The 71,353-nt window shown below is 48.9% G+C and overlaps 1 protein-coding gene and 3 long non-coding RNA genes across 4 annotated transcripts; 3 read left to right on the top strand and 1 right to left on the bottom strand.

Annotated features, from left to right (window-relative positions):
• The first annotated feature begins 4,755 nt into the window (after positions 1–4,755).
• Positions 4,756–10,221, top strand: LOC140402327 (uncharacterized). Its single transcript, XR_011938125.1, has 5 exons — positions 4,756–4,786; positions 6,282–6,335; positions 7,966–8,046; positions 9,239–9,344; positions 9,939–10,221. It is a non-coding gene; the product is annotated as an uncharacterized lncRNA (long non-coding RNA).
• Positions 10,222–16,138: 5,917 nt separating this feature from the next.
• LOC140402326 (uncharacterized) lies at positions 16,139–26,719 on the top strand. Its single transcript, XR_011938124.1, has 2 exons — positions 16,139–18,247; positions 26,235–26,719. It is a non-coding gene; the product is annotated as an uncharacterized lncRNA (long non-coding RNA).
• A 1,282-nt stretch (positions 26,720–28,001) lies between these two features.
• Positions 28,002–33,495, bottom strand: LOC140402325 (uncharacterized). Its single transcript, XR_011938123.1, has 2 exons — positions 33,191–33,495; positions 28,002–30,857 (listed from the first exon to the last, which is right to left on the bottom strand). It is a non-coding gene; the product is annotated as an uncharacterized lncRNA (long non-coding RNA).
• h3f3c (H3 histone, family 3C) lies at positions 32,948–49,599 on the top strand. Its single transcript, XM_072490037.1, has 4 exons — positions 32,948–33,103; positions 39,323–39,475; positions 45,928–46,081; positions 48,898–49,599. The coding sequence occupies exons 2-4, from the start codon at positions 39,348–39,350 to the stop codon at positions 49,024–49,026; spliced, it is 411 nt and encodes a 136-aa protein (XP_072346138.1). The 5' UTR covers positions 32,948–33,103; positions 39,323–39,347; the 3' UTR covers positions 49,027–49,599.
• The last annotated feature ends 21,754 nt before the right edge of the window (positions 49,600–71,353 follow it).

The raw sequence follows: 71,353 nt of genomic DNA, 5'->3' as shown, positions 1-71,353 counted from the left end.
CTTTCAATTCGATATCCCACTTGGGCTGGTATCAAGTTCAATGTTGCAATCACTAAGTGGGACCGTGCCATGCGCGAGAAAGGGGTCTCAGCAATTAACAGGGCACAAAATCAACGCAGTTTGAAATGAAATATGGGTTAACCTGCGTTTGATTGTCCCTCACAGGATAACCTGTAATGTGGACTGAGTGGGTTGGACTGACAGTGAACAGGCGTTGCTTCATGAGGTTGGGAACCGCCCAGCCTGACCACATTCCCCCTCGGCGGCAAGTGGCCGCCCCCCGCCCCCAGCTGTAATGTTACAACATTCAGTTTCCAACTCAGTTTCGGGTTAGTTGCCTTCGCTGTTCACAAGAGTCAATACCAGACCCAACTGCTGCGTGCGAATCCCCAGTCTGCTGTAGCAATGGCTCTCCAAATTGAAGTGCTTACTGGTAAGACCGATTTCTCTCTGCCCTCCTCATGGGGCTTCTCATTCTCTCTCTCCGTCCTCTCCTCCTAAACTCTCTTTCTCCCCCCACCTCCCCTCCTAAATTCTCTCTCCCCCCCCCCTCCTCTCCCCTCCCCTCCCCCCTCCTCTCCCCTCCCCTCCTCTCTAAATTCTCTCTTTCCCCCCCTCCCCTCCTAAATTCTCTCTTTCCCCCTAAATTCTCTCTTCCCCCCCTAAATTCTCTCTTCCCCCCCCCCAAATTCTCTCTTCCCCCCCCTAAATTCTCTCTTCCCCCCCCCCTAAATTCTCTCTTCCCCCCCCCAAATTCTCTCTTCCCCCCCCTAAATTCTCTCTCCCCCCCCCTAAATTCTCTCTTTTCCCCCCCTAAATTCTCTCTTTCCCCCCCCTAAATTCTCTCTTTCCCCCCCTAAATTCTCTCTTCCCCCCCAAATTCTCTCTTCCCCCCCTAAATTCTCTCTTCCCCCCCCTAAATTCTCTCTTCCCCCCCTAAATTCTCTCTTCCCCCCCCTAAATTCTCTCTTCCCCCCCCTAAATTCTCTCTTCCCCCCCTAAATTCTCTCTTTCCCCCCTAAATTCTCTCTTTCCCCCCTAAATTCTCTCTTTCCCCCCTAAATTCTCTCTTTCCCCCCTAAATTCTCTCTTTCCCCCCCTAAATTCTCTCTTTCCCCCCTAAATTCTCTCTTTCCCCCCCTAAATTCTCTCTTTCCCCCCTAAATTCTCTCTTTCCCCCCCTAAATTCTCTCTTTCCCCCCTAAATTCTCTCTTTCCCCCCCTAAATTCTCTCTTTCCCCCCCTAAATTCTCTCTTTCCCCCCCTAAATTCTCTCTTTCCCCCCTAAATTCTCTCTCCCCCCTCCCCCCAAGCTCTCTCTTCTCCTGCCCCCCAACTCTCTTCTCGCCCCCCCCCAACTCTCTTCTCGCCCCCCCCCAACTCTCTTCTCGCCCCCCCCAACTCTCTTCTCGCCCCCCCAACTCTCTTCTCCCCCCCCCAACTCTCTTCTCCCCCCCCAACTCTCTTCTCCCCCCCCAACTCTCTTCTCCCCCCCCCAACTCTCTTCTCCCCCCCCCAACTCTCTTCTCCCCCCCCCCAACTCTCTTCTCCCCCCCCCAACTCTCTTCTCCCCCCCAACTCTCTTCTCCCCCCCCCAACTCTCTTCTCCCCCCCCCCAACTCTCTTCTCCCCCCCCCCCAACTCTCTTCTCCCCCCCCCCCCAACTCTCTTCTCCCCCCCCCAACTCTCTTCTCCCCCCCCCAACTCTCTTCTCCCCCCCCAACTCTCTTCTCCCCCCCCAACTCTCTTCTCCCCCCCCAACTCTCTTCTCCCCCCCCCAACTCTCTTCTCTCCCCCCCCCCAACTCTCTTCTCTCCCCCCCCCCCAACTCTCTTCTCTCCCCCCCCCCCCCAACTCTCTTCTCTCCCCCCCCCCAACTCTCTTCTCTCCCCCCCCCCCAACTCTCTTCTCTCCCCCCCCCCCAACTCTCTTCTCCCCCCCCCCAACTCTCTTCTCCCCCCCCAACTCTCTTCTCTCCCCCCCCCAACTCTCTTCTCTTCCCCCCCCCCAACTCTCTTCTCTCCCCCCCCCCCACCGTTCTCTCCCCCCCCCTCCCCCCCAACCTATCTCTCCCCCCCCCCCCCCCCCCCCGTCTAGACCGAGGGACAGGGAATGGTCCCAAAAATGCTGTGCTTGAGTTGACGCGGTTAATGTTTCAGGAATCCACACTCCATAGAGCTGCAGGTTTTAAAATTTACCCTTTTATTCTTCTTTTGCCCATCCGTAAATGCCCCTTGAACTGGGTGCTTGTTTGGCCATTTCTGTCAGCGTTGCTGTGGATCTGAGAGTCACGTGTAGGCTTGACCAGGAAAGGGACATTCAGAGTTCTTTTGGATTGCTAGTCCAGTGACATTACCACCATGTCACAAGGGCAAGGGCAGCAGACACATGGGAAGACCACCATCTTCATTGGCTCCCACAGACGAGTACCTCCACTACACTTAACCGCAGCAGTCCAAGAGGGTGGACTCGCCACTGCCTTCTTGAGGATCATTGGTGGATGGTCAATAAATGCTGACCCAGTGACCTACATCCTGCGAATTCATGATATATGATGGCTTAGCTCGGTTGGCTGGGCGGCTGGTTTGTGATGCTGAGCGAGGCCAGCAGCGCGGGTCCAATCCCCGTACCGGCTGAGGTTATTGGAGATCCTCGGGTTACATCACCACCCCTCACCTGGGACGATGGATAAGGGTTGCCCAGCAACTGTTCCTGGTTGCCCAGCAACTGTTCCTGGTTGATTTTAATGAGCAGCAAATGTGCGTTGAGCTCGTCCCCATTTCAACATCAAGGGCAAACCTTCTGAGATTGCCTTGATTGCGTTTAAATTGGGGTGTAACTCCATTGGAGCTGTGAGACACTCTGAAAATACATTGCTCAAAATGACAGCACCTCGACGACTTGCATCCAAACCATTTTGCTTATTTAAAAAAGAAAATTCCCTGTCATTGTTTTTCATCATGCCAAAAGTCGGGTCTGTTGGCGCCCTCCCACCATCCTCTTCCTTCCCCCAAACGGCATTGACACCTTCCATGTTGTTGTTTCTTCCTGCTGCCTTGCCTAAATCGCCATGGCAACCTTCTCCAAATCTTTCCCCTCTCCAGGCAGAGGTGGAACCTACGGTCGGAGCCAAACTGGCTCGCCAGGCACACCCTACAGATTGTATTTTAAAAAAAAAACTCTACTTTTCTATTTGTTTTTTTTGTGGGTTTAAATTCCACATGTGGGTGGTGCGCGCTGCTGTCTCACGGCGCTGAGGTCCCGGGTTCGATCCTGGCCCCCGGGTCACCGTCAGTGTGGAGTTTGCACATTCTCCCCGTGTCTGCGTGGGTTTCACCCCCACAACCCAAAGATGTGCAGGGTAGGTGGATTGGCCACGCTAAATTGCCCTTAATCGTTTGGGGGGGGGGGGGACAATTGGGTACTCTAAATTTTAAAAATATAAATAAATAAAATTGCACGTAACACGGCAGATTGTGACCGCTCGGTGTAATGCCACAAGCCATTTAAAATAAATCTCGGGTCAGTGTGAACTTTTCCAGCTTTTATTCATTCGAGAGTCTTGTGCCTAGATTTAAATGGCCACTGCCTCTGAGCATCTATTGTGTGGGTGCGGAGGGCAGTATTGGCATTGGACATGATCAGGAGAGGTTGGACAGGCTGGAGTTCTTTCTCCTCGGACAGACTGCTGTGTCGTTAAGACTTGAGGTCTGTAAGATTATTTGAGGGTGTCGCTGTAGAGAAGGTGTGGGCATGCCAACAAGACAAAAAATACTAATGAATCCGATTTGAGCAATTCGGAAAAGCCCCTTTAACTGGAGGGTGGCGAGAATCTACAGGGTGTGGTTCTGGCGCATGACAGAGATTTCACGGGAAGCTGGGCAGCGCGGTGGCACAGTGGCTAGCAAGGCTGCCTCACTGCTCCAGGGACCCAGGTTCAATTCTGGCCTCGGATGATTGTCCGTGTGGAGTTTGCACTAATTGGGTACTCTGAATTTCTATTTGAATATTTTTAAAACAAATTTAACGTAGATTAACATAGAATTTACAGTGAAGAAGGAGGCCATTCGGCCCATCGAGACTGCACCGGCTCTTGGAAAGAGCACCCTACCCAAGGTCAACACCTCCACCCGATCCCCATAACCCAGTAACCCCACCCAACACTAAGGGCAATTTTGGACACTAAGGGCAATTTATCACGGCCAATCCACCTAACCTGCACATCTTTGGACTGTGGGAGGAAACCGGAGCACCCGGAGGAAACCCACGCAGACACAGGGAGGATGTGCAGACTCCGCACAGACAGTGATCCAAGCCGGAATCGAACCCGAGACCCTGGAGCTGCTAAGCAATTGTGCTATCCACAATGCTACCGTGCTGCCCTTTAGAGTGCCCAATGCACTTTTTTCCAATTAAGGGGCAATTTAGTGTGGCCAATCCACCTACCCTGCATATCCTTTTGGGTTGTGAGGGTGAAACCCACGCAGACACGGGGAGAATGTGCAAACTCCACACGGACAGTAATTGAACCAGGGGTCCTCAACGTCGTGAGGTGGGAGTGCTAACCACTGTGCCACCGTGCTTTAAATTTATATTTGAAAAAAACATTATGGGGCTGTGTATTTCTGATCTTGCACGAAAACATGTTGCAGGATCTGATTTGTTTCACTTGCGCTATAAACTATTTTAAAATATTCTGTAAAATTTTTTTTTTTAAGATCTTATTTCTGTTAAATTTTTTTTTTTTCCTTCTCTCTCCAGCCAATCCTGAGGGTATGGCAATAAGGTAAGCTATTTATCATGAGCAAAATACTGCGAACGCTGGGATCTGAAACCGGAACCAAGGATGCTGGGGAGGAAACCTGGCACGTCTACCAGGAGGGGAAGCAGAGTTCAATGTTTATAGAGTCCTTCAGGACTTCATCAGAGCTGAGGAGAGGGAGAATGTGTTAGAGCTGCGAGAGATTGCGACAAAAAGTAGCAACTTTTAAGTACAAAAGATGGTTGGCCGGTGCTGCCCTTCCGTTGCAATCTCTGACCGCTTCAATACGTTCTCCTTCCCTTCACTTTCGATGAAGAGTCAAAGGACTCAAAGTTAGCTCTATTCTCTCTCTCTCTCCTTGCAGATTCTGCCAGACCTGCTGAGTATTTCCAGCAGCCTCTGTTCTATAATCTTTGACAAGTGTGCAGTTTTCGGTTAGCAGTGGAATCTTGGGGCAGAGAACATTGAGCACTGCCGATGTGCCATGGCTGGAGCCACACGGTAGCACAGTGGTTAGCACTGTTGCTTCACAGCGCCAGGGTCCCAGGTTCGATTCCCGGCTTGGATTCACTGTGCGGAGTCTGCACGTTCCCCCCGTGTCTGCGTGGGTTTCCTCTGGGTGCTCCGGTTTCCTCCCACAAGTCCCGAAAGACGTGCTTGTTAGGTGAATTGGACATTCTGAATTCTCCCTCTGCGTACAGGCGCCGGAGTGTGGCGACTAGGGGCTTTTCACAGTAACGTTATTGCAGTGTTAATGTAAGCCTACTTTTGACAATAATAAAGATTATTATTGTGTTGTTTGGATGCACTGGCCCTAGAGGGGGTGCAATAAAGGCTTATTGGGCTTGTTCCTGGGAAGAGGGTTGTCCTATGAGGTGTGATTGAGTAGACTTAGGAGTATAGTCTCTGGAGTTTAAAAGAAATTATCTAAATGAAACAATTCTTTAAATGGGGTTTGACAGAGTGGCTGCAGGCCCCTCCCTAATTGAGGGGTCTGGAACATATGGTCACAGTCTTGAGATAAGGGGGGTTAACCATTTTGGGCTGAGGGGAAGGATTTCTAAATTTGTTACTGCAGGAGCTGTGGGATGCACAATCATTGAATATATTCAAGACACGAGAGATCAATAGATTTTGAGCATCAAGGGATCTGGCCAGTAGGAAATTGGTGAATGATCCTGCCATGATCCATTGAAAGCCAGAACAGGCTTCCTGGGCCGAATGGCTACCTCCAGCTCCTACCTCTCATCTTGGTACAAGGAGGTGACTGTTGGTGACTAACCTCCATTGTGCTTGCTAGTTGTAAAAACGACCCTTATCTGGAGCGGTCCTGGCAAATCAATGAATATTCTGCATTGAAATTTGTGCCGTTGGTCCGTGTATCGTTCGAATGAATAGACCTTGAATGCGAAAGAAGAATTGTGCTTCGCATGGAGGTTTTGGGGGAGGGGAAATGATGACTGTTTTAAAGAATTGCTCGTGTGGTTTGTTTGAACTTATCCTCCTCGTTTTGCTACAGTTTAACACCCTAAGGAATGATCTTGAAGCGGAATTTCCAGGTCAGCTGAATATGGTAAGAGAATACTTGCATCAAACGGTTCAAAATCGCCCAGCTTTTAGTTTGACTGCTGCCAAGAGACTCTTTACTGCAGAAACACCAAATGATGTCCCTTGGATTTCAGTAGCACACGTTGTCTTTTGGTCATCTGTCCTAAGTAGTTGTTTGGATGGCGTGATGCCAAATTCTATTTGATAAGGTTTCTATAATGCAGCCTGGGGAGTTTTTACTACATAATTGAGTTTTTAACTACATTATTGCGCTATCTAAATGTTGTAAAGATTTGACTAATCCTAGCCACGTGTTACAATTTGTATTCTATCCTGACTAACGCCCAAAGGCTGTGATACTGGAGGGGGACGACAGGATTCGCACCCTGGTAATCGGAACTAAAGCGGGAATGCTGCAAGTACTCAGCAGGTTGGGCAGCATGGTGGCACAGTGGTTGGCATTGCTGCCTCACGGCGCCGAGGTCCCAGGATCGATCCCTGCACTCAACGTACTGCTTCTGGGGTCCTTGAGCCCCCCCTTCCCACTCCACCTCTTAAGGGTGAGACGTCCTTTGCACGGGCAGTGCCACTACCAGACTGTTATTGCCGCCTGCGCACCCTCACTGCCATGGGGCCTGGGTAGCACTGCCAAGGTGCCAGGCTGCAGAGCAGGAGTGCTGAGGTACCACCCTGCCCAGAGCCTGATGATGTTATGGGCCAGGGTTTAGAGAACTCCAGAGTATATCATGGCCCTGACCCACAACTTTTACTAGATTGTGGTATGGGGAGCACACGACCCACTCTACAGGTGTGGTGCAGCAGAACACTAAAAGTAATTTTTAAAGCAAAACAATGTTTATTCTATGAACTCAGTTAACCTTTTTAAAACAGTGAACATCTTAGCAACCATCAATTCAAATACTACCCCCCAAAGAATACAACACTCTTAAGTAATCCTTAAACTTTCCTTTTAGCATCCACAAGACAAAAATCCTTTTTACAGAAGCACATCAGGTTTAAATTCTCTACTGAGAGCAGTTATCACTCTGAATTCACCAAATGATCTAGAGCTAGTCTTTACATGGCAGAGAGATCGAAATTACACCACCTTTGTCTGGCTTCAGCTCCAACACTATTACGAAACCAAAAAACACAGACCCAAGCTTTTCCTCAAAGCGAAACTAAAAAGCAGAGCCAGAGCTTGGCTCCGCCCACACTCGCATCACTGCAGCCACTTGAGCAGAAAAACATTTCTTAAAGTGACATTCCCATGACAATGACTAACTGGCAAGGCATCGCTGTGGAGGCCATTAGTTCCCTGGCCCCTGGAGGATGCTGATCTGAATCATGCCCAGTGAGGGCGAGATCCAGATCGTGATGTTTCGTGAGGTTCAGCTGAATCTCACGAGACCTCTCGGATGTCACAAAACGTGTGGGAGGCCTCTTGTGAGGCACGATGGCTGTGTCGGGTCACCAAGTTGTGCACGACGAGGCCGGTAAATCCTGCCCAAAATCACTGCAGCATAAGAAAATTCCAGGTATTTGCTCGAAAGGGAGGTGAACAGAGGCGAGGTCGGGATCGGCCATAAATTTGACTTGCTTGATGTGATGAATGGCCTACCTTTCTATTTATTGAAATGTCCTTTCTTTTTCAGACTGGACGTTCTGTCAAAGGGAAATCTGGCTGCTTTGAAGTTCAGATAAAGGGTTCAGATAAAACCCTGCATTCCAAGCTGGTTAGTTGTGTGCGTGCGGTCTTGACTCTGCAATTAAGGGTTGTCCACTGGCTCAGTGAATTCACATAATTGCGCTGTGCAGTCTTTCAATCCTGATTGAAATGAGTTAGGGGTGCTGTATTTGGTCTTTAGTAGTGTTGAAATGAGTTGGGGTTCCTTGCCCCTGCTGAAGGTGCGTGTGTTTTGGATGTTGCACCAGTGTAGGATCAGGGGTTTCTTGAAGCTTTCATGAAGAATGAACGCTGGTGTGCTAGTGAAAATAAATTATTGGCCATGGAAACAACCAGAGCCTCAGAAGTACATCCCTGCTCTTGTATTCTAGTTCCTGGTCTTGGCACTGTGCCACCCACGACCCCCCCCCCCCCCCCCACCAGAATGAGGAAAAAATAGCATTCTTCAGGTTCCCAGCTGCCTCTGGTGAGTTGGCTAGTGAGGTTTCTTTTTAATTTTCATCTAGTAGCTGGGGTGGGAGCTGCCATTATCCATTTCAGATAGAAGTCAGGCCAGCAGAGGATTTGGAACAGGACTGCCAAGTGTTAATCCTGTGGGCTACTCAGTTTCTACATGGAAGCTGAAAGGATAATAATTCCCACTTTTGATTTTTGTAAAGCTTTTCCATAATATGGTTCTGTCCTGCAGTTCAAAACAGCATGTTGAAAGTGCAGGCCGGGGGGAAGAGGGAGGGGGAGAGGGGGAATATTTCAGAGAACCAGCCCTTTCCGCTAAAGTTTTATCTTCTGGTCCTGTCAAAGGTGACCCCCCCCCCTCAACCCCATGACCGTTTCCCTGGCGATGGGAGAGGGAAACCACATGAAGTGCTGTCAACATCGACGGGACTGGAAAATCTCTGCTCTTTTTAAATGTTTCAACAATGGGTGTAAAGGTTTCAAGTTTCAGAACTCCCATTTCCAGTTTATACTTTTTTTAAATTTTGTGCCCAATTTACATTTTTCCAGCTCCTAACGTCATTCTTTTTTTTTTAATCCGGTAAAGATGATGGGCGGATTTCTCCGGCCTTGTCCGTGGCAGGACCCATCGCGAGCAAGAACGGAAAATTTGGCGTTCCAGCCAAACTTCCATTCACTCTCAGCGGCACTGGAAAATTCCAGCCGCCAAGGAGGGTGGAAGATTTTGGCCCATGTCCATCCGCTGACCAGATTCTTTAACACGGTATCCACTTGTTTTCTTACAGGATGGAGAGGGCTTCGTTGATAATGAAGAAAAGCTTCAGAAGATTATTAAAGGAATCCGAGCTGCCCTTAAACAGTAACACAATGTAGAGACTGGAATTGACTCGGGTGAGCTACTCATTTTTAAATTGTAGATTAGTGGGGAAATGTGTTGGTGATAGGAGTCAAACTGGTCTAGAATGTTTCTGGCTGAGATATGGCGAGTTGGTTATCGTGTACCTTTGCTCACTGGCCTACGTTGCTGCCACTATGGCAATCGGTACCTTGTTTTCTTTTTATAGATTGAGTTTCCAATTAAGGGGCAATTTAGCGTGGCCATTCCACCCACCCTGCACGTCTTTGGGTTGTGGGGTTGAGACCCACGCAGACACTGGGAGAATGTGCAAACTTCACTCAAGACAGTGACCTGGGGCCGGGATCGAACTCTGTGCCGTGAGGCAGCAGTGCTAACCTCTGCACCACCGTGCCGCCCACAAGTTCAATTTCCATGGTATCCCAAGTGATATTCTTTCTAATCTGGGAGGTTTAAATTTTCGTCGAGAATGGACAAATGCAACAGACAATTCTTGACATGTCATGAGTTGGCCTAGCAGAGAGTTTGTCCCATGTATAGCTCAAGGTTTGTGAAAGTGGACAATTTAGTGTTCTAACACCTCGCTAGTTTAGAACTAACTTGTGTTTGATTTTTCTTCAATTTTCTAGTTCAACGTCTGTTTGCTTTGTTCCCCTCGGCTGAACACTTCATGATGGTGATGGCTGAAATGTCTGCAAAGGCATGGCTGTTTCCTGATGTCTTCATGGGATGTCGCAGTGGTCAAAGTTACCCAGAGTTTGACGTACAAAATTTCAGTCTACAAGTACTTTTTTTTTTCCAACGCCAACTTATGCACAGTGGTGTGATATTTTCTTTCTGCAGTGCAAGAATAAGCTTTAAATATAACACAATCAAAAATGTTTACTTTTCGAATTAAAGGGTATAGCTATCCTTTTTTTTTTTTCATATACTCTTTTTGTATAATGTTGGGATCAGAAGATTCGATCCAGCCACTCGACCCTGCAATGGTTTGTTTGAAATCTAGCCTATCTGGTCCCCCACACAGAAGTTTGGAGTACGTTTTATCAACTGCCCATTGCAGTGTGATAGAATACAAAAATATAAAGGTGGACCAACAATAGAAACACTATTTAGCTAAACCCCAACATTGGATTGGAAATTAGTGCCCCCGATATTCTACAGAGCAAATTTATTGCGCAAAGGTTTTCATCTTGACCATGGTTGATGTTTCATCTCATTGACTTTCTGTGGGTGAATTTTGTTTCTGTCCTGGCCACTGAATTGTTTGAGTTTATAAGTGAAATAGTGTGGCAGCACGGTGGCGCAGTGGTTAGCACTGCTGCCTCACGGCGCCGAGGTCCCAGGTTTGATCCCGGCTCTGGGTCACTGTCCGTGTGGAGTTTGCACATTCTCCCCGTGTTTGCGTGGGTTTCACCCCCACAACCCAAAGATGTGCAGGCTTGGATTGGCCACGTTAAATTGCCCCTTAATTGGAAAAAAATTAATTGGGTACTCGAAATTTATATCAAAAAAATAAGTGACCCAGTTGCTCAGTGATGTATAGGGGAGCAACTGCCCACCTATGCTGGTTTGCAGGTTACAATCGAGAAGCACAGTGCAGGAGATTCACGTCCCTTTTAATGAAGATGGTAAATGTAATTTGATGATTGAAAGCATAGTCATAACTTCCATTGGCTGGTGGTGGTTAGGCTTGTCAGAACTTGCAGGGTTGAAGCTGCTCCTGAAATGTCGCTGGTGGTGTTTTTGAAGACTTCCAAATTCTCCTCTTTTTTTCTGGGTGACTTAAGTTGCTGATCTGTATATTTTAAAAAAAAAAGAAACATTACAACGTTTGTTTATGGAACATCTCGACCTCAATCTTGTATTGGATCACAATAAAAGCATTGTTGACTTTGTTTATACTCTGCTTTATTTGCTATTTTATTTTCAATTGACCAGCTTTGACCACTGCATGTCTAATTGGTTTTATACTTCCTGTAATTGTGCACCAGGTTACAAATATAGCAACATCTTTCATACAAACCCTTGCAATGTAAAGCATTAATCATCTGCCTTCAGCATACTCCTGTGCTGGACACTACCTCTCTCAAACACTGCAATTAAATATAACCGCTTCAATGTATATTGATAAAAGGAAGATAAAGATCTGTGTACAAAACACACGCAAACATGGGGACAATGTGCAAACTCTACATGGACAGTGACTCAGAGCCGGGATCGAACCTGGGACCTCGGCGCCGTGAGGCAGCAGTGCTAACCACTGTGGCACCATACTGCCCATACCTTTTTTAAAAAATAATTTTTATTAAAGGTTTTCATAAAATATCAATAACAAAATGAGAAAGAAAAAAGAACCCAACAGGGTTAAGTACAAAACACAATCTAAAAAAGCAACCCCCCAAACCTCTCCTCCCCAGTACATAAATAATAAATTGACATTAACACCCCGACTTAACCCAACAGGTATATACACCCTCAGACCCTCCAGTGTAAATCACATAAACAAAAATAAAGTAACCCCCCGAGCTGCTGCTGCCATTGACCAATGTCTATCGTTCTGCCACAAAGTCTAAGAACGGTTGCCACCGCCTAAAGAACCCTTGTACCGACCCTCTCAAGGCAAATTTCACCCTCCAATTTAATGAACCCTGCCATATCGCTGATCCAGGATTCCACGCTTGGGGGCCTCGTATCCTTCCACTGAAGGAGAATCCTTCGCCGGGCTACCAGGGGCGCAAGGCCAGAATTCCGGCCTCTTTCTCCTCCTACACTCCCGGCTCCTCTGCCACCCCAAATATTGCGAGCCCCCAGCCTGGTCTGACCCTGGATCCTACCAGCCTCGACACCGTCCTCGCTACGCCCTTCCAAAATTCCTCCAGCGCTGGGCATGCCCAGAACATATGGGTGTGATTTTCTGGGCTCCCTGAGCACCTAACACACCTGTCCTCACCCCCAAAGAACCGGCTCATCCTTGTCCCGGTCATGTGTGCCCTGTGCAGCACCTTAAACTGTATGAGGCTGAGCCTCGCGCACAAAGAGGAATAATTCACCCTCCCTAGGGCATCTGCCACGTCCCCTCTTCGATCTCCTCCCCCAACTCCTCCTCCCACTTACCTTTCAACTCCACCACCGAGGCCTCCTCCTCCTCCTGCATCACCTGGTAAGTATCCGAGATCTTCCCCACTCCCACCCACCACCCCGAGAGCACCCTGTCCTGTACTGTGTGGCAGTAGCCGCGGGAATTCCACCACATGCCGTCTGGCAAACGCCCTTACCTGTAAGTACCTGAAGGTGTTCCTCGGGGGGAGCCCGTACTTCTCCTCCAGCTCACCCAAGCTCGCGAACTTCCCGTCCACAAACGGGTCCCCCAACTTTCGTATCCCTGCCCTGTGCCACCCCGAAAACCCTCCACCTGTTCTTCCTGGAGCGAACCGGTGGTTCCCCGTAATGGGGTCCACACCGAGACCCCAACTTCCCCACTATGCCGCCTCCACTGCCCCCAAATTTTGAGGGCCGCCACCACCACCGGGCTCATGGTATACCTCCTTGGAGGGAGCGGCAGCGGTGCCGTTGCCAGCGCCCCCAGACTCGTACCCACACAGGACGCCATCTCCAGCCTCTTCCATGCAGCCCCATCCCCCTCCATCACCCACTTGCGCACCATTGTCGCATTGGCAGCCCAGTAGTACCCACAGAGGTTGGGCAGCGCCAGCCCCCCATATCTCTACTCCGCTCCAGGAACACCCTTCTCACCCTCGGAGTCCCTCGCACCCATACAAACCCCATTATACTCCTGTTAACCCGCCTGAAAAAAGCCTTCGGGATAAACACGGGGACGCACTGGAACAGGAACAAAAACCTTGGGAGCACCGTCATTTTGATTGACTGCACCCTACCCGCCAAGGACAGTGGCAACGCGTCCCACCTCTTGAACTCCTCCTCTATTTACTCCACCAGCCTTGTAAAGTTAAGCCTATGCAGGGCCCCCCAGCTCCTGGCCGCCTGGACCCCCAAATATCTGAAGCTCCTCTCCGCCCTTTTTAGTGGGAGCTCGCCAATCCCCCTCTCCTGGTCCCCTGGATGAACTACGAACAGCTCGCTCTTCCCCATATTGAGCTTGTACCCCGAAAAGTCCCCGAATTCCCTAAGGATCCTCATTACCTCCGGCATTCCTCCCACCGGGTCCGCCACATACAGCAGCAGGTCGTCCGCATAAAGCGACACCCTGTGCTCCTCCCCACCCCGCACCAACCCCCTCCAGTTCCTCGGCTCTCTCAGTGCCATAGCCAGGGGTTCAATCGCCAGTGCGAAGAGCAGGGGGGACAGGGGACACCCGTCTCATCCCTCAGTGCAACCGAAAGTACTCAGACCTCCTCCTGTTTGTGGCCACACTCGCCATCGGGACCTCATACAACAGCCTAACCCACCTGACGAACCCCTCCCCAAATCCAAACCTCTTCAGCACCCCCCACAGGTATCCCCACTCTACCCTATCGAAGGCTTTCTCAGCGTCCATCGCCACCACTATCTCTGCCTCCCCCTCCCTCGCCGGCATCATGATAACGTTCAAAAACCTCCGCACATTCGCGTTCAACTGTCTCCCCTTCACAAACCCCGTCTGGTCTTCATGGATGATCTGCGGCACACAATCCTCAATCCTCGTGGCTAAGACCTTCGCCAGCACCTTGGCATCTACATTTAGCAAGGAAATTGGTCTATAAGACCCACGTTGCAGGGGATCCTTGTCCCGCTTCAGGATCAAGGCGATCAGTGCTCGGGACATCGTTGGGGGTAAAGCCCCCCCCTCCCTTGCCTCATTAAAGGTCCTAACTAACAGCGGGCCCAACAGGTCCATATATTTTTTATAGAACTCGACCGGGAAACCGTCTGGCCCCGGTGCCTTCCCCGCCTGCATGCTTCCTATCCCTTTGATCAGCTCCTCCAGCCCAATCGGGGCCCCCAGTCCCGCCACCAGTCCCTTTTCCACCTTTGGAAACTTCAATTGGTCCAGGAAACGGCTCATCCCTCCCTCCTCCCGTGGGGGCTCGGATCGGTACAATTCCTCGTAGAAGTCCCTGAAGACCCCATTGATGCCAACCCCACTCCGCACCACGCTCCCTCCCCTGTCCTTAACTCCCCCGATCTCCCTAGCTGCGTCCCGCTTCCGAAGCTGATGCGCCAGCATCCGGCTTGCCTTTTCCCCATACTCGTAGACTGCCCCCTGGGCCTTCCTCCACTGCACCTCTGCCTTCCTGGTGGTCACCAGGTCGAATTCGGCCTGGAGACTGCGCCTCTTCCTCAACAATCCTTCCTCAGGCTCTTCCGCATACCTCCTGTCTACTCTCACCATCTCCCCCACCAGCCTCTCCCTCTCCCCCCCGCTCCCTCTGCTCCTTGTGGGCCCTAATGGAGATCAGCTCTCCCCTCACCACCACCTTCAGTGCCTCCCATACCACCCCACTCAGACCTCCCCGTTGTCGTTGGTCTCCAAGTACCTCTCTATACTTCCTCGGACCCGCTCGCTCACCTCCTCGTCCGCCAACAGCCCCACCTCCAAGTGCCACAACGGGCGCTGGTCCCTCTCCTCCCCCATCTCCAAGTCCACCCAATACGGGGCGTGGTCCGAAATGGCTATTGCCGAATACTCGGTATCCTCTTCTCTCGCTATCAGCGCCCTACTCAAAATGAAAAAGTCGATTCGAGAATAAGCCTTATGGACATGTGAGAAGAATGAAAATTCGCTAGCCCCCGGCCTTGCAAATCTGCAAGGGTCCACCCTCCCATTTGGTCCATAAATCCCCTCAACACACTAGCCGCCACCGGCATCCTACCCGTCCTAGACCTGGAGTGATCCAGTGCCGGATCCAACACCGTGTTAAAGTCTCCCCCCATTATCAGGCCCCCCATTTCCAAGTCTGGGATCCGACCCAACATACGCCGCATAAAACCCACATCGTCCCAGTTTGGGGCATACACATTGACCAGTACCACCCTCTCTCCCTGCAACTTACCACTTACCATTACGTACCTACCGCCATTATCTGCCACAATGCTCGACGCCTCAAACGACACCTTCTTTCCCACCAAGATCGCCACCCCTCGATTTTTGGCATCTAGCCCCGAGTGAAACACCTGACCTACCCACCCTTTCCTCAATCTTACCTGGTCTGCCACCTTCAGGTGTGTCTCTTGAAGCATAACCACATCCGCCTTGAGCCCCTTCAGGTGCGCGAACACGCGGCCCACTTAACCGGCCCATTCAGTCCCCTTACATTCCAGGTTATCAGCCGCATCAGGGGGCTACCCGCCCCCCTCCCCCGCCGACTAGCCATGACCCCTCCACGGCCAGCCACGTGCCCGCACCCCACACCCGGCCCGTTCCCCACAGCGGCATACCCCCGTCTCAACCCGCCCCACTCGCTCCAGCTCCTCCTTGACCTTAGCAGCAGCAACTCGATCTCCCCCCCCCCCCCCCCCCCCCCCCGGGGCTAGGACCCATCCTAGCTGGTTTACTCCCCCCATTGCACTTCCGCAAGTCAGCTGACCCCGGCCACTCCTGCCTCCCCTTCGACTCCTCCCACTGTGTGGCACACCCTCCTCTCCCGCTCCCCATCCACAGGCTTTCCCCCTCCCCCCTCCGTTCTAAGCGTGGGAAACAATCCTCGCTTCCCCCAGTCTTTGCCGTGGGCAAAAAGCCCACGCTCTCCACCTACCAGGCCCCGCCACCAACTAAAACAGTGCCCAACCCGCCCCATCCACCCTCCCCAACCCGAAAGAGAAAAACACAGAGAAAAAGAAACCCAAAACAATGCAAAGGCCGCCCCCCCCCCCCCCCAACGAACCAAAAATAGGCATAACATATCCACCGCAGTCCCCAATCGCCCATCCCGACCCTCAGTCTGTGTCCAGCTTCTCAGCCTGAACAAAGGCCCACGCCTCCTCCGGAGACTCAAAATAATGGTGCCGGTCCTTGTAGGTGACCCACAGTCGCACCGGCTGCAACTTCACCCCCTTCCTGTGCAGCACCGCCTTCGCTCGATTGTACCCGGCCCTCTTCATCGCCACCTCCGCATTCCAGTCCTGGTATATTCGAACCTCCGCGTTCTCCCACCTGCTGCTCCTCTCCTTCTTGGCCCACCTGAGCACACACTCCCGATCAGCGAACCGATGAAACCGCACCAGCACCGCCCACGGAGGCTCGTTAGCCTTGGGCCTCCTCGCCAGCACTCTATGGGCCCCTTCCAGCTCCAGGGGCCCCTGGAAGGATCCCGCTCCCATCAGCGAGTTCAACATGGTGACCACATAGGCCCCCACGTCCGGCCCCTCCAGCCCCTCCGGGAGGCCCAGAATCCGCAGATTCGTCCGCCTCGACCGATTCTCCATCTCCTCGAACCGCTCCTGCCATTTCTTGTGGAGCGCCTCGTGTGCCTCCACCTTTACCGCCAGGCCTAAGATCTCGTCCTCATTGTCAGAGATCTTTTGTCGAGCCTCTCGGATCGCCACCCCCTGGGCTGTCTGTGTCTCCAGCGGCTTATCAATAGACGCCTTCATCGGCTCTAGCAGGTCCGTTTTAATCTCTCTGAGGCAGCGCTGGATACCCACCTGTTGCTCCTCCGCCCACTGCCTCCACGCTGCCTGGTCTCCGCCCGCCGCCATTTTGTCCTTCTTCCCTCCCTTCTTCTGGTCCACCACCACCTTTTTTGTCGCCCCGCTCCTAGTTAAAGCCATCTCCTGACGAGGAGCTATTATTAACTCCTTCCCACACCGGGAAACGTCGAAAAAGTGCCCTTGGGGGCCCTGAAAAGAGCCCAAAAGTCCGTTTTTGTGGGAGCCGCCGAATGTGCGACTTAGCTCCACATAGCTGCAACCGGAAGTCATACTGCCCATACCTATTATGTACTCTGATCTTTCCCATGCCAACCTGCCATGCAAGGTCTCAAGCGTAACAGCAGACACTGCATGCCTGCTATTTGGGTACACCCAGACACCGGTATCTGGCTGTGTAAGAGGGGCAGGCAGTTAGAAAAATGATCTCCCCCAGCCATGCACTGCTTGGGTCTGTTAACAGCCAATTTGGCCCACAGACACATGAAGCAGTCTTCTGACTTGCTCCCCTCCACATCACGCTTGTGCTGAATTGCATTCAAATATTGTGGTTATTCTAATCATTATGTAATTTCAAACAGAATGGTGTTGATTGCTGTTACCAATAATTCTCCCAGTCAGGTTATCCCGATATGAAGATGGTCAGGACCTCACACACTACTGTGGCACAAAGGCCATCATAATACAGTCTTTCAGGGCAGCAGGGTGGCGCAGAGGGTTAGCCCTGCTGTCTCACGGTGCCGAGGTCCCAGGTTCGATCCCGGCTCTGGGTCACTGTCCGTGTGGAGTTTGCACATTCTCCCCATGTCTGCGTGGGTTTCGCCCCCACAACCCCAAAGATGTGCAGGGCAGGTGGATTGGCCACGCTAAATTGCCCCTTAATTGGAAAAAATGAATTGGGTACTCTAAATTTCTAAAAACAAAAAAATAAATAAAAAATAGTCTTTCTTCCTGATAGGTGGCGGGGTGTTTATCGGCACTGAGAGTCAGGAACCCCCCAGCTAAACGTGCTCGTCACGGGACTCTGATCAAAAAAAAACCAGTTGTCACAATTTCTAACACTGTAATGAAAGAATGACCTATAATCATGGGACAATGATTCCCTAATAAAACCATGGCAACAGCACCATAGTTGGTGCCAAAGCAATGTCAAAATAAGCTCAGGACAATGGTTTCATTGTTACGGCAACAATCACACAATTACCTATAGCTGATCTCATAATAGCATCAATGAAAACAATGGTCTTAATGCACATGGGTTCGATTGGGTAAGCATAGCCATGCCTGTCAGAATCGTTATCGGCGGTCTTTCATTCAAACGTGTGAACAGGTGAGATTAAACTTATTTTGAGGAACAGATCTTTACAATTTGTAATTTTAGCAAATGAAGCCAATTGCATTAGAAATTCCTATTCTGGCTTGATTTTTAAAAATTCATTCTGTGGGTGTCGCTGGCAAGGCCAGCATTTGCTACCCTATTCTGAGACTCGGTTGGCTGGTTCGTGATGCGGAGCAACGCCAATGGCATTGGTTCAATTCCTGTAATGGCGGAAGCCTCAGCTTTGCCCTTCAGCTTTTTAAAAATAAATTTAGAGTACCCAATTCATTTTTTCCAATTAAGGGGGCAATTTAGTGTGGTCAATCCACCTACCCTGCACATCTTTGGGTTGTGGGGGTGAGACCCACGCCAACACGGGGAGAATGTGCAAACTCCACACGGACAGTGACCCAGAGCCGGGATTGAACCTGGGACCTCGGCGCCATGAGGTAGCAGTGCTTTAAAAAAAAAAAATTTAGAGTACCCAATTATTCTTTTTCCAATTAAGGGGCAATTTAGAGTGGCCAATCCACCTAACGTGCACATCTTTGGGTTGTGGGGGTGAGACCCACGCAGACATGGGGAGAATGTGCAAACGCCACACGGACAGTGACCCAGGGCTGGGATTTGAAACCACGCCCTCAGCGCCGCAGACCCAGTGCTAACCATTGTGCCACCGCTCTAGCTTTCCCCTCACCTGAGGTGTGGTGACGCTCGGGTAAAATCGCCACCAGTCCGCTCTCTCCCAAAAAGGGGAGAGCAGCCAATGGTCCTCGGGGTCTATGGCAACTTTCAATCCAAAAGCAAACGTTTCTCCTCTGCATGGGAATACCTGTCCATCTCCCAAACTCCTTTGTCTGTCACTGAGTTTGTATGTCTCCGGCGGGAAGGCTAGCTGCATTTTTCTTTGTGACCAGGTGTTCAAGCTTGCATCTGACTTTCAATCGGGCTTGACCAGGGCCTCTTGTTCCCATTGCGATGGAGGATTTTAGGAACATTGGCGTCTAAATATTGGGACAATTTAAGGGTTAAAACCCTGGGGTTATATTGTGTTTGATTGCAGTGGTCATGGTTTTTAAAAGGATTTTGTTTTGTAAAGGCCTGGGAACTTTTCGGAAACAGCAGGTGAACTTGACCAGAGCAATGTGGTTTGACTGGGGAAGTCCCTGGGGAGTTATTGGAGAAGCTTTGGGAAAGAGAGGAGCTGAGTTCTGCTCTGTCTGATCCTGAGTCCACAATTCTCTCACAGGATAGTTCTAAAAGAGTAATAATCTGTAAAGCAGAGCAGTCTTGTCTGGGGGGCCAGGAAGAAGCTGAAAAACACCAGGTGAAGCAGCTTTTTGAAGATATTCAGCCAGCATCTGAAGGGGTTCTAGCCGATATAAATCTCTTTCCTAAAGCAAGTATTACTCTAGGCCGTGCTAATTTTAAGATAAATTGAGAGCTGTTTGTCTTCTTCCTTCTGTTTAATGGGAAATTGGGTTAAGGGATAATTGTAAATTGTTCTTTTTGGGAATGAAATTAAAAAGTTTACTATTGCATTCATAATAAAGTTTTGTTTGAAAAATACCAAAGACCTATTTTTTCATGCAATCACACCTGGAGCGAATCATTCTTTCCGCAGTCTTACAAATAAACTAAAATATTTGGGTTTCGGTCCAGTATCCTAGCCATTGCTGGGGTCTGGTCTGGGTTTCGTAATACCATGGCAACCCAAACAGATGGGCCTGCCACAGGACAGTTTGGTAGGCACCGGAATGTGGCGACTAGGGGCTTTTCACAGTAACTTCATTGAAGCCGACTTATGACAATAAGCGATTATTATTACAACTTGACATCGCTTTCCATTCCAGGGCACTCAATTGTACCTTAAACTATCAGTTTAAAATATATCCATCTTATAAGATCTAGCAGACACAGTAGTAGCTAAAACAGAAAATGTTGTAAAAGCTCAGCAGATCTGACAGCATCTGTGGAGAAAATGGGGTTAACATTGAGTCCAATTCAGACTCGAAATGTTAACACTTACTTTCTCTCTCCATAGATGCTGCCAGACCTGAGTTTTTCCAACATTTTGTCTGTTCCATATTCCAGCCTCCTCGGTATTTTGTTTTTATATTAGCAGTTAACCCTGTCTTTAATCCTTCATTGATTGCATTTCTCCAATTCTGGCCTCTTGCACATCCCCACTTTTCATTGCTCCACCACTGATGGCATAATTTTCAGCTGCTTGGGCCCGAAGCTCTAGTCTTCCCTTCTTAAACTTCTGTCGTGGACACCTTACGATAGACTACTCCTTTGAAAATGTTATACGATGATATATGCTGTTGTTATTAGACAAGTGAAGTATTGATGGAGCTCATCGGGCTGTAACTGCAATTTCGCAGTGCAATACAAGGTCAGTTATTTGTTCAGTTGGTGTCACATTTCTTCCTATGAGTAGTATCTTGTTGGGTCAGCTGGAGTGCAACAGGAAGAATCCCCACTGTTCCAGGTCCTATTAATAAACTTGGCTGGTTATCAATTGACAGCAGTATATCAAATACAACTTTGGCAAGAAGTCAATTTGGGCTGATGTACTTGTATTGATTTCAATACTGGGATAGGGGGCAACCCTTAAGGTGATGCAGTTTTTTTTTAATGCAATGATGTGCTAGACAACTTCACAGAGCAGTTATGTTAACTACATCGATGCGGAGAGAACTCGAGTCATATAAGGATGGTAGGTTTTGTTTATTGGAAGAACATTAATGAATCAGTTGGGGTTTTAGTGACCTCAACTTGGTCACTTTAGCCAGTAGCAGTTTTTTAGTTCCAGATTACCATTAATTACCGTAGTGAGGATTTGAACTCACCTTCTCTGGATTATTGATCTTCTCGGTCTCCAATTAACAGGCCCAACTCTGCTTCTGTATGGAGGCTTCATGGTAAACATTATGGAACACTTGCTACAGTTTATATCTCATTATCCTTTCTTGATTTACACAGATCATATTCTGAAGGTGAAGTGTATTTTTCATATTTTATTCAAGACTAACTCTTGATAGGTGAACCAATTCCAATACTCTTTGTCTCCACATCCAGCAATGAAACAAAAGATTCAGATCTAATCTTTTCTTCCTGAAGATTTGGATTTCATATGGGTAGTTTCACAAACACCAGTCATTTTCAGATATTTCAATTTGGAATCGATTATTCAGACGCCATTGGTGGCGAATGTGAAAGTGTTATTCAAATATTCAGCTGTGGCCAGTAGCGCAGCTGACCATCACTTTTCTTAATATAATCTTTATTATTGTCGCAACTAGGCTTACATTAACACTGCAATGAAGTTACTGTGAAAATCCCCTAGTCGCCACACTCCAGCACCTGTTCGGGTACACAGAGGGAGAATTCAGAATGTCCAATTCATCTAACAGTCTTTCGGGACTTGTGGGAGGAAACCGGAGCACCCGGAGGAAACCCACACAGACACGGGAAGAATTTGCAGACTCCGCCCAGACGGTGACCCAAGCCGGGAATCGACCCTGGCTCTGTGAAGCACGTATTAACCACTGTGCTACCGTGCCGCCCCATACTCAGCGAACAACGCCGATACTTTCTCAGGAAATTCAGCATGTCACATTGATTCTTACCAACTTTTACAGATGCACCATAAAAAGCATCCTATCTGCCTGCATCACAGCCTTGTAATGCAACTGCTCCGCCCAAGACTGACAGAGTCGTGAACACTGTCCAGTCCATTACCCGAACCCACCACCCATCCATTGACTCTGTCTGCACCTCCCACTGTCAAAGACCCCTCCCACCGGCTTATTCACTCTTCCAACTTCTTCCATCGGGCAGGAGATACAAAAGTCTGAGAACACGCGCTAACAGATTCCAAAACAGCTTCTTCCCCGCTGTTACCAGACTCCTGAATGACCTTCTTATGGACAGATGGACTTATCTGATCTCTTCACACATCTTCCCTACTGTGATGAATGATATCTGTATACATATGTACCTTTAATACGTAGGCCCCTTTAAGACCGAGTTTGGAACCCTGGGGGACTCCGCCTCCGGCTCCGCCCCCAGGAAGCTGTATATAAGGTTACGTTCAGTAGGCAGCGTGCAGTGAGCACACTTCTTGGCAGCTGTCTGGTTTTCTGGTTATTAAAGCCTTTGTATTATCAAACTCCTCTCCTGAGTCGTAATTGAGGGTATCTCAATTTAATTGATTCACCATTTCTGCTATGCGGGGAAGTGGGTACGCATCAAGTTGCGTAAAGCGGTTTATGGTCTTGCTATAGTCCACCACCATACGTTGTTTTCCCCCGGAGCGGACTACCAGTACTTGTGCCCTCCAAGGCCTGTTTGCTAGCCTCTATGACCCCTTCTTTTAGTAGCCACTGAACCTCTGACTTGATGAAAGTCATGTCTTGGGCACTGTACCGCCGACTCCTGGTCGGCGGTACAGTGCCCAAGACGTGACTTTCATCACTAAAAGAAGGGGTCATAGAGGCTAGCAACAGCCCTTGGAGGGCACAAGTACTGGTAGTCCGCTCCGGGGGAAAACAACGTATGGTGGTGAACTATAGCAAGACCATAAATCGCTTTACGCAACTCGATGCGTACCCACTTCCCCGCATAGCAGAAATGGTGAATCAAATCGCCCAGTATCGAGTATTCTCCACGGTCGACCTAAAATCGGCCTATTATCAACTCCCTATCCGCCCAGAGGACCGCCCCTATACAGCCTTCGAAGCAGCCGGTCGTCTCTTCCACTTCCTCGGGGTCCCTTTCGGTGTCACAAACGGAGGCTCAGTTTTCCAAAGGGCAATGGATCAAATGGTGGGCCAGTACGGCTTACGGGCTACATACCCGTACTTGGACAACATCACCATCTGCGGCCATGACCAGCAGGACAATGACGAAAACCTGAGGAAGCTCCTCCAGACAGCCTGGGCCCTCAATCTGACATACAATAAAGAGAAATGTGTGTTCCACACAACCCGGCTAGCCATCCTTGGCTACGTCGTGGAAAATGGGGTCCTAGGACCAGACCCTGACCGCATGCACCCCCTTAAGGAACTTCCCCTCCCCCGTAGCCTCAAGGCACTCAAACGGTGCCTGGGGCTCTTTTCTTATTATGCCCAGTGGGTCCCCAGATATGCGAACTAAGCCCATCCACTCATTAAGACCACGGTTTTTCTCTTGACAGCTGAAGCTCAGTCGGCCTTCAGTCGCATCAAGGCCAATATCATCAAGGCCGCCATTCCCACGGTGGACGAAACCATTCCCTTCCAGGTAGAAAGTGACGCATCAGACGTCGCCTCAACCAGGCGGGCAGACCGGTAGCGTTCTTCTCCCGAACTCTCACCGCCTCGGAAATTCGACACTCTGCAGTCGAGAAGGAGGCACAAGCCATAGTGGAGGCCGTGCGGCACTGGAGGCACTACCTAGTCGGTAGGAGGTTCGGCCTCGTCACCGACCAACGGTCGGTCGCCTTTATGTTCGATAAGGCACAACGGGGCAAAATAAAGAATGATAAAATTCTGAGGTGGAGGATCGAACTCTCCATCAACGATATTACATATCGTCTGGGGAAGCTCAACGAGTCCCCAGATGCCCTGTCCCGCGGCATGTGCGCCAACACGCAGAAAGACCGTCTGTGGGCCATCCACGATTACCTCTGCCACCCGGGGGTCACCCGGCTTGCCCATTTCATCAAGTCCCGCAACCTACCTTACTCCACTGAGGAGGTCAAGGCCATGACCAAGGCTTGCCAGATCTGTGAGGAGTGCAAACCGCACTTCTATCGACCAGACAAGGCTTGCCTGGTAAAGGCCTCTGGGACCTTTGAGCGACTAAGCGTGGACTTCAAAGGGCCCCTCCCATCCACCAACCGCAACACCTACTTCCTCACTGTCATCAATGAAGTCTCCCGCTTCCCATTCGCTGTCCCCTGCCCCGATATGACCTCGGCCTCCGTAATCAAGGCACTGCACAGCATCTTCACCCTGTTTGGTTTCCCCGCTTATAACCACAGCGACCGGGGTACATCGTTCATGAGCGATGAGCTGCGTCAGTATCTGCTCAACAAGGGCATCGCTTCGAGCAGAACGACCAGCTATAACCCGCAGGGAAACGGGCAGGTGGAGGGAGAACGCCACAGTTTGGAAGGCTGTTCTTCTAGCCCTATGGTGAAGATGTCTCCCAATCGCCCGCTGACAGGAGGTCCTACCCGATGCCCTACACTCCATTAGGTCGCTCCTCTGTACGGCCACGAACGAGACCCCTCACAACCATTTGCTTGTCTTCTCCAGGAAGTCCACCTCTGGGGTCTCGCTTCCACGTTGGCTGACGACTCCGGGACCAGTTCTACTCCGGAGTCACGTGAGGAGCCATAAGACAGATCCACTGGTCGAGAGGGTCCAACTATTACACGCAAACCCTCAATATGCCTACGTCGAGCACCCTGAATGCAGGCAGGACACCGTTTCCCTGCGAGACCTGGCACCTGCACCAACACTCCCCTCCCCGGCGATCGACTCCAACAGCGCCCCCCCCAGCACCAATCACCCCAGATACACCCCCCCCCTGCTTCAACGCGGGCAAAGGCTCAGATAAGGGCAGCACGGTAGCATTGTGGATAGCACAATTGCTTCACAGCTCCAGGGTCCCAGGTTCGATTCCGGCTTGGGTCACTGTCTGTGCGGAGTCGGCACATCTTCCCCGTGTGTGTGTGGGTTTTCTCCGGGTGCTCCGGTTTCCTCCCACAGTCCAAAGATGTGCAGGTTAGGTGGATTGGCCATGATAAATTGCCCTTAGTGTTGGGTGGGGTTACTGGGTTATAGGGAGGTGTGGACCTTGGGTGGGGTGCTCTTTCCAAGAGTCGGTGCAGACTCGATGGGCCAAATGGCCTCCTTCTGCACTGTAAATTCAATGAAAACCGTGCTTCTGGATATACCACCACCGCCGGAGCTGAGGTAGACACGGGCAATCAAACCACCCAAAAGACTGAACTTGTAATTCCACTTCACCCTCAACGGACTATGCGTTTTTTTTAAACGGGGTGAATGTGATGAATGATATCTTATACATATGTACCTTTAATGTGTAGGCCCCTTTAAGACCGGGTTTGGAACCCTGGGGGACTCTGCCCCCAGGAAGCTGTATGTAAGGTTACATTCAGTAGGCAGCGTGCAGTGAGCACACTTCTCGGCAGCTGTCTGGTTTTCTGGTTATTAAAGCCTTTGTATTATCGAACTCCTCTCCTGAGTCGTAATTGAGGGTATCTCACCTACTGAGTAGTACTACACTCCTGTATGCTTCACCTGATGCCTGTGTCTATGTATTTACATTGTGTATTTATTTATGCCCTATGTTTTGTTTTCATATATGGAATGATCTGTCTGGACTGCAAGCAGTTCACTGTACCTTGGTACACGTGACAATAAATAAATCCCAATCAAACATCCACTACCAGTCATGGTCAATGGACAGTGATCAGATTGTCCCCTCCCTACATCAATATACCATCACTTTTTAAAAAATTTTAGAGTACCCATTTATTTTTTTCCAATTAAGGGGCAATTTAGCTTGGCCAATCCACCTACCCTGCACATCTTTGGGTTGTGGGGGGTGAGACCCACGCAAACACGGGGAGAATGTGCAAACTCCACACGGACAGTGACCTGGGGCCAGGATCGAACTCTGGTCCTCAGTGCTGTGAGGCAGCAGTGCTAACCACTGCGCCATCCTGCTGCCCCAACATATCATCCCTGCTGACATCCCAGCTATCCAATAAGTCAACAAAGGGAACTGAATGTGGAATTTCTGTTCAGATCATTTGAAGTCCCCCCTCCCATTTTAAATACAAAAGTACAAACCTGCCTGCCTATGTACCCATCTCTTTACTCCACAATACTTTTGCATGGAACAGATGAGCACAACAGCAGACTAAATGTTTTTTAATTAAAACAAAGTAATCAGAATATGCTTGGATTTGTTTTAGGAACTGTCTACTGTTGCCATCTGCTGTCATGTTTCCACTTCAGCTTTGACACCTCCATTATCAACATGTCTCCAAGACAGGTCTACCAGACCCCATTAAGTGATGGTGGCGGCAGGGTGTGTGTGTGTGTGTGTGTAGGAAGCCCATTTAGCTCACTGTCACATTATTTCTGGATTTGCTACAAAACATGATGCTCGACCAGCAGAAATCCAGAGATCCTATAGTGGTGGTTGCAGAAGATCGAAGCATAATGATGACTACTCCTCAATCCAATTAGACTTGGGATTTGAGATCAGCGTTTGAATTACAAGCACAAAAAAATCTACAAGAAATATTTCTCGAGGCTGGTTGAAGGACTGAACCAAGCTCATGGTGGAGTGTATCATTTTGGCTGGAAGTAACATTTTCATTTGTTGAAGAATATGTACATTAACCTGTAGGCCAAATGATCTTGCCAGTAAATTAATACACTTATATTCTAAATACATCGGATACTCTGCCAGTATTTTCTACTATAAATTCCTACTCCACATTTAAATGTCACATTGCAGCGCTGGCCACAGTATCTAATTATAGCGCACGTTTTATGGAGGCAGTTTCAATTGGAACTGCAAATTATGATTGTATAATGGCAATTTAAAAATTATAGTATAATTTTAAAATGCAGGCTGAATTCTATGAGTAAGCTCTAGCCCAAGTACCCCTTTACTCTATAAACTTACTTTCACCCAGACGAAGTTGATTTTCCGTCCACATGTGCAACATCACCGAAGATTAATAAAAACATTTTTGAAGTTGTCAAATAGCCCAAAACATTGGATTTCAGATTCTTATGCAATTAAAATGGATTGGTACCTCAACCGATGTACCTAGCCATTATAAAATTGGGGGGGGGGGGGGGGAGTAACTTTACATGTTACAAATCTGAATGAAGAATTATTTTTGAAACGTGCAATGCTGGGGTTTATTAGGAGCTGCTCTTTTTTCCAGGTTGGTTTGGTCGTGTGCTTCTTCCTCCTTGGAAGTATGCAGCACAGTTAAAAGTTTCGAACACATTTCTCAAGAGCTGAAAACTTTATTCAAAAATGTTGGCATTCCAAATGTGAATGTGATGATCCTACATTCGAGTTATTTGAACGCTTATGGTAATTATTTGTTTCAAATCCAAGTTTAATAGATCATCTAAATTCTTGCCAGCGGTAAACGTCTTCAGACGGTAAATGTCTTCACGGAACCAGGAAACCCAAGAGATTGGTGGGACTTGGTTCAGTTGGTTGACTGGTGGCCAATGAATTGGCTAGAAGGCCGTATTCTGCCCGGTAACAGGCGGTGATTGGATCCTGCCGAGATGGATGACAATGATCCAAGCCGGGAATCGAGCCCAGTCCCTGTGAAGCAACAGTGCTAACCACTGTGCTCTTGAACAGCTGCCGAATAATTCTTCCAAAGTTAAGGAAGAAGACGGCAAATCAGAAGAAAAAAGTGAATTGGACTTGCAGTAAACCCACTGCCATCCACTTCAGGTGCAAATATTTCCCACAGCATGCATGTCTTGAAGGAAAATATACATAATAGCATGTCATCAGTTATTCAAGATGAGGACAGCAATGACTGAAGTGACACCAAGCACACAGCTGATTAATCCATCTCCTTTTAAGGCCCACGGTGCCTTTTCAAGGTAAAGGAAGCAAATAGCAAAGGAGATTAAATAATTAGTAATCAATTTGTTTTGAAAATGAAGTGGAAGGTGAATGAAGAACCACACAGTGACTCTGCAACCACATTTATTAACACAAACAGAAAGCTCATGGAACCAACATGCTATCCTCGGATTCTGATAATGATGTGAAACGTAGTTCCAGACCACCACCATTTAAAGTCTCTTCAATTCAATACATCCATCATGGACACTCCTAGTCCCAGGCTTCACCTTGGTAGATCGGAAAGTAAAGAAGAAAAGGTCAAATCTGGAAAGCATAAATTGTATAGGTCCGTACTACTAAATGGAGATAAAAGCGGTGGTTATTAAGGCTCCGATGAAGAGATAAAAGCTGTAAAACAAAGAATGATGCAAATAAAGCCAACCAAATAAAGCGAAGATTGACCCCTCAGCTTTACTTGTCACTGAAAGTAACCATGTGAAAGAAGAGAGAGAATTCAAAGCTGGAGGGGCTGAAAAGTGTTTATTGATTAAAAATGAACTTAATATTTCCCTCAGTATTGACAATACTTTCTTTTTAAAATCCAATTAAGGGGCAATTTAGCGTGGCCAATCCACTTACCCTGCACATCTTTGGGTTGTGGGAGTGAAACCTACGCAGACACGGGGAGAATGTGCAAACTCCACACAGACAGTGACCCAGAGCCGGGACCGAACCCGGGTTCTCAGTGCCGCAAGGCAGCAGTGCTAACCACTGCACCACCGTGCCGCCCCAGTATTGACAATACTGCTTATAGTTTGGTTGCAGAAGATCCTCGAAATTTGAATAAACATTTATTGGACAATCAGAAAAGACTGCCTGTATTACACAAGACACAGAAATGCAGAAGAAACTCATTCAGGGGGCCCTCGCCGATTTGGACAGTCAGAAACCTGACAAAGTGGAAGAATTAAGAAAAGAAAAGCCAAACAAGCTCAAAAAGGATAAACTGATGATCTGTGAGGTGAAGGCTCATGATCAGGAAGAAACGTATAGGGGGTGGGGGTAGTGAAAAAATCCCCCTCCCCCCCAAAAACAATGAATAAGTTGGTCAAGTAAAAGTGCGATTTTAAAAAGTTGCATTGATGTGACAGGGGTATTTTTAAAAAATGGATCAAGTGAATATGATCAAAGAGAAATTGTGCTGATTTACAAGGTGAAAACCCCACACAAGCTGTAAAAAAAAAGAACCCTCGAAGAAGTTGTGTAAGTAAAATGATTAAAAAAATAAGAGAAATTGGTTTTTAATTTGAGATAACAGCTCATGGGGCATAAAATGGGGGTAATAAATGAGGACCCTAAAATAATCCGATGAAAAGAGTTGGGCAAGTAAACTTTGGATAAAAAAAAAGGAGAAACCAGTTGATTTATGAGGCCGCAGTTCGTGGGGGTAAAAAAATACTTTCCACAAATAATCAAATAACATGTTGGGCAAGTGAAATGTGATTGACAAGTGGTTGATTAATAGGTGGAGATTCATGGCAAGGGCCATGGGATGGGGTGGGGGGAAGGAATGACGAACCCCAAAAAAATGAAATTAAAAAGATGGTCAAGTAAAATGATGAAAGGAGAAATTGGTTCAATGTCCCACCAGGCTGTGAACAAATGAAGTACCCATGAAAATGTTTATTGATAAGTAAAGTTATGATTAAAAAGGAAAAATTATGAAATATATGATAGTGGTCATGGACGAAAATGGAAATAAAGGTTTAACGAACTCAATACAAAAGGAAAAGGTTGGGCCAAGGAAATATAGTTACAAAGAGCAATTGGTTGAATTTATGAACTTATAGTTCAAGGGGCAAATTATAATCGTAAATGACGAATCCCAGAAAGATCCAATTAAGAAGTTGGGCAAATCAATTTAGATGAGTAATCGAGGTGATGGTGCCTGCGAGCAAAAATATTAAAATGCCATAAGCGCAAAAAATTTGGGCAAGTGAAATATGATCAAAAAGAGATGAAGATTCACATCGGGGAAAATAGGAAATGAAATTTGCTTATTGTCACAAGTAGGCTTCAAATGAAGTTAATGTGAAAAGCCCCTAGTCGCCACATTCCGGCACCTGTTCGGGGAGGCTGTTACGGGAATCGAACCGTGCTGCTGGCCTGCTTTCAAAGCCAGCGATTTAGCCCTGTGCTAAACAGCCCCTGAGAGGGGATGGTGAACAAATTAAGAATGCACCAAAGCGTTTGGCAAAATTACAATTTAAAAAGGAAAAGAAAAAATGGTTGAATTATGAGCCGATGATTCTTGGAACAAAAGTGGGGTCAACTGAAGAGCACCAAAAATATCCCAACGGAAAATTGGCCAAGTAAAAGTAGTCAAAAACAGACTGGTTTATTTATGAGTTGAAGAAGCATGGCATGGTAAATGGGGGTGAAGACAAAACAGCCTCAAAAAGGATAATTAAAAGGTTGGGCAAGGAAAATATATATATTTTTGAAGAAAGTATTTTATTGAGGCATTTATAATTTTAACATTTTGGAAATATATATATATATATATTTAAAATAAATTTAGCGGATCCAATTAATTTTTTTTCCAATTAAGGGGCAATTTAGTGTGGCCAATCCACCTATCCTGCACATCTTTTTCTGGTTTCCACCCACAGTCCAAAGACGTGCAGGTTAGGTGGATCGGCCATGCTAAAATTGCCCCTTAGTGTCCAAAAAGGTTAGTAGGAGTTATTGGGTTACGGGGATAGGGTGGAAGTGAGGGCTTAAGTGGGTTGGTGCAAACTTGATGGGCCGAATGGCCCCCTTCTGCACTGTATGTTCTAAGTGTCCAAGGATGCACAGGTTAGGTAGGGTTGAAGGGGTAGGGCGGGGGAGTGGGCCTAGGTAGGGTGTTCTTTCAGAGGGTCGCTGCAGACTCGATGGGATGAATGGCCTCCTTCTGTACTGTCTGGCTTCTATGGATCTATGGGGCAAAGAAAACATTTTGTAATTGGGCAAATGAAATATGATTTTTTTTTTTTAATTGTCCAAATGGTGGTTCACGGAGGAAAAAAATAATGAGGACCTCCACAAAAAAGACAATGAAGGAAGCGCGCAAGTGAAATAGGATTAAAAAAAGAAAACTGGTCCAATGATGGCACAAGGGGGTAAATAAAACATCTCGCAATTGAGGCAATTGAAATACGATTTTCAAAAATAAAACTGGTGAAATGGTGGCGCCTGGAGGCAAAAATAATGAAGAGCTCCGCAAAAAAGACAATTTGGCAAGCGAAATATGAAAAAAAAATAGAAAACTGGCCCACCGTTGCCGCAATGTGGCAAACAAAAGTCGAAGACCGCCACACAAAAGTTGGGCAAGTGAGGAATGGTGAGAAAGAGAAGTGGGTTGATGCAGGAGCTGGGGGAGGGAGAAAATTGTGCAGTTTCAAAAAAAGTCAAAGTGTGGAGGGCAGGAAGAGTTTGGCGAGTTGGCCATGGTTGCTGAAAAATTGAAGACCATCACACAAAACATTGGTTAAGTGAGGTATGATGAGAAAGAGATGGGTTGATGTAAGTGCTGGGGGAGGGAGAAAATTGTGGAGTTATATATAAAAAAAGAAATAAAAGTGGGGGTGGGTGGGTCCGCACAGGTGCGGGCAGGAAGATTTGGCTGAAAAATTGGAAGATCTCCACACACAAAAAAGTTGGTCAAGTGAGGTATGATGAGGAAGAGAAGTGGGCTGATGTAGAACCTGGGGAGGGGGGAAAGAGGGAAAATTGTGGAATTATAAAAAAATATTAATAAAGTGGAATATGGTGTGGGTCCCCCACAGATCTGGGCTGGAAGAGTTGGGCAAGTTGGCCAAGAAATTGGAAGACCTCCACACAAAACATTGGTCAAGTGAGGTATGATGAGAAAGAGAAGTGGGTTGATGGAGGAGCTGGGGGAGAAAATTGTGCAGTTATAAAAAAGTAATAAAACTCGGGAGGAGTGGGGGGGGGGGGGTCTTCACAGAGGTGGGCAGGAAGAGTTAGCCAAGTTATCCAAGAAATTGGAAGACCTCCACACAAAACTTTGGTCAGGTAAGGTATGATGAGAAAGAGAAGTGGGTTGATGCAGAAGTGTGGGGGGTTGGGAGGTACCCCACAGAGGTGGGCGGGTCGAGTTGACCAAGTTGGCCAAAAAATTGGAAGTCCTCCACACAACAAAGCTGGTCAATTGATATGATGAGAAAGAGAAGTGGGTTGATGTAGGAGCTGGGAGGAGAGAGAAAACGGTGCAGTTAAAAAAGTGTGGGGGGTTGGGAGGTGCCCCACAGAGATGGGCGGGAAGAGTTTTCCAAAAAATTGGAAGTCCTCCACACAGAAAAAGCTGGTCAAGTGAGGTACGATGAGAAAGTGAAGTGGGTTGATGTAGGAGCTGGGGGAGGGAGAAAATTGTGGAGTTATAAAAAAAAAAAAGAAAAGTGGGGGTGGGTGGGTCCGCACAGATGCGGGCAGGAAGAGTTGGGCGGGTTGGCCGAAAAATTGGAAGACCGCCACACCAAAAAGTTTGCTGGGGAGGAGAAAATTGTGCAGTTAACAAAAAAAAAACAGTAAAAGTGGCTGCGGGGCGGGGCGAGGGGGGGGGGAGTTGGGTTCCCATGAAGTGGGCAGGGGGAGTTGGGCAAGTCGGCCGAAAAAGTGGAAGACCTCCACACAAAAAAAAGTTGGTCAAGTGAGGCGTGGTGAGAAAGAGGAGTGGGTCGATGGAGGAATCGGGGGAGAAAACTGTGAAGTTAAAAGAAAAATTTGAGGGAGGGGGGGGGGGGGGGGTTACCAAAGATCTGGGCAGGAAGACTTGGGCAAGTTGGCCGAAAAGCTGGAAGACCTCCACACACAAAAAAGTCGGTCAAGTGAGGTACGGTGAGAAAGAGAAGTGGGGTGATGGAGGAGCTGAGAAAATTGTGGAGTTATATATATATTTTTTTTAAGAATTACAAGTGGAGGGGTTGCCCACAGAGGGGGCAGGGAAGAGTTGGCCAACTTGGACGCCCTGCTCCTATGGATGGCCCTGGCGGCTGGCTGCGCGCGGTGCACTGTGGGGCCGGTCGCCCCTGCCGCCGCCGCCATTTTCTCAGCCCCGCTCAGACCGACGGCCCCTTTTGTCCGCGGCGGACCCGACTGTTCGCTTCGTCTTTCGGCCTTCTCCTTCCAAGGGGGGAAAAAAAAAAACCAAAAGCCAAGAAGGTGAGCTCCCCCCTGCCCGTCGCGGCCCGTTCCCGCCATGGGGAGGAGGGTGGGGAGAGAGTGAGCGAGAAACCCTTTTTCCCTTACCTCAAGCCGGCGGCGGTTCTGAACTTTCTGCCGGCGCAAAGCCGTCGAGAACATTCGAGAAGAAAAATCGCCTCAGCCCGAAAATAACAGGCCTCGCTTTTAAAAAAAAAAAACCGCCGCTCTCTCTGGAGATTTTTTTTTTTTTGTACATCGCTTTCCTCGGGAAGTTTTAAAATATTCTGAGGGGAATGGTGGAGTGTTTTTTTTTGTTTATTTGTTTTTCCGCACCCGCTGCAGTCGATCCCCTCCCCCATCCTCCCTTCCCTTTCATCAACGGCGCCTTCATGTTTCTGGCGCCCGCCTGCGCCGCCGACCAACCGAACTTGGTTTAAAAAAAAACCCCGAAGACCCTCCCACACCTTGCTCCCGCCGCGCCCATTGGTTTCCCCTCCCCCCCCCGTCATCCCCTTGCCCGCTCTAGCCGGCCGCCCATTGGTTAGCGGCCGCTGTCACTCACGGTGGGTTGGGGACTGGCAGCGCTTGTGCGTAGGCGCCGGGCTGACGCTCTGCGCCGTGGCTGGGAGGAGTCGTCGGTTACCCCTCCCCTCCCTCCCTTGTTGCATTAACGGAGCATGCGCCTGCCTTCCTCTCGCGGTGCACCTTGGGCGTTGTAGTCCCCTTGCCGCATGCGTTGCAGGGGAACTACAGCCTCCACTGCGCACGCGCCACATCAGCTGTCATCGAGCCCGAGGTTAGCCAAGGTGGGGGATTTCCCATGACCTCCGCCTGCCCGCCCTGTGGAAGTGTTTATACAAGGCCAGTGTTAAATTACGCTGTTCGATGTGTTTCAGCGCTTGGATTAACGATTTATTTTAACATACGCATTGTAAAGTTTTTAAAAATATATATTTAGAGGACCCAATTCATTTTTTCCAATTAAGGGACAATTTAGCGTGACCAATCCACCTACCCTGCACATCCTTGGGTTGTGGGGGTGAAACCCATGCAAACATGGGGAGAATTGCAAACACAGTGACCCAGAGCTGGGATCTAACCTGGGACCTTGGCGCTGTAAGGCAGCAGTGCCAACCACTGCACCGCCATGCTGCCTTATACGCATTGTAAAGTTAGATAAATGCAATTTTTCCCTACGGCAGCCAGAGACCCAGATTTGATTCCCGGCTGGGGTCACTCTGCGGAGTCTACACGTTCTCCCTGTGTCTGCGTGGGTTTCCCCCCACAAGTCCCGAAAGATGTGCTTGTTAGGTGAATTGGACATTCTGAATTCTCCCTCTGTGTACCCGAACAGGTGCCGGAATGTGACGACTAGGGGCTTTTCACAGTAACTTCGTTGCAGTGTTAATGTAAGCCTACTTGTGACACTAATAAAGATTATTATTATTTTTTTGTAGCAAAACTGCTAGAATGTAAGGAGTGATCCTGCACCCATAAGATGTGGAAAAATGTCAAGTATTCCTGATGGAAAGCAGACCCCAGTAATGCAGGAGGGGATTTTTTTTGGTGGAGAGGGCCGGCCTTCCGGGTTTAGCAAGGGGCTAGTAGTTGGCCATGTCACTCGATAATTCCAGAAACAACAAAGTATTTTGGGAATTTTAACCGTTAATTGCGGGAGGCCTTTTCTTTTTTGACTCAACAGGAAGGTTTTCCAATGGATGTGGTAGTCCGTACAAATCTGCCAATGGTCACTGGAGGTTTTTTTTTTTGCAAACTTTGATTCAGTCTTTGAAAGAAACTAATGCCACATCGGTCAACAGAATCGTTTTCTCTTAGGAATTAGGAGCAGAAGTAGGCAATTCAGTCCTCCAAGCCCGCTCCGCCATTCAATCAGATCATGGCTGATCTCTCCCTGATCACAAATCCACCTCCCCACCTGTTGCCCATGTCCTTTTAACCCTTATTTTTAATCAGAAATATATCTATCTCCTTGAAACCATTTAATGACTCTGATTCCACCGCACTATGGGGCACTGAGTTCCACAAATTCACCACCCTCTGCGAGAAGTAGTTCCTCCTCATCTCAGTTCTAAATCTACCGTCTCTCAACCTATATTCATGACGTTTCATTCTAGATTGACCCATAAGGGGGAACGTTTGGTCTCCATTTACTTTGTCAGTCCCTTTTAGTATTTTATATACCTCGATCAATACTCCAGATGTGGTCTCAACAACACCCTGTACAACTGCAACAATACTTCTCTCGGGTGGTATGGTGGCGCAGTGGTTAGCACAGCTGCCTACGGCACCGGGTTCGATCCCGGCCCCGGGTCACTGTCCATGGGAGTTTGCACATTCTCCCAGTGTCTGCGTGGGTTTCACCCCCACAACCCAAAGATGTGCAGGGTAGGTGAAAATAATTGGGTACTCTAAATTGATTTTTGAAAAATACTTTACTTTTACATTCCAATCCTTTTGCAATAAACGCTAATATTCCATTTGTCTTTCTTATTATATTTTGTACCCGCATACCGACTTTCTGCGATTTGTAAACCAAGGCACCCAAGTCCCTCTGCCCAGACGCATTTCCATTTAGGTAGTAATTAGCCTTTTTATTTTTTCGGTCAAATGGATAACCTCACACTTGTCTACATTAAACTCCATCTGTCAAATCTTGGCCCATCGTTCATGTGGGGGCCCAAGAATAGACCAACATTTTTTGTTAATTCCCAGTTATCCTTGAAAAGATTGCAATCCCTGTGATGAAGGTGCTTCCATAGTGATTTCAGGTGCTGGCAAAGAATAGGAAGTACTGAGATGAGTCTTCAGTACAAAGATGAGTAAGATGTTTAGAATTTAAGTTTTCTTAGCAACATACGAATTAGGAGCAGAAGTCGGCAATTCAGTCCTTCGAGCCTGCTCCGCATTTCAATCAGGTCATGGCAGATCTCTTCCTGGTCTGAAATCCACCCCCTACCTGTTCCCCATATCTCTTTAACCCGTTTTCTATCAGAAATATATCTATCTCCTTGAATCCATTTAATAATTCAGACTCCACCGCATTATGGGGCAGCGAGTTCCACAAATTCAATACCCTCTACGAGTAGTTCCTCCTCATCTCAGTTCTAAATTGACAGCCTCTCAACCCATATCTGTGACCTCTGGTTCTAGATTGCCCCACAAGGTGGAACGTTTGGTCTAGGTTTATTTCAATAATAATAATCTTTATTGTCACAAGTAGGCTTACATTAACACTGCAATGAAGTTACTGTGAAAAGCCCCTAGTCGCCACATTCCGTCGCCTGTTCGGGTACACAGAGGAAGAAATCAGAATATCCAATTCACCTAACAAGCGTCTTTCGGGACTTGTGGGAGGCCCATCGAGTCTGCACCGACCCACTTAAGCCCTTACTTCCACCCAATGCTGATGGGAACCCAGAGTCCTTCACGTTCTTCTCCTATATTGGATGTATAATTCCATTTCCTCAGTCACAAAGTTAGAAGCCTGGACTCAAAAAGTATTTGAAAAATATCTAGAATAGTGAACACATCGGTGCAGACTCAATGGACCGAATGGCCTCCTTCTGCTCTGTATGTTCTATGAAACCGGAGGAAACCCACGCAGACACGGGGAGAATGTACAGACCCTGCACAGACAGTGACGCAAGCCAGGAATCGAACCTGGAACCCTGGCAATCTGAAGCATCAGTGCTAACCACTGTGCTACCGTGCCACTTTATCAATCTCTTTTAGTATTTTATACACCTCGATCAGATCCCGTCTCATCCTTCGCAACTCTTGGGAGTAGAAGCCCAAACTGTTTATTCTCTCCTCATACATCAACCCTATCATCCCGGAATCAATCTGGTGACCCTCATCTGAACTGCCTCCAATGCCACCACATCCTTCCTCAAATAAAGAGATCCAAACTGGACACAATACTCCAGATGTGGTCTCACCAACACCCTATACAATTGCAACAACACTTCTCTACTTTTATACAGCACGATAACACAGTGGTTAGCAGAGTTGCTTCACAGGTCCAGGGTCCCAGGTTCGATTCCCGGCTTGGGTCACTGTCTTCACGTTCTCCCCGTGTCTGCGTGGGTTTCCTCCGGGTGCTCCGGTTTCCTCCCACAGTCCAAAGATGTGCAGGTTAGGTGGATTGGCCATGCTAAATTGCCCTTAGTGTCCAAAAAAGTTAGGTGGGGTTACTGGGTTATGGGGATAGGGTGGAGGCGTGGGCTTAAGTAGGTGCTCTAACCAAGGGCTGGTGCAGACTCCATGGGCCGAATAGCCTCCTTCTGCACTGTAAATTCTATGATTCCATATGCCTTTTTAATTACATGCTGTACCTGCATACTGACTTTCAGTGATTCATGAACAAAGAATGGGAAATCGAGTTAAACTTGAATGAGGCATTTAAAATATATATTTTTAACAGAGGGGTTTCATACTTTGAAGAAGAAAGTATTTTTTTGATTTTTTTTTTTTCAAATAAGGGCCAATTTAGCATGGCCGATCCACTTACCCGGCACATCTTTGGGTTGTGCGGGTGAGACTTACGCAGACATGTGGGAGGATGTGCAAACTCCACACAGACAGTGACCCGGGGCCGGGATCAAACCCAGCTCCTCGGTGCCGTGAGGCTGCTAACCACTGCGCCACCATGCTGCCCGTGAACAAACTTTAAACGTTTGATTTTATAAAAGCGATCACCTGACCATGGACCATAAAATTCCTATAGTGCAGAAGGAGACCATTCGGCCCATCAAGTGAGCACTGACCCTCAAGAACACCCGTCCGAGACCCACTCTCCTGCCATATCCCCGTAACCCCACCTAACCTGGACGTTTTTGGACACTGACATTAAATCATCAACAACAATGATGGAGGCCACTTAGCCAGTTGTGTGCATGTCAGCTTTTTGCAAGAGCAACTCACCTAGTCCCTCCCCCTGCTATGACCCTGCAAGTTTACCTCTTCCAAGTTTCCTTTGAAAGCCATGATTGAATCTGCCTCCTCCACGCTCTGGCAGAGCATTCGAAATCCTCGCCACCCACTGCATAAAAATATGTCGCCTTTTGTTTCTTTTGCCAATCAACTTGAATCAGTGCCCTATGGTTCTCAGTCCTTCTCCCTCAGCTTCTCCCTGACTATCCTGTCAGACCCGTCACAATCGTGAACACCTCGATCAAATCTGTGTACATGTTTGATTGAGTGCTGCCATTTCCTGTCACAGCAGAACCCCACCTCGTCTGCCCATCTAGTCATCCACTTTCATCTTTGTAAGACAGCTGTTTGCATTGCTCCAGATGCAAGATCTGCTTCCTTTTCAAAAGCATTATAGTTCCTTTTGCAGACCATTCTTTCCAAATGGCATAAAATGTTGAATTTCCTTAGGTGATTGTTTGCTGAAGGTTACAGATATGATCATTTATCAGTTTTCATCTGTTTTGCACTCCTGGGCACATTCTTTTGGAACTTATCCAAAACTTTGTTGACTGAGGTTGACTCCTGGTTAAGTAATGCATTAATTTAAAAATTCTTTCTAGAAATACATTTAAGAGTATCCAATTCATTTTTTTTCCAATTAAGGGGTAATTTAACGTGGCCAGTCCACCTGCTCTGCGCATCTTTAGGTTGTGGGGGTGAAACCCACGCAGACATGGGGAGAATGTGCAAACTCCACACAGACAATGACCCAGGACCCGGATCGAACCCGGGTCCTCAGCGCCGTGAGGCAGCAGATGAAAAAATTATTATCCTTGTTTTCAAATTCCTCAATCACTTGCTTCCTCTCTATCTTTGTAATCTCTCGAGTTTAATAGCACAAATCTTGGGCGTTTTAATCAGTGCCAACAAGTCAAGCCTGAAGGATTGCTTATTGCTTTACGAGTGTGCAGAGCTCCATCTGATGGCAACATGAGGAATTGTTAAATCTGACATGGTGCATGTTCCTGAGCATTAAAGAGGAGCTGAATCAAACTTGCAATGTTCCATTCGATTTTCCCAGTGAATTATTCATGACCATGTAACTTATCCCTTGAGTCTTTGGTGGTGAGCCAGTTCCATTTTCCTGGAACTTGTCTTCCTGCCAAGTCCTCACTGACCTCGCCAGTGTTTCCCAGGGCAACCAGAGATAACGCTTGTGCTGGCTCGCTCCTCCGTCCAGCGTTTTGAATGTCTCTCATTTGCTGACTATGTTGCATTTTCCCCCCTTTGATTTCTTCACAGCATCTCAGTGTGAAAAGTCCTTACTATGGCTCGTACAAAGCAGACTGCTCGTAAATCCACTGGAGGCAAGGCCCCACGCAAGCAGCTTGCCACCAAGGCAGCCCGCAAGAGTGCCCCTTCTACCGGTGGAGTGAAGAAACCTCATCGTTACAGGCAGGTTTCACAATCTTTGTATCAGCTAGCATCCCACCACATTCACTTTGCAAAGGTGGGACGCGGTGTGGGCATGTTCCACAAGTCACCACAAGCGTTTATTCTGCGTTTTGCTCTGCTTGGGAGACTTCATGTTTTAGAGGAGGATGCACAGAGGTACCTGTTAGGCATAGTTACATGTTGAGTCTCAGTGGATCGGAACCTTATTAAACAAGACGAGTGGGGGGAAGGAAAGCTGGGGGGAGGGGGACAGTGCTCTGGATAATGGGCCTCCAAACCTGAGCTCCTATGTGGCTCTTGACAACGTTAGGGCAGCACAGTGGTTAGCACAGTTGCTTCACAGCACCAGGGTCCCAGGTTCGATTGCCACTTGGATCACTGTCTGTGCGGAGTCTGTACGTTCTCCCCGTGTCTGCGTGGGTTTCCTTCGGGTGCTCCGGTTTCCTAAGATGTGCAGGTTAGGTGGATTGGCCATGTTAAATTGCCCCTTAGTGTCTAAAAAAAAGGATAGGTGGGGTTACTGGGTTACGGGGATAGGGTGGAGGTGCGGGCGTAAGTAGGGTGCTCTTTCCAAGGGCCAGTGCAGACTCGATGGGCCAAATGGCCTCCTTCTGCACTTAAATTCTATGATTCTATTCCCTTTAAACTGGGGCTGAATTCCCCCAAAATGGGGCTATGTCCCCACGCGAGGGTAGAAACGCTGGCGTTTCACTCTTGACTTGCCTTGAAAAAGTCAGGACTGATTCTCTTACCTGCAGGGGGCTAGCAAGGCCCCGGGGAGCGGCCTGCAGCGGCCGCCCATGCGACATGGCGTACTCGGATCGCAGGGTGACCACGAAAAAGTAGACCTCCCCGAGATGGCACACGCCCACGAATCCGAGGCGCCCGATCGCAGCCCCGGATTGAGTTCGCAGCTGCCACCCGAAGTTCCCGACAGGCAAAATGTGGTTAGAACCACAGTGTCGGGAACTCAGCAAGTTTTGCCCGGAGAATCGCTGGGGTGCCTCTTATCAATGGCCCCCCCAGCCACGCTGCGTAATCCGCGCGCGAACGATTCTCCGGGGAGCGGAGAATTGCGGGACCGGCGCCGGCCACGATCTCCGTATAAAAATAGATTCTCCACCCCCGCGCCAAACGCGATTTTACCGTGGGGCTGCGGAGAATCCAGCCCCTTGTCTTGATTCAGAGTGAATTGAGAGCAGGTGATGCTCATTGAAGCCTGGACCCAAGAGCTGGGTTTTCCCCAGTGGGTTATTTTGTTTTTATTACTTTTATCAGAGTTACAAAGCAAGAGCTCAGAGTGTGGACAGGGGCAAACCCCTAATCCAGCTCCTTGCCTGCTCCAAAAAGCAATTCAAATTGAATCCAGTTCATGGTCCCCACAAGAGAGACGTACCAGATCCAGGAATTACACATGACCTCATGCTCATCTTAGGCAAAATGCCGTAGTTGCCTCTGAACAGGGAAGGGATACAGATGGGAAGAGTGGAAACCAGTGTTTGTACTGAAGTATCACAATAACACTGTTTTTGAATCATCACAATGTCTTCTGGATGGTCATCTGTTGAACAGCTCTGACTGAAAACCTCACCTGGATGATGACTGCAAAGTTTCTACACGGAATGAGTTTTGGCAGGGCAATGGATTGGTGAGGGGGATAGGATAGTGCACGTAATACAGTACTGACCCGGTGTGAGTCACCAGGACAAAACTGACCCTAAATAACAGTAAACACTGTCAGTGGGTGGCACAGTGGTTAGCACAGCTGCATCATGGCGCCACGGTCCCGGGTTCGATCCCGGCTCTGGGTCAGTGTCCGTGTGGAGTTTACACAGTCTCCCCGTGCCTGCGTGGGTCTCACCCCCACAACCCAAAAAGATCTGCAGGGTAGGTGGATTGCCTAAATTGCCCCTTAATTGGGAAAAAAAAACATGAAACACTGTCAGTTTTACTCAAGAGAACTCTCTCAAGCCCTGGTCTTGGGACAGCCTTACACCAAAGATATTAGGAGCCACTTGTGAGGGAAGGCTTCAGTGCTGAGTATCGACCCTCATGGAGCCTCCTGTTTAACAACACGGCTTTGCAAATGCTGGCAATTCATTTCAGCTCTATGACAAGCATAACTCAGGCGGGACACTTGAACCTAGTTTTAAAAGAAATTACATTTAGCCACCAAATTTCTTTTCGATATTAATAAAAATAACCTCCCTGTGAATAGATTGTGTTGTAGCACAACTGAGAGAGTCTGGGCTTACCATATACATGTATAAATAGTGGTATTTGTGGTTCTAGGAGTCTAGCCTTCCACTTTTTCCGTTTCACTGAAAGCGCAACTTATTGTTCAGCTCCACCACTCACAAGTCAGGAATGTGATGGAATACTCTCCACTTGCCTGGATGAGTGTAGTTTGAAAAACAGTCAAGAAGCTCAACACCATCCAGGTCAAAGCAGCCCCGCTTGATTGGCATCCCATTCACCTCCTTCAACATTCACTCTCTCCACCACTGACATGCAGTAGCAGCCGTGTACCGTCTTCAAGATGCACGGCAATAACTTGCCAAGCTTCTTTCAATATCACCGTCCAAACTTGGAACATGGGCCACAGAGGAGGACAAGAGCGCAGATGCGTGGGACCACCACCTGCAAGTCACTCATCACCCTGGCTTGGAAATATCCTTCGCTGTGCCTGGGCCAAAATCTTGGAACTCCCTCCCTAACAGCACAATGGGTGTACCTACACCACACAGACTGCAGAGGTTCAATAAGATGTCTCCTAACCACCTTTGCAGGGGAAATTAAGGGTGGACAACGAATGTTATCCTTGTCAGCAATGCCCACATCCCATGAAAAGATAATACTAAAATCAAGAGTGCTGGTTACCGATTGACCTTGTCGATGGACATTTGCAGACTACTCCCCAGTGAGAGCATCACAGCCACTCTGCATCTCCTGATGCCTCCCTGTCACTGAGCCAACGGGGGAAGCAGCTTTTCTGCTGGATGTCCAATATGAAGAGGAATATACACCACAAACTAGCTTACCACTTTAGTATGAGCTCAGGAGTACGTCACAATGCTCCTTGTGTTCCTGGCTTGTTAATGTCGTGATACTGTGTTTCTGCCACTCGTGGCCCGCACGGTGAGCTTTGTAGACAGCATTCCCCCTCGTGGCAGAGTGCATTATTTCAGTTCACTCAACCTCACTTCCCGACCTACTTCACCTGTCTTCCCGAGGACACAGAGGGAGGATAAGATTAATGAGGGTTCCTGGCGAGGTTTGAGTAGGAGTTGCATGGAGCAGATGTAAGGAACAACTTTTTAATGCAGCGAGTGGTAATAACTTGGAACTCACTGCCTATGAGGGTGGTGGAAGTTGAGACGATCAATGATTTTTCAAGGAAATTGAATAGACACTTGTAGGGAGTAAACTTGTAGGGTTGTGCACAGTACGAAGTCTTACAACACCAGGTTAAAGTCCAACAGGTTTGTTTCGATGTCACTAGCTTTCGGAGCTCTGCTCCTTCCTCAGGTGAATGAAGAGGTATGTTCCAGAAACAAATATATAGACAAATTCAAAGATGCCAAACAATGCTTGGAATGCGACCATTAGCAGGTGATTAAATCTTTACAGATCCAGAGATGGGGTAACCCCAGGTTAAAGAGGTGTGAATTACATCAAGCCAGGACAGTTGGTAGGATTTCGGAGGCCAGATGGTGGGGGATGAATGTAATGTGACATGAATCCCAGGTCCCGGTTGAGGCCGCACTCATGTGTGCGGAACTTGGCTATAAGTTTCTGCTCGGCGATTCTGCGTTGTCGCGCGTCCTGAAGGCCGCCTTGGAGAACGCTTACCCGGAGATCAGAGGCTGAATGCCCTTGACTGCTGAAGTGTTCTCCGACTGGAAGGGAACATTCCTGCCTGGTGATTGTTGCGCGATGTCCGTTCATTCATTGTCGCAGCGTCTGCATGGTCTCGCCAATGTACCACGCTTCGGGACATCCTTTCCTGCAGTGTATGAGGTAGACAACGTTGGCCGAGTCGCACGAGAACGTACCGCGTACCTGGTGGGTGGTGTTCTCATGTGTAATAGTGGTATCCATGTCAATGATCTGGCACGTCTTGCAGAGATTGCCATGGCAGGGTTGTGTGGTGTCGTGGTCACTGTTCTGAAGACTGGGTAGTTTGCTGCAAACAATGGTTCGTTTGAGGTTGCGCGGTTGTTTGAAGGCAAGTAGTGGGGTGTGGGGATGACCTTGGCAAGATGTTCATCGTCATCAATGACGTGTTGAAGGCTGTGAAGAAGATGACGTAGTTTCTCCGCTCCGGGGAAGTACTGGACGACGAAGGGTATTCTGTCGGTTGTGTCCCATGTTTGTCTTTTGAGGAGGTCGGTGCGGTTTTTCGCTGTGGCGCGTTGGAACTGTCGATCGATGAGTCGAGTGCCATATCCCGTTCGTACGAGTGCATCTTTCAACGTCTGTAGATGTCTGTTACGCTCCTCCTCGTCTGAGCAGATCCTGTGTATACGGAGCGCTTGTCCATAGGGGATGGCTTCTTTAATGTGTTTAGGGTGGAAGCTGGAGAAGTGGAGCATCATGAGGTTATCCGTGGGTTTGCGGTAAAGCGAAGTGCTGAGGTGACCGTCCTTGATGGAGACGAGTGTGTCCAAGAATGCAACTGATTTTGGAGAGTAGTCCATGGTGAGTCTGATGGTTGGATGGAACTTATTAATGTCATCGTGTAGTCGTTTCAGTGATTCTTCGCCGTGGGTCCAAAGGAAAAGGTTATGGGTTATGGAAGGTGCTTCCTTGGTGAATTGCTCTCCGGGTAAGCGTTCTCCAAGGCGGCCTTCAGGACGCGCGACAACGCAGAATCGCCGAGCAGAAACTTATAGCCAAGTTCCGCACACATGAGTGCGGCCTCAACCGGGACCTGGGATTCATGTCACATTACATTCATCCCCCACCTTCTGGCCTGCAAAATCCTACCAACTGTCCTGGCTTGATGTAATTCACACCTCTTTAACCTGGGGTTACCCCATCTCTGGATCTGTAAAGATTTAATCACCTGCTAATGGTCGCATTCCAAGCATTGTTTGGCATCTTTGAATTCGTCTATATATGTGTTTCTGGAACATACCTCTTCATTCATCTGAGGAAGGAGCAGCGCTCCGAAAGCTAGTGACATCGAAACAAACCTGTTGGACTTTAACCTGGTGTTGTAAGACTTCGTACTGTGCTCCCCCCAGTCCAACGCCGGCATCTCCACATCATTGGAGGGTTGTGGAATAGAGCAGGGAATGGGACTGACTAGGTTGCTCGACAGAGAGCTGCCATGGCCTCAATGGATCAAGTGGCCTCTATCTGTGTATTATGACTCTAAAAAGAGACTGTTTGATTTTAAACCCTGGTTTACACTAGACATTCACTTTGAAGTCTCTAGCCGAGAAACCACACACAAAGCAGTGCAGAAATATTCTGTCAGTATCTCTAATTTGGGTGAATTTAAAGTTCTTTTTCTGCTAAACTGTATATTAAATTCAGAGCGTTGAATCTGTACTTGAATTAATAACAAACACCGCCAGCTTGGCTAAACGTATCTCAAGGCCAGCTCCGAAATCCGCATAGTGAAAATTTGGAAACTTCCCCCACAGAACATGGTTGAGGTCGGTGGTCAATTGAAAATTTTTAACCTGATAGATTTCCGTTAGGTAAGGATACTAATCATTAAACATTTACTCCCTCCACACTGATGCACAGTGGCAGCCGTGTGTACCATCTACAAGGTGCACTGCAGCAATTCACCAAGGAAGCACCTTCCAAACCCATAACCTCTGCCATCTAGGAGGACAAAGGGCAGCAAACGCACAGAAATCCTGCCACCTGCAAGTTCCCCTCCAAGTTGAACACCAGCCTGGCTTGGAAATATAATCAGCTGTTCCTTCAGTCACTGGGTCAGAATCCTGGAACTCCCTCCCTAACAGCATTGTGGGTGTCACTGGGCTAGTAACCCAGAGGCCCAGGCTAATGCTCCGGGGGACATGGGTTCAAATCCCATCACGGCAGCTGGTGGAACTTAAATGCAATGAATAAAATATGAAATTTGAAAGCTAGTTTCAGTAATCATGGCTCACAACTATCATCTGTTATCGTGAACACCCATCTAGTTCACCAATGTGCTTCAAGGAAGGAAATCTGTCGCCCATACCTGGTCTGGCTTTTGTGATCAGGAATCCCCAGAGACCGGCTCGCCAGGTGTCCCCACCCCTCCCAGCCCCAGTCTTTGCAATCCAACTCCTGCACTCCTCCCCTTCGTACATTCCCCATTTACATTTTCAGTGACAGCGCAGCAAAAGTCCTGCCCTCAGTTTTCTAAAATGGTTGAAAGTCCCACTTTGCTGAGAAAGCACATTTAAAAAAAAACTAACTAATACTTCTTCTTCCTCTATTAGACCTGGAACTGTGGCTTTGCGTGAAATCAGGCGATACCAGAAGTCCACAGAGTTGCTGATCAGGAAGCTGCCTTTCCAGCGCCTTGTGCGTGAGATTGCGCAGGACTTCAAAACTGACCTAAGGTTCCAGAGCGCTGCTATCGGGGCTCTGCAGGTAAGCATTCAGGTTCGAACCTAGTCCGCAACGCAAACTGCTTCACCGCATCTTTCTCCAAAGACCCAATTGATGGAAACCTGTGAGGGCGAAAATCTTCCCCTGATGGCTTCAGGGGTAAATATGGTCCTGAGTCACACATGGGAGGTGTCCAAGGGTTGAGCCCTGGTCTGTGTTGACATCGTAAAATGCGGAGAGACAGCAGGGAAGCGCTGCGTTTGAATTCAGAGCTGTTAAAATCTTACGGGTGGAGAGAAATGACCCCAGGTTTCCTGCTCTTAATTGGCCAGCAAAGATTCTGGGAAGTTCAAGTATGAGGACAGGCTCGGTTACGGATCACCTACACAAATGAATTTCTACCTTGATGACTTTGAGGAGAGAGATGGGTTGTAAATGAGTGTGTGCTGCCTGAAGCTACAATCATAAGATCCATGGTCCTGATTCTAAGCAACATGAAAAAAGAGGTTCATTGTTGTTCCAGTGAGACCATTTTCAGCAGATTGAAGAACTGCTGGTGCATTCTGCTATCCTCTCTCAAGTTATGACTTTTAAAAGTTAGGAGCCTTTTAGGATTACAGGAAGATTTCTAAAGTTAGTGCTGCCCTTTCGCCTGCTGTGCGTAGTCAACAGGCTCCCCACAAGTACAGTTGATGCAGAGGTAATGAGTTCCTTTTGAACTAGATGCTAAAATACTCCGAGGATCGCTGATTCCTGTGCTGTTGTGTGAGGAGGATCGTTCAGAGGACAGCGCATGCAGGTCAAGTAACAGAGACGTCAAGGTGCCTGACTAGTTTTGCTATCAAGCAGTGTTCATGTAGAACTGACGCTTTCTCAGTGGGTGGGGTGCAGTCTACACAAGGGGTGGACGAAGGGCTAAATGGCCCTTTCTCTTGTTGCTATTGGGGCACTAACAGGACAATATTTATTGCACATCTGCAGTTGTCCAGAGGGCATTAAGAGCCAACCACCTGGTGTGGGTCTGGAGTTATGTGCCGGGTGGCAGATCCTTTCCTGAAGAGGGCATTTGTATAATTTGTGTTTTACAATACAGCAGTTTTCACAGTCATCGATAGTTTAAATCTGGTGCCAGGCTCAAAATTACCTTTAAATCCAATTTCCCAACTTTTTTCATTCATTCGCGGGATGAGGGCGTCACTGACGAGGCCAGCCTTTATTTCCCATGCCCAATTGCCGTCGAGAAAATGGTGCTGAGTCACCTTCCTAAATAATACTGAGTGGCTTTCCAGGCCATTTCAAAGGGCAGTTGTGGGTCTGGAGTCACATGTAGGCCAGACCAGGTAAGGAAGGCACATTTCCCTCCCTAAAGGACATTAGTGAGCCAGATGGGTTTTTGTGGCAATCGATAATAGTTGTCATGCTCGCCGTTACTGAGACCAGCTTTCAATTGCAGGTTAATTAATTGAATTTAAATTCCACCAGATGCCGTGGTGAGATTTGAACCCTTGCCCCCCAGAGTGTTAGCCTGGGGTCTCTGGATTACTAGCCCAGTGACATTACTGAGACCCCAGTGTCCACCACCTTCCCCATGGCGGCATGATAGCACAGTGGTTAGCACAGTTGCTTTGCCGCTCCAGGGTCCCAGGTTCGATTCCTGGTTTGGGTCACTCTGTGCGGAGTCTGCACGTTCTCCCCGTGTCTGCGTGGGTTTCCTCCGGGTGCTCCGGTTTCCTCCCACAGTCCAAGGATGTGCAGGTTAGGTGGATTGGCCACGTTAAATCGTCCTTAAGTGTCCAAAAAGGTTAGGTGGGGTTATTGGGTTACGAAGGTGTGGGCTTGGGTAGGGTGCTCTTTCCGAGGGCCAGTGCAGACTCAATGAGCCGAATGGTCTCCTTCTGCACTGTAAATTCTATATTTATAATGTCCTCCAAATAGACCAAGCAGCCCAACTCCGTTTGTACAACAAATGCAGCATTGCCAGGAACATAAGACGGAGAGAAACTGAATGAAGAACCAATTTTAGTTAGACCACACCTGGAGTACTGTGAACACTCTGGTCCCCTTATTATTAAAAAAATATAGAGGCACAGGCAAAGGTACAAAATCAATGTACTGGACCCATACCCGAACTCAGAGCTTATCCCCTCAGGAAAGATTGAACAGACTGGGACTCTTTTCTCTAGAAGACTTGAGTGGTGACCTGACATTATGAAAGGGTTCAGTACGGGCAGATCGGTGGTGCAGTGGTTAGCACTGCAGTCTCACGGCGCCGAGGTCCCAGGTTCGATGCTGGCTCTGGGTCACTGTCCGTGTGGAGTTTGCACATTCTCCCCGTGTTTGCGTGGGTTCCACCCCCACAACCCAAAGATGTGCAGGCTAGGTGGATTGGCCACGCTAAATTGCCCCTTAGTTGGAACAAATGAATTGGGTACTCTAAATTTATTTTATTTTTTTAAATGAAAGGTTTCAGTAGGGTCGATGAAGAGAAGATGTTTCCAAAACTAGGCAGGGCCACAAATATCAGACAGTTGCTAATAAATACATTGGGGAATTCAGGAGAAACCTCTTGACCCAGAGACTGGTGGGAATGTGAAACTCGCTCCCACAGGGAGTGGGTGAATCGAATGGTGTAGATATATTTCAGAGTGAAGCTATATCAGCAAATGTAAATAAGGAAGAGAAGATAATGCTGATGAAAAGAGGCGAATGAAGCTTGTGTGGGGCATAGCCATGAGCGTGGATCAATTGGGTCGAATGGCCTGTTTTGTTTGTGCTGTAGAATTTGTGTAACAACTGTGGTTGTTTTCCTTTCTGACCTCGAGTGACCCAGTGACTGATTTTCCTCCTTTGTTTTGCAGGAAGCCAGTGAGGCATACCTGGTTGGCCTGTTTGAAGACACCAATCTGTGTGCCATCCACGCCAAACGCGTCACCATCATGCCGAAGGACATCCAGCTGGCCCGCCGTATTCGAGGGGAGCGCGCTTAGAAGCAAAAGAGAAAAAGAAGAGAAAAATCATGTTTTACCGTGGGTCCTCTGTATTATTAGTAAACGGCTATCATTTTTTTTTCTTATTCTTATTCATAGTAGGCTGCAACATTGAGCATTATAATCTTGATTGTTTTGAAAAGAGGTTTTAGGTCTTCTGTATTTGTATGTCTGGGGGAAAAAAAGGAATCTTTGTTGTGATGTTAACTAACTTTCAGTGGTGTTTTTTGTAAAATTCGTTTTTTTTCATACCAGCAAACATTTAAAAAAAAAGGGGAGAATTTATACAATACATGGTTTTGTAACAAAACCTAATTTACAGTACAATACACCGAGCAGGACACACTCAGACCTGCTTCTGTCAGGCAATCTGTAAGATATGCATTCAGATCACAATGCATTTTTATTTTTGTGTTCTTTTTCACTTATGTTTGATAATTCTGCATCCTAGGGGTAGGCATGATATGTTTTTTTTCTATTGCAATCTTAAATGTCACAAGATGTTTGATTCTGATCTTTGTAATTTCAAAATTTTCCCATGAAAAGTAATATTAAATAGATATGAAAAGAAAATCGGAGGTTCTGCATTTACTGATGTGAGCTGGCGATAGCTCATGGGATGTGGTGTCTGATCTGAACTGTCCCTTTTAAGCAGATAGAGGTCGACAAGATTATGAGGCGCATGGATAGAGTGGATGGGCAGGCACTCTTTCCCAGAGTGGAGGGGGTCAGTCACCAGGGGGCACAGGTTTAAGGTCCGTGGGGCAAAGTTTAGAGGAGATGTGCGAGGCAGGTTTACACAGAGGGTGGTGAGTGTCTGGAATGCGTTGCCAAGGGAGGTTGTGGAAGCAGATACATTAACGGTGTTCAAAAGGCATCTTGACATATACATGGATAGGATGGGTATAGAGGGATACGGCACCAGGAAGTGCTGAGGGTTTTGGGCAAGGTTGGTATCACGACCGGTACAGGCTTGGAGGGCCGAAGGGCCTGTTCCTGTGCGGTATTGTTCTTTGTTCATATTGTTCCAGCACAACTTGTGAAGAAATGGCCTGAATAGAGCCATCCTGAGATCCCCTCCCAACAACTTATATTTAACATAATGAAATATCTCAAGGTTCCAGGCACAGTTATAAAACATATTGTGGCACCCACCAAGCCACAGAAGGAGATAATAGGTTAGAGGACCAAAGACCAGGTCACAGAGGTAGATTTTACCAAGTATCTCAAAGAAGAAAAGCAAGGTAGGGAGGGAATTCTAGATCTTGTGCCCTACTGAAAGCACAGCTGCCAATGGCAGATCACCTGTAAATAGGGACTGCGCAAGAGGCCAGAATTGGTGGAATGCAGAGGTGTCCGAGCTTTGTGGGGGCTGGTGGAGATTACAGAGATAGGGAGGAACAAGGCCAGGGAGGGATACGAAAACAAGGATGAGAATGTTTTAAAATCAAGACACTACTTGACGAGGAGACGCTATAGGTGAACAAGAACAGGGTTGGGGTTACGGGGATAGGGTGGAGGTGTGGGCTCTTTCCAAGAGCTGGTGCAGACTTGATGGGCCAAATGGCCTCCTGCACTGTAAATTCTATGATTTGTTGTGAATTAAGACACAAACTTTGGATGACAACCTTAAGAAGGGTAGAATAGGCAGCACGGTGGCGCAGTGGTTAGCACTGCTGCCTCACGACGCCAAGGCCCCAGGTTCGAATCCCGGCTCTGGGTCACTGTCCGTGTGGAGTTTGCACATTCGCCCCGTGTTTGCATGGGTTTCGCCCCCACAACCCAAAAATGCGCAGGCTAGATGGATTGGCCACTAAATTGCCCTTTAATTGGAAAACACGAATTGGATACCCCAAATTTAAAAAAAAGCCGGGTAGAATGATTGAGACCAGCCAGGAGTGCGATGGAAGAATCAAATCTAGAGGTATCGAGGGCATGGATGAGGATGAACTCAGAAGAGCAAAGCCGGACAATGTTGAGGAGGTGTTAATAGACAAGTCTTAGCAATGGATGCAAATTGACTTGCAGTCCAACTAAAGTGTATGAAAGAAAAAAGCACTTTAATTGCACAATTAATCGTGCAATTGTGAACCACCCCAAAAGATCTCAAGCAGCCTTCAAAAGTCATTTACATCAACTGCGGACCGTCCCAGTCAATGAATGACATCCAATCAGTTGGGAATCTGGACTCTAATAGGGAAAACGTTGCTCTCTGGTCACCAAGAAAAGGGGCCGAGCTGCAACGTTGTTGAGAATTAACCATCGGCAAGGTTGAAATTGGAATTCCCTCATTGTAAATGAGTCATCGGCGACATGAGGAAATACTTCTAGTCACAGCGGATTGTTGTGATCGAGAAGGCGCTGCCTGAAAGGGTGGTGGAAGTAGATTCAATAGGAACTTTCAAAAGAGTATAAATAGTTTTTGCAATGGATTTTGCAAGCCCACGGGGAAAAGAGAGGGGTCATGGGACTTAGTGGGTGTCTGTAACAAAGAGCTAGCACAGAGGCAATAGGCTGAATGGGCTCCAGTGTATCATTTCTTTTTTTTTAAATAAATTTAGAGTATCCAATTCATTTTTTCCAATTAAGGGGCAATTTAGCGTGGCCAATTCACCTACCCCGAACATCTTTGGGTCGTGGGGGCGAAACCCACGCAAACACGGGGAGAATGTGCAAACTCCACACGGACAGTGACCCACAGCCGGGATCGAACCTGGGACCTGGGATCCATGAGGCAGCAATGCTAACCACTGCGCCACTGTGCTTCCCTAGTGCATCCTTTCTAAGGAAATTTTAACTTATCCAGCCTGGGGTAGTTGAGGGATCAAGAGACCCCCTCCGTGATATGGAGGGAGCTGGTTAGGTCAATGAGACACGAGGGAGGAACTCGAGCATCAGAGGAAATCAACCTGTGATCTTTATTGTCAGGATCAGAGAGCTGAGGTCCTAGGAACAACTGGGGGCCATTGAGAGGCCAGTGGGTGAGGGGCAGTGAAGGAGATGGGTTTGGGCTTTCAGGAGCCCCACTGGGACGGCATTCGCTTGCATTTACAGAGCATCTGTGACATATTGAAATAAAAACATGAAAATAACTTGTCACAAGTAGGCTTCAAATGAAGTTACTGTGAAAAGCTCCTAGTCGCCACATTCGGCGTCTGTTCGGGGAGGCTGGTACGGGAATTGAACCATGGTGCTGGCCTGCCTTGGTCTGCTTTCAAAGCCAGCGATTTAGCCCTGTGCTAAACCAGCACTGAATTACCCTGAGGGGGATTGTAGCAACTGGCATTGTCACTGGCACCAGAATTAACAGTGTCACTGTAATTTGTATCAGCATTGAAATTAAAACCGGCACTAGAGTTGGTACTGGCACTGGAATTAGTACTGGCACTGGAATTAACACTGGCACTGGAATTAGTACTGGCACTGGAATTAACACTGGCAATGGAATTAGTACTGGCACTGAAATTAACACTGGCACTGGAATTAGTACTAGCACTGGAATTAACACTAGAAAATTAGTACTGGTGCTGGAATTAACGCTGTCACTGGAATGAGCACTGGCACTGGAATTGACAACGTAATTGACACCAGCAGAATTGTCAATGACGCATTTTATTTGGTCCTGGCACTGGAATTAACGGGCACTGGACCAGAACTGCGCCAATACACTGGTGTTGACGCAAATGGTGTGGGAATTGGCACTCACTGGCACTGGAATTTCCACTGGCTGGCACTGGCATTGACAAACTGACATCCACTAATGTCTGCATTAGGGCAAAATAAATTAAAATGAAATAATTGTGCGAAAGGGACTAAAACGTGGTGGATTAATTCTGCCAGTGCCCCAGAAGGGGGCACCAAAAGCCAACTTGCGATTGGGTTGCACAAAATGCTGCAGATGCTGGAAGTCAGAAATAAGAAGCGGGGAGCCAGCCAGGAGAAAGCTGATGAGGATGGAGATTAGCAGAGGAGTGAAAACGAAGCTAAAGAGATGGGGATCCAGGAGCATCTTTTTAATGGAGGGCAGGAAAAGTTAGAGAGATGGAGGGATTTAGAGCAGGGGTCAAGACAACTGACAGTTTGCATTGGCTGATCAGCAGGAGAAACCCTGGCTGGCTGCCTAGATCAAGGACTGAGTTTGATAACAGCGTCCCCTGATATCGCCTTGACTGGGATCGCCTGGCTCCGTAGGGACAGGAGACCCTCTGGAGATGGTCACGTGTGTCAGCTGTGGCGCCCTCACCTCTAATTCAGGAGATTGGGGGCGGAATTCACCCCCCCCCCCCACGCCGGGTGCCAGTCCCGCCGCGCTGCCCCGGCACCCGCACGCGATTCTCCCACACCCCCCACCCCCCAAACCGGTGCGGCGAGAATCACGGCTGGCCGCTGGGAGAATCGCCGCTCGCCGTTTAGAACATAGAACATTACAGCGCAGTACAGGCCCTTCGGCCCTCGATGTTGCGCCGACCTGTGAAACCACTCTAAAGCCCATCTACACTATTCCCTTATCGTCCATATGTCTATCCAATGACCATTTGAATGCCCTGAGTGTTGGCGAGTCCACTACTGTTGCAGGCAGGGCATTCCACACCCTTACTACCCTCTGAGTAAAGAACCTACCTCTGACATCTGTCCTATATCTATCTCCCCTCAATTTAAAGGTATGTCCCCTCGTGCTAGACATCACCATCTGAGGAAAAAGGCTCTCACTGTCCACCCTATCCAATCCTCTGATCATCTTGAATGCCTCAATTAAGTCACCTCTTAACCTCTCTAACGAAAACAGCCTCAAGTCCCTCAGCCTTTCCTCATAAGATCGTCCCTCCATACCAGGCAACATTCTGGTAAATCTCCTCTGCACCCTTTCCAATGCTTCCACATCCTTCCTATAATGCGGCGACCAGAATTGCACGCAATACTCCAAATGCGGCCGCACCAGAGTTTTGTACAGCTGCAACATGACCTCATGGCTCCGAAACTCAATCCCTCTACCAATAAAAGCTAACACACCGTACGCCTTCTAAACAACCCTCTCAACCTGAGTGGCAACTTTCAGGGATCGATGTACATGGACACCGAGATCTCTCTGCTCATCCACACTGCCAAGAATCTTACCATTAGCCCAGTACTCTGTCTTCCTGTTATTCCTTCCAAAATGAATCACCTCACACTTTTCTGCCTTAAACTCCATTTGCCACCTCTCAGCCCAGTGCTGCAGCTTATCTATGTCCCTCTGTAACTTGTAACATCCATCCGCACTGTCCACAACTCCACTGACTTTAGTGTCATCTGCAAATTTACTCACCCATCCTACCCACCCTCCAGGTCATTTATAAAAATGACAAACAGCAGTAGCCCCAAAACAGATCCTTGTGGTACACCACTAGTAACTGGACTCCAGTCTGAACATTTCCAATCAACCACCACCCTTTGTCTTCTTCCAGCTAGCCAATTTCTGATCCAAACTGCTAAATCACCCTGAATCCCATGCCTCCGTATTTTCTGCAGTAGCCTACCGTGGGGAACCTTATCAAACGCTTTACTGAAATCCATATACACCACATCAACTGCTTTACCCTCATCCACCTGTTTGGTCACCTTCTCAAAGAACTCAATAAGGTTTGTGAGGCACGACCTACCCTTCACAAAACCGTGTTGACTATAATCAAATTATTCCTTTCCAGATGATTATACATCCTATCTCTTATAAACCTTTCCAAGATTTTGCCCACAACAGAAGTAAGGCTCACTGGTCCATAGTTACCGGGGTTGTCTCTACTCCCCTTCTTGAACAAGGGGTCAACATTTGCTATCCTCCAGTCTTCTGGCACGATTCCTGTAGACAAAGATAACTTAAAGATCAAAGCCAAAGGCTCAGCAATCTCCTCCCTAGCTTCCCAGAGAATCCTAGGATAAATCCCATCCGGCCCAGGGGACTTATCTATTTTCACACTTTCCAGAATTGCTAACACTTCTTCCTTATGAACCTCAAGCCCTTCTAGTCTAGTAGCCTGAATCTCAGTATTCTCCTCAACAACATTGTCTTTTTCCTGTGTGAATACTGACGAAAAATATTCATTTAGCACCTCTCCTATCTCCTCGGACTCCAAGCACAACCTCCCACTACTGTCCTACTCTTACCCGAGTCATTCGTTTGTTCCTGACATATCTATAGAAAGCTTTAGGGTTATCCTTGATCCTACCTGCCAAAGACTTCTCATGTCCCCTCCTGGCTCTTCTTAGCTCTCTCTTTAGGTCCTTCCTAGCTAATTTGTAACTCTCGAGCGCCCTAACTGAACCTTCATGTCTCATCTTTACATAAGCCTCCTTCTTCCTCTTGACAAGTGTTTCGACTGCTTTAGTAAACCACGGTTCCCTTGCTCGACCACTTCCTCCCTGCCTGACAGGTACATACTTATCAACGACACTCCGGTTTTCACTCCAGCATCGGGACTTCGTCTCCCAATGGGAGAATTGCGCCCTGTGTGTTCCTGTCGCACACCAGGGGTGGAACACAAAGATTCAAACTGGTTCTGCTTGCTGCAGCCCTGGGAGGGGGGCGTGGGGGGGGTGTGTGTGCTGCACCGTTGGAGGTGCCATCTCTCAGATGAGGCGCAAAACCGGGGCCCTGTCACCCCCGCTCCCTCAGGCGACATCACAAGAAAGCAAATGATCTGGTGATTATCCCATTGCTGATTGTGGGATCCTGCTGTGTACAGACTGGCTACTGTTTTCCAACAGTGCCTACTCTTCATTGGGTGTAGAGTGTTTTGGGGGTGGCGTAAAGCGGGCTGTAGAAATGCAAGCCTGCTGGGTCACTGTCCGTGTGGAGTTTGCACATTCTCCCCGTGTCTGCGTGGGACTCACCCCCACAACCCAAAGATGTGCAGGGTAGGTGGATTGGCCACGCTAAATTGCCCCTTAATTGGGAAAAATATATAATTGGGTACTCTAAATTTATTTTTAAAAAAGAAATGCAAACCTTTTCTACCTTATGGTTACAGTAAAGTGCTCGTTTACAGACAACGTTCGCGGAAAACCGAATCCCATCATAAACCCGGCGCCTCCCCGAGGGATACAGGGAAAAAAAACCTTTGAGGAAATTCCAAGGTGCGTTCTGGACACTTGGGAGGCTGGTCGTGCTGAAATGTCTTCCCATGTGTCAAATTGCCCCGTGTCCTTCACCGGCCCATTTGCTGTCCGCTGCCTGAGATGAGCAGAATTAGAGCAACATCATTGCTGACATCGAACTCCTGTAATCCTCTTTAAGCAGGGCTAAAAACAGGACCGTACCCTGCCAACTCCACTCTAATGTAATACCCCCCCTGTCATTAATAATCTATCGACCTGCTTAATCCTCTCTCACTGCTCCATAAAGCCTCTCTGCTCACATTGAGCACATCTCTAACCTTCCCCTAAGTGTGCCTCTGTGTGTTTTAAAATAGATTGATGGAAATCTATTACGGTTCCGCAGGATAATGGGAGTTGTCACATTCTGCTGCCCTGCTAGTTCCCACTTTGCCATGACAATTTGTGCCTGAATTTCCCAGCAATGGGACATTAGTTGAGCAAAGCGCCTCCTGTCACCAGTATCCCAGTACTAAGGTCCAGAACAATTAGATATAAAGGGATTATAAAGAAAGACCGACAGAGAGTGCTGCGCTGTCAGAGGTGCTGTCTCTCTGACGATGCAGAAGCTTTGTCTGCATCTCCGATGCACTATTTCTGTAGTAGGGCTGTGTCAAAATCCTGGAAATCCCTCTCTAACAGCACTGTGGGTGTACCTGCACCTCAGGGACTGCAGTGGCTCAAGAAGGCAGCTCACCACCAACTTCTCAAGGGCAACTAGAGATGGACAATAAATGCTGCCCTAGCCAGCGATGCCACACGGCGGCGCAGTGGTTAGCACTGCAGCCTCACGGCGCCGAGGACCCGGGTTAAATCCCGGCCCCGGGTCATTGTCCGTGTGGAGTTTGTGCATTCTCCCCGTGTCTGCGTGGATTTCACCCCCACAACCCAAAGATGTGCAGGGTAGGTGGATTGGCCTCACTAAATTGCCCCTTAATTGGGGAGAAAAAATAATTGGATACTCTAAATTTTAAACAAAATAGCCAGCAACGCCCTGTTAATGAAAATAAAACAAAGAATTCTAAAGAATAACTGGAGAGCTCTCCACAGTGTCTCTGGACAATATTTAGCTCTCAATCAATCTTAACTTCTTCCATCGGGCAGGAGATACAGAAGTCTGAGAACACGGAAGAACAGACTCAAAAACAGCTTCCTCCCCACTGTTACCAGACTCCTAAACGACCCTCTTATGGACTGATCTGATTAACACTACACCCTGTATGGTTCACCCGATACCGGTGTCTGTATTTACATTGTGTACCTTGTGTTGCCCTATTATGTATTTTCTTTTCATGTACTAAATGATCTGTTTGAGCTGCTCGCAGAGAAATAATTTACACTGTACCTCAGTACACGTGGCAATAAACAAATCCAATCTTACCACGGTGATGCTTCCGGGATCTTGCTGTGCGCAATATGGCTGCTGCGTTTCCTTGTGTTACAACAGTGACCGCACTTCAAAAAGTACTTTTGTTGGTTGTAAAACACTTTAGGACACCCTGAGGTTATGAAAGGTGCTATATAAATGCAGAGATTAGGTTTAACGGCTGGGATTCTCTAAAAATGTGTTGACAGCAGAGTGTTTCACGCCGGCCTCAAACACTCTTGGCCCAGCAATTCTGTAGCCCACAGAGGGCCAGCACGGCGCCGGAGTGCTCCGCGTTGCTCCAGCTGCCATACGCGGCCCTGCACTGATGGCCGCGAGTCCGCGCAGGCGCGCAACCGCCGCTTCCGCGCCGGACCCGCGCAACATGGCGGAGCCGCACAGTGGGCCGGCGCGGAAGAAGGTAGGCCCCCCCAGATCACACGTGCCGCGATCGGTGGCCCCCGATCGCGGGCCTGGCTATCGTGGACGGGCCCGCCACCCCCCCCCCTCCCCCGGGGGACTGATCCGCCCACCCCCACCAGGACGATCACTTCAGCCGCGACGCTGAGCCCCCGCCAAGTGGAACCATACATGAACGGGAACTCGGCTGGTCGACCGCGGAGAATGGCCAGAGGAGCCTCTTTCAACGGAACCCGACCGGCGCCGCGTTGACCGCTCGCGCACGACTGCCGCCGATTCTCCGGTCACCGGAGGTTCGCGTCCCGCCGTCAGACCCGCACCGAGCGCCATTTCGGCACGGAGGCTCAGAGAATCCTGGCCCATATCTCACCCAAAGGATGGTACTGCCGACAGGACAGTACTCCCTCTGTACTGCAGTGGGAGTGTCGGCCTGGATAATGTGTCCCAAATCCAGATTAAGAGGAGAGAAACATCACAGATAACTGAGGCTGGACATCAAAAAAAAAAACCCAGGGAACTAATATTATCTAAATGAGATACTAGGAACATAGTAACTGAAGGAGGCCATTCAGCCCCTTGAGCCTGTTGCATCATCCAATGAGATATGGCTATTCTGTGGCCCTCCTTTACTCCATATCTCCTAATAGCTATGACCAACAATCACAGCTTGAAAGTTGACAATTCATAGAATCATAGAAACCCTACAGTGCAGAAGGAGGCCATTCGGCCCATCGGTTCTGCACCAACCCTCTGAAAGAGCACCCTACCTAAGTCCAAACCCCACCCTATCCCCAGGACCCCCACCTTAAGGGGCAATTTAGCACAGCCAATCCACCTAACCTGCACACCGTTGGACTGTGGAGGGGGGAACCGGAGCACCCGGAGGAAACCCACGCAGACAATGAGAACGTGCAAACTCCACACAGACAATGACCCAAGGTCGGAATCGAACCCGGGTCCCTGGCGGCGTGAGGCAGCCGTGCTAACCACTGTGCCACCGTGTCACCCTAATTGATTGAGAATTAATTGTCGTTAGTGCAAGAGAATTCCTATGCAAGTGGAAATGTTTCCCAATTCTAACTGAATTATTCCTGGCTTTAATTTCTAGACTTTGCACCTTAGTCCCAGAGCCCAGGCCCCCGTCCCAAACTCCCCAAGCAGTGGAAATGACTTCCCCCTCTCTCTCTACCCCTTAATCTCTTGAAAGTTTCAGTCACACCATCCCTTAACCTGCTAAATCTCAGGGAATATATTGGGCAATCGCTCCTCATTATCCTGACGGCAGGGAGGAAATCTGTGCAGGTAATGGCCCCTGACGCTCCCTGACTCTGGAGAATCGATTTCCCTGTCCCGCCTGCTTCCGGGAGCAGGGTCCGAAAATCCCGGCCAACATTCCGTGACTGAATTGTCCCCTCTGATCATCATCCGTGAGTTCACCTCTTCCCCATCCCAACTCCTAGTTCAGAGAAAGAGCCTAGCGACATCCAGTAAAGTGGGCGAGGTAATTATAATTTGAATATTCCAATAATTGCAGTAACAGTTAATCAGATATTCAGTTAATGTAAATTAGCATGGAAATTGCCACAATCTTGATTTAAGTAAAGCCTCTGGACTAAAACAAAATCTGTTTATATCGGACTAAGCACAAGTTCCTGTAGCAATTTGACATGGTGGCAAATGGAATGTTTACAACTGTACAGCACCTCAGGACACCTTTGAGTACTTTTACAAGCAATCCATTACTTTTTCGAAGCGTGAAAGCTTTTAATAATAATAATCTTTATTATTGTCACAAGTAGGCTTACATTAACAGTGCAATGAAGTTACTGTGAAAATCCCTTCGTTGCCACATTCCGGCGCCTGTTCGGGTACACTGAGGGAGAATTCAGAATGTCCAATTCACCTAACAGCACGTCTTTTGGGATTTGTGGGAGGAAACCGGAGCCTCCCGGAGGAAACCCACGCAGACACGGGGAGAACGTGCAGACTCCACACAGACAGTGACCCAAGCCGGGAATCGAACCCGGGACCCTGGCGCTGTGAAGCAACAGTGCTAACCACTGTGCTACCGTGCCGCCCTGACTGTGCTAGGAAACGCGGCAGCCGATCTTCGCACAGCAGGATCCCACAAACAGCAATGTGATAATGGAGGAAACTCTCCCTTTGGAGACTATGGGCTGGATTCTCCGTTTGGGTGGCTAAGTCCCCACTGGTGTTTTACGCCAGGAAACAACTCACTGATTCGCTGTTTTGCTGGGGGCCAGCAGGGAGGCAGCATAGAGCTCCCAGCTCCAGCTGCTGATATGGCTCTGAGCATTTACGGCCGTGCCGTGCTTCATGGCGGACTCAGCCCGTGGACCCGGACCGCAAAATTAGTCCCCCCCTTCGGTCGCCCGCGCGCCCGGAACGCCCACGCACGGTGCCCCCAGCCCTGAGTGAAGCGCCCCCTGCCCACGGATCAACCCTCCCCGACTCGCTAAATTCACGGCGGGTGAGAACACACACGACCCACGTTGTCGGGATCTCGGCCGGTCAAGGACGGAGCATCGCGGGGCCGGTCTCAGGCAATGGCCTGAGGCCATGGATATGCGGCGCGGTGTACTCCTAGAGTCTGCCGCTTTTCAGGGGGCGGCGCATCGTGAAAGAGTCGCCGCCCCCGATTTTGGTGTCACCGGGGATTCTCCGCCCCTTCGCCGAATGTGATTTCGGCGCCGGGGAGCGGACAATCCCACCCGGTGTTCTCATGGCGTGGTTGCGAGGGATTCTCTCGGGAATCCTGTCATAGTTCTGCCATCTTGAGCGGGCATCCCACTAGCAAAGTCCCGCGGGTGGTCACCCTCTCATCACAATTCAGCCCCCCCGCCCACTGGGAAATTCAGCCCACACTACCTGATTTCTGGGTTCCCTCTCAGTACGGGGGTTTACCCGACACCCCCACCCAGACCCCTAAATACGGAGACCCCCCCCCCCCACAGAGACCCCCTAAAGAAAGAGACCCCCCCACTGAGACTCTCCTCAAACAGAATTAAGTGCTTCCCAATCACCTCCCTTCCCGCCTGAGTAATTTTGAAGTGGTCAGCTGGAAATTGACAGCACTTAACCTCTGAAGTGGGCCAGGACCTGTCAATCAAAGCTTGATGTTTATAAACATTGGTTAGAACACTGCAGAGTTACTCAACACTGAAGGGAGATGAATGCAGCAAAACTGACAGCTGTGGGTGTGTGGACGCTGTCAATCACAGCCTAGTAAAAGCAATATCAAAGAGAAATTAATGAATGGCTTGCAGATCAAAGATCTGGGGCGAAATTCTCCGGTATCGACGCGATGTCCACCGACCGGCGCCAAAAACGGCGCAAATCAGTTGGGCATCGCGCCACCCCAAAGGTATGGAATCCTCCGCATCTTGGGGGGCCGAGCCCTAACCTTGAGGGGCTAGGCCCGCGCCGGACTAATTTCCACCCCGCCAGCTGGCGCAGAAATGACATCGCCGGGCGGCGCATGCGCGGGAGCGTTAGCGGCCACTCACGGCATTCCCACGCATGCGCAGTGGAGGGAGTCTCTTCCGCCTCCGCCATGGTGGAGACCGTGGCGAAGGCGGAAGGAAAAGAGTGCCCCCACGGCACAGGCCCGCCCGCGGATCGGTGGGCCCCGATCGCGGGCCAGGCCACTATGGGGGCACCCCCCGGGGCCAGATCGCCCCACGCCCCCCCCAGGACCCCGGAGCCTGCCCGCGCCGCCTTGTCCCGCCAGTAAGAGAGGTGGTTTAATCCACGCCGGCGGGACAGGCACTACAGCAGCGGTACTTCGGCCCATCCGGGCTGGAGAATCGCGGGGGGAGGGGCGCCCGCCAACCGGCGCAGCGCGATTCCCGCCCCCGCCGAATCTCCGGTGCCGGAGAATTCGGCAACCGGCGGGGGCGGGATTCACGCCAGCCCCCGGCGATTCTCCGACCCAGCGGGGGGGTCGGAGAATCCCGCCCCTGAGGAGGTTTAAGCACAGCTGACTGGTTTTGCATTGTGGGGGGGGAGGTGTAGACTGACCCTCGGATGGACTTTGGGAGCAACTCCCTGAAAGTGTTACCTCCTTGGCCCACTGCCTGGTCCACCAGATCTGGGCCACGCCTGTCAGGATCTATAGCAATCCTCGTCCACGTGATTCTTCTTAAAATTTTTTTTTTACAATTTAGAGTACCCTAATCTTTTTTTAAATTAAGGGACAATTTAGCGTGGCCAATCCACCTACCCTGCACATCTTTGGGGGTGAAACCCACGCAAACACGGGGAGAATGTGCAAACTCCACACGGACAGTGACCCAGAGCCGGGATCGAACCTGAGACCTCGGCGGCGTGAGGCGGCAGGGCTAACCCACTGCGCCACCGTGCCGCCCTTGCCCACGTGATTCTTAATGACCCATTTGCACCGTCCCGCTGGCGCAGGGCACCAACCTCGATCCCGGCACTAGCGGAGGGCCAGAGGGTGCTGAACCCTCTGCCTCATTGGGCAACTCCGCAACCGATGGCACGAGGTGGGGAATTTCGCCCAATGACCCGGAGTCACATGTAGGCCAGACCGGGGTAAGGAGGGAAGATTTCCTTCCCTTGGATTGGATTGGATTTGTTTATTGTCACGTGGACCGAGGTACAGTGAAAAGTATTTTTCTACGAGCAGCTCAACAGATCATTAAGTACATTGGGAAGAAAAGGGAAGAAAAGAAAATACATAATAGGGCAACACAACATATACAATGTAACTACATAAGCACCGGCATCGGATGAAGCGTACAGGGTGTAGTGTTAATGAGGTCAGTCCATAAGAGGGTCATTTAGGAGTCGGTGACAGTGGGGAAGAAGCTGTTTTTGAGTCTGTTCGTGCTTGTTCTCAGACTTCTGTATCTCCTGCCCGATGGAAGAAGTTGGAAGAGTGAGTAAGCCGGGTGGGAGGGATCTTTGATTATGCTGCCCGCTTTCCCCAGGCAGCGGGAGGTGTAGATGGAGTCAATGGATGGGAAGCAGGTTCGTGGGATGGACTGGGCCGTGTTCACGATGTTCACAACAATCGATTGTAGTTATCATGGTCGCCATGACTGACTTTCTATTCCAGATTTAACTGAATTTAAATTTCATGGATGGAGATTCGATGTCCCGGTTAGCCCGGGCCCAGTACATTGACACAACCTCCACCCCACCCACGTCCCCAGTACTAGGGCTGGATTCTCCACCACGGGCCGCTGGTAGCGAATTCCTGATGCGGCAACGAATCCTGTGTCAGGGATAAAAAGGGAATTGGCGCCCATGTATTTGCGATGCTCTGGTACCCATTGATGTCAACATCGAGGTTTGTGCCCCCCAATAGCAGGAAGTTGCAAATGGATCAAAACGCTTACTATCAATGGGCTAGACTCCGGATTCTCCACGCCTCCATGATATTCCGTCCTTCTAGACGTCCTTCTAGACGCGGATTCACGCGGGCATGGATTGGCGCAAATATTTGCCAGCTTGGACCTTACGCGGTGAACCTCCCGATGGGACAAGGGGGTAGGTATTTCAGGTAGGTGACCCCAGATTCCATCAGAGGGCCCCTCCCCACAATGCTAATCCTGCCCACCCGAAGGGTGGCACGGTGGCAGTGTGGTTAGCACTGCTGCCTCACGCGCCGAGGACCCGGGTTCGATCCCGGCTCTGGGTCACTGTCCGTGTGGAATTTGCACATTCTCCCCGTGTCTGCATGGATCCCACCCCCACGACCCAAAGATGTGCAGGGTAGGTGGATTGACCACGCTAAATTGCCCCTTAATTGGAACAAAGAAAAATTGGGTACTCTACGTTTAATTTTTTAAAAAATATTTTAAAAATAATAATAATCCTGCCCACTCCACCCTAGTCCCCTAATCAGACCCCCCCCCCCTCAACAACCTCCCCATTAGACCCTTCCCACCAGATACCCATCAGAGATCCTCACCAGACCCCCATTCAGAGACCCCAATCAGAGACTCTGATCAGAGACCCTCACCAAACCACCGCCCCCCAACCCCCCCCCCCCACCCCCGCCCCTAGGAGTTATGTGTTTTCAATTCCTCTTTTTCTCAGCAGAAAGCTCTTAACTGCTTTTGATGTGGTCATGACCTGTCAATCATAGCTAGATGTTTATGAACATTGCAGTTAGGTTCACAGCAGGTTACCTGAGATGCATTCAAGCATGAAGGGCAATTAAAATAAACAATCCGGACATCTGGCTGCCGAGAAGCTGTCAATTACAGCCTTCTAAAATCTATTTCTCAGATCAAAGTATCTGAGGGAGTTTAAAGTCTTGTGATGTGGTTTTGGCTTTCTGTGAAGTTACAGCTGTTGCTTTCCAGACATCTCTCTGAGGCAGAAGGTGTAAGGGACAGGTGAACAAAAAAACAGTGATTTATTTCACTGTTTCTGCCTGGATTGCTCTTACGCTTCCAGGCAGGAGTGACGTATTTGGGGCGGTCCGATTCCCGGCTTGGGTCACTGTCTGTGCGGAGTCTGCACGTTCTCCGTGTGTCTGCGTGGGTTTCCTCCAGGGGCTCCGGTTTCCTCCCACAAGTCCCGAAAGACGTGCTGTAAGGTGAATTGGACATTCTGAATTCTCCCTCCGTGTACCCGAACAGGTGCCGGAATGTGGCGACTAGGGGCTTTTCACAGTAACTTCATTGCAATGTTTTTTTTTCTTATAAATACAGAGTACTGATTTTTTTTTCCAATTAAGGGGGAATTTAGCGCGGCCAATCCACCTAGCCTGCACATCTTTGGGTTGTGGGGGCGAGACCCACGCAAACACGGGGAGAATGTGCAAACTCCACACGGACAGTGAACCAGAGCTGGGATCGAACCTGGGGCCTCGGCGCCATGAGGCAGCAGTGCTAACCACTGCACCACCGAGCCGCCCTATTCATTGCAATGTTAACGTAAGCCCGCATGCGACACTAATAATAATAATAATTTTTATTAATTCCCATGGTGGGGGAGGATGCCCCCACTTGTCAGCAGGGGGGGCGGGGGGATGCAGGATTAATGTTGCAAAGGACAGGGGGCCAGCCGGATCTCGCTATTGGGCTGTCCGCTCAAACTGGCGGCTCGATAACGGGATTCGGGACGGAATCCGTCGCTCTCCGCGGCCATGCAAGTTTCTGATTCAGCTCCGGCGGGGAGCGCAGTTTCCCAAACGGAAAATTCAGCCTTTAGCCTCCGGAGTTGGTCTTGAACCCACGGCCGTTTGGGCTCAGAGGTCAGAGTGCTACCCACTGAGCCAGGGCAGACAAACATCTTGTATTTGACCATTCAGAGCAATGTAGAGTTTGGGGTTAATTATCACAAGCGCACTCCTGAACATGGACGGCTCATGAGCAATGCCACCGGAGATGCACTAATAATCTACATTCGAACAGTCAATGGACCCTTTATTAGGCTGTTCTAAATCCTGATTAACTGCCCATCTAAAGTGGGTCACTGTGTGCGAGGCTCCATCAGAAACACCAAATTGCACGACACAGAGAGAAAGGCCATTCGGCCCTTTGTTCTTCTGCTGGCACTTTGTCAGGATCTTCCCCCAATTAATCCCACCAAATTCCAGCAGTGTTCCCGACAAAGCAGAGCAAACGGGAGAGCAGGAACCCTCACGAGGATCTCAAACGGAGATATTCCTGTGGTATTTCTATTGCGCTTTTCGCTGCTACTGGATGTCTCAGAGTGCTTACAGCCAATGAACTACATTTGAATGCAGTCCCCGTCTTCATGCAAGAAACCGGGGCAGTCCATTTGTACACAGCAAGATCCCACAGGCAGCGACGTGATTTCTTTCAATTTGTTCATGGGATGTGGGCTGATCCAGCATTTATTGCCCATTCCTGGGGGCAATTAAGAGTCAACCACATCGATGATGGTCTGGGTTTTTCCTTGTGATGTCGATCGAAGGATAAACGTGGGCTGGGACCTCAAGGTGGACTTGCCTGCTCTTCTTCAAAGGAGTAGCCATGAGGTCTTTACCCTCACGAGGCCCCAGTTTGATGTCTCATCCAGAAGGTGGCACTTCCACATTGAGCTACGATGTGAATCTTAGCCCCGGTGTGGGACTCGAACCCAGATCCTGGTAACTCAGAGGGTAAGAAGTGTGTCAACTGAGGCAGAGTAGTTGACACTCCACATGGCTGAGCTGCTGAAAATGAAATGAAATGAAAATCGCTTATTGTCACAAGTAGGCTTCAATGAAGTTACTGTGAAAAGCCCCTAGTCGCCACATTCCGGCACCTGTTCGGGGAGGCTGGTACGGGAATTGAACCGTGCTGCTGGCCCGCCTTCAAAGCCAGCGATTTAGCCCAGTGAGCTAAACCAGCCCCCTTGAGACCCCAAGCTCCAAGCATAAAGCTTAAAATCCAGCTCATCTGGCAAAACTGGTCCCTGCTCATATCGTGTTCGGAATTCTCCGGCATTCCCGCCGAGAAACACGCGACTGGGGGTCCGGAGAATCCCATCCCGTTTCTCCATCCAAACCTTCTCCCCCACCCCTCATCTTCACCTCACCCGTACCAGCCATTCTTTCAAAGCGTTAAGAAAAGAGTCATTGGGGGCTTGTTACTGTCTCAGTGGTGGGGTTCGCCAACAGGAATTATCCCAGATATTACTGTGTTTATCCAGTTATCCCCCAGGGGACTGAGATCACCCAGCACTTTGCGGGCAAAAGAAGCAGCCCAAATGGACACACCAAGGGCTCGATTCGACCAAACAAAGGGAACAAATTCCTCTAGTGAGCGCATTAAGCCACATGTTTTGTACACCGAGGAGCTCCGCTCGCTGGAACTCCACAGTACAGCGCCAGATTGGGACGCCATTTTTAAATGGTGTCCCGATCTCCGAGGCCCCCGAAGCGACCCCCGACCTCACGATGCCCCCCCCCCCCCACCCCCAACACCCATGCTGGGCACCCCCGGCCCAGTTGAGCATGCACAGAAACTGAGGCTTTGCCAGGGTTCCCAGGCGGCGCTAGCACGTGGCAAGGCACCGCCCTGTCCAAAGGGCCTGCAGCTGGAGGCCTCCGCAAGCCTGGGAGACCCCCGACGGGTGCCGTTTGCGGGGACCGGTGCTGAGCGGGTTGTGGGGGGCGAAACCCACGCAAACATGGGGAGAATGTGCAAACTCCACACGGACAGTGATTGGCTAGACACCGGATTCTCCGCGCCTCCATGATATTCCGTCCTTCTAGACGTCCTTCTGGACCCGGATTCACGGGGGCCATGGATTGGCGCAAATATCACCGAGGTGACGGGGATGAATCCCGAAGCCTCAGGTACCTCGGGAACCTGCACAATGGAGTGAGGCGAATTGCCTCGCTCTAGTATGCAGACCTCGCGAGGCGTTCCGAGCCGGGTAGATCCTGGGAGCGGGGTCTACCAGCTTTTATCTGCTCCGTGGCTCCGTGGTGAGCTGACCTTTGGGCGCAGTGTGGCCACTGGATCGCGCCATTAAACAATGATTTCAATAAACAGTTTAATCTGTTGAGGAGGAATTTCTTTTCAGAGGGTCAATAATCTTAGGAATTCGCGCCCCCCGACCAAAGTCCTTATGAATGTGGCCAGCAGATATTTCCGGCACCATATTGTGTTGGCTATGCAATAAATTACCTCACTGAGGTAGAATGACTGGCAGACTATGTTAGGACCAGGTTTCATTGGTAGTCAAAAGACATTCTATGTGGCACAGCTACCCTTTTTTAAAATGTGGATGCTTAGGGATTCAAGGAACACGCCAGGAGATGGGGCGGGTAAGTAGAGGCGAGGTCAAAGATTCAGCTGTGCTCTTCTTGACTGGAGGGGTAGGCCCGAGAGAGGCTGAATGGCCTCCTCCAATTTCTTAGCATCAAACAAATGGGGCTGGCCGGGGGTGCGATCATAATAACAACAACAGCTTTGGATTCAGGCGCCGCGATCGGAGGGGTAAATCATTCGGGAGACGTTCAAGTAGAATTTAACACCAAGGCAGGTAGGGAAATATTAAGAGAGGAGGCCCAAAGCTGGGTCGAGGAGTTGGGTTCTGTGAATTGTCTGGAATCTATATCGCTCCTTCAAGAGAACTGTGCTGGTCTGCAACTTGTAAACAATCGCTGTTTGTCTCGGCCTTAATCCCAATTTGCGACTGACATCGTTAAGGTTTATTTTCAACTCATTCTGGGTCATTTTTAATCCCCGCTGAGGAGATTTTATGGGTACGTCACATCCGCAGATGCCATATGGTGGATTTTTGACCATAGGCGTCTGGGTTTTGGGACCTCTGTAGGCTCCTCCGCACTGCATCTCCCACTGTGCCAAAGAAAAATGGCGGGAGCTAAAATGCTGGAAAGCTTATTTATAATTTCCAGTAAAGCATTGAGTAACCATTAGCTCCACAAGCATCGATCCGATACTGGGGGGAAAAAATGAGGCCCACATGCAGAGGAGGAATTGCGTTTAAAAAGTGCCCTTCACAACCTTGAAAAGTCCCAATGTGTCATCCGAAAGAAGGCGCCTCCGGCGGTGCGGCTCTCCCTCAGTCCTGCACTGGGAGGGTGAGCGGGCAATATTTGCTCGTAACCCAGAACCAGGGGACACAGTCTCAGAGTAAGGGGTCGGCCATTTTGGAGCGAGGTGAGGAGGAATTTCTTCACTCAGGGGGTGGTGCGTCTTTGGAACCCTCGAACGCCTGTGGAAGCTCAACCCTTGAGTATGTTGAAGGCTGAGATCGATAGATTTCTAGATGTTAAATTCACCAAGGGATACGAGGGGGGTAGTGCAGGAAAATGCCGTTAAAGTGAACACTATTGAACAGCGGAGCAGGCTGAATGGCCCACTCCTGGTCCTATTCCTTATCCCTTATGTTCTCTGAAATGGATGTAGAGGATCTCATGATACCATGTTGAAGAAAAGCAGGGAAGTTCTCCCCAGCGTCCTGGTCAATATTTATCCCTCAACCCACATCACACAGGAACAGATTATTTGACCAATGCTGAGTGTGGGAGCTTGCTGTGCGCAATTTGGCTGCCGTGTTTCCTACATCAAAAACGTGAGTAAGCTTTAGGGATGCCGCATTGGCACGAGACACCCTGAGGCTGTGAAAGGCGCTACGTTAATGCAAGTTCTTTCGTTTTCTCCCAATATATTCCCAATGTTGGCATTTGTTTAAGGAAGAGGTTCAGATGCGTTTGTACTTCCCGCCTCTCCGAATCTTCCAGAGATGCCCGGCCTGGTCAAGGCTTGTTCCGGAATGACCGACCCCACCCTGTCCCTGTACTTTTCCCGAAGCCATTTTAAAATTTAAGCCAAGTGGTTTGTTTGGGTGGTGGGGGAATCACCTTTGCGTGAATGGGATCACTGTGAGCGACAGGGAAAACAATCAGCAGGTTGGACAAGAACAGGGTGCGTGTGTTCAATGTGCCAACTCCATTCCTGTTCAAACTAAAATACTCCACTCCTGTCCAAGCTTAGCTGCAGCCACCCCATCAGGTCTTAGTCCAGCCTGAATAACAAACAGCGAGGAAAGAAAACATACGCTTTGTTCTTTACTAAATCCTCTTAAGTGTCGGAACACCACACGTCTGTAATATGTTGCGCCCTTGCTTAGCTCTTTGTGCTTCACTAGGCCAGAGGTTATGAAGACCTGTGTTCAATAAATTCGTATCTCTGGCTCCTGGCTTCTGGGAAAAACTTTGGGGTTCAATGTTTGGATAAAACTGCTTTCGGCCCAGATTTGAGCCTCTGCGCTCACTCCCTCACTAGCCTCGCCCCCCCCCCCCCCCCCCTACCTCCCTCCCCACAAGCTCTCTCCATGCTAAAATAACCCAGGATTAAAGTTGGCCAGCTTTGAAATTAAATGGATTGTGGAATATTTTCTCTTGGCTGTTGGATCCAATGGTTTTTGTCAAAACTGAGAACCGTTCAGTTTTATTTTGTCAATGGAGTTCAGTTATAGATTAGCCATGATCTGATTGCATATAGCACAACAGGGCCGAGTGAATCATAGAATATATAATCATAGAATTTGTGGCACAGAAGAAGGCCATTCGGCCCATTGAATCTGCACCAGCTCTTTGAAAGAGCACCCTACCCAAGCCCACACCTCCACCCTATCCCATAAACCAGTCACCCCACCCAACACTAAGGGCAATTTTAGACACTAAGGGCAATTTATCATGGCCAATCCGCCTAACCTGCACATCTTTGGACTGTGGGAGGAAACCGGAGCACCCGGAGGAAACCCACACACACACGGGGAGGATGTGCAGACTCCGCACAGACAGTGACCCAAGCCGGGAATCGAACCTGGGACCCTGGAGCTGTGAAGCAATTGTGCTATCCACCAGGCTACCGTGTGGAGCAGGGAAGGTTTAATAGAGATGTTTAAAATGATGAATGGGCTTGATGGAGTAAATGGGGGTGAAGCTGTGCGCAGTAGCAAGAGGGGGTTGGTAACTGGAGGACGGAGGCTTAAATTGATTGGCAAACGAAGCAGAGGTGACATGGGAGACAGCAGTTCAGGAAGGCGGCTCATCACCACCTTCTCAAGGGGCAACCGGGGATGGGCAGTGAATGCTGGTCTAGTCAGCGATCCCCGTACCCCAAGAATGGACAGAAAAACAAATTGTATGGGTCAGAGATTTACGATGGTACTGGGTTCAGCTATGATGCTATTGGTGGTTAAATCAGGGGCGGGGGTTTTCTGGGCGCTCCCGATGGTGGGATCTTACGGTTTCGCCGATGGCGCACCCCCGCCGATGGTTTCGCAGGAGCGTGGGGTTCACCCCGTTCAGAATGGCAGATTCCGTCCGTCAACCAAATGGGTTCTTGCAATAAAGTTTCTGGCCAGCCGCCATTACTGAGACTGGCTTTCAATTCCAGATTTATTAACACCATAAGTCATAAGACGATAAGAAATAGATACAGGGGGCAGCACGGCGGCGCAGTGGGTTAGCACTGCTGCCTCACGGCGCCGGGGTCCCAGGTTCGATCCCAGCTCTGGGTCACTGTCCGTGTGGAGTTTGCACATTCACCCCGTGTCTGCGTGGGTTTCACCCCCACAACCCAAAGATGTGCAGGGTAGGCGGATTGGCCAGGCTAAATTGCCCCTTAATTGGGCAAAATGAATTGGGTACTCTAAATTTATAAACAAAAAAGAAATAGGATCAGGAGCAGGCCATTCGCCCTTCGAGCCTGTTCGCCATTTAATAAGATCGTAGCTGATCTAACACTCACTAAAGTCCACTTTCCTGCCTTCTCTCTGTAACCCTTCATTCCCCCGCTGATTAAAAACCGCTCGATCTCAGCCGGGGAAATGTTCAAGGATTCGGCCTCCACAGCTTCCTGGGTTAAAGAACTCCGAAGATTCACTGCTCTTTGGGAGAAAGAATTCTTCCTCAAATCCGTC

Source organism: Scyliorhinus torazame, chromosome 25 (assembly GCF_047496885.1).
Source record: "Scyliorhinus torazame isolate Kashiwa2021f chromosome 25, sScyTor2.1, whole genome shotgun sequence".
In the NCBI taxonomy this organism is placed as follows: domain Eukaryota; kingdom Metazoa; phylum Chordata; class Chondrichthyes; order Carcharhiniformes; family Scyliorhinidae; genus Scyliorhinus; species Scyliorhinus torazame.
Note: the sequence above shows the minus strand (reverse complement) of the source record. Positions and strands in the feature narration are given on the sequence as shown.

Bases quoted from the DNA above. Each gene is read 5' to 3' on its own strand.
- h3f3c (XM_072490037.1), top strand. From the start codon at position 39,348: ATGGCTCGTACAAAGCAGACTGCTCGTAAATCCACTGGAGGCAAGGCC. The intron at 39,476-45,927 runs GCAGGTTTCACA...TTCCTCTATTAG, and splicing joins AAGAAACCTCATCGTTACAG to ACCTGGAACTGTGGCTTTGC. The intron at 46,082-48,897 runs GTAAGCATTCAG...TTTGTTTTGCAG, and splicing joins CTGCTATCGGGGCTCTGCAG to GAAGCCAGTGAGGCATACCT.